The sequence below is a fragment of the Mesoplodon bidens genome (genome assembly GCF_964165515.1).
Source record: "Mesoplodon bidens genome assembly, chromosome: 4".
Classification (NCBI taxonomy): Eukaryota; Metazoa; Chordata; class Mammalia; order Artiodactyla; family Ziphiidae; genus Mesoplodon; species Mesoplodon bidens.
The window spans coordinates 1,931,229-2,003,317 of record NC_138160.1 but is presented as its reverse complement, the minus strand read 5'-3'; positions in this window follow the sequence as shown (position 1 = coordinate 2,003,317).

The window sequence follows — 72,089 nt, the reverse complement described above, 5'->3', positions numbered from 1 at the left end:
GCCTGACTCACATGGAGCTTAGGAATCTCCTGACCAGTAAAACCTCCCTATCCCAGTCTCTAATAATTTAGAATTTCTGAAAGCTTTTGATGGGCAACCTAAATTTTTCACCATTTCCACAGTATGTGAAATAAAGCAGTCAGTGAGGTTAAGTAGAATTTTCAGAATGCAGCTTAAACTCTTAAGAGACTGGAAAATAATTTTCAAGTACCCCCAAGAATTTGAGAAAAGTCCATTTATGTGTAAATGATCCATATGCCAAACATATTCAAATCAGTAAATTGATTTGGAAGTGAGTCAGGTCTCCCCAAGGCTTTCCAAACTCTGAGACATTTTTGGTTGTGATGTCCTGAGGCCTGTGTCAGGCAATGCAGGGCTGGGGGCCCTCTTTGCTCCTTTCTGTCCAGTTTATGAAATGGGTGTTTTTTCTGCTATGCCCGAGAGCCTGTTACAGGCACCCTCAGGCAGCCTCTGCACAGGTGGTGTGTGTGTTTGGGTGGTCAGTGTCAACCCCATTCCTTCCGGCCCTCCTTACGCACCGCCTGAGCACACAGTTGGCACTCCCCATCCACGGGGCTGCACCTGTGTGTTCAGCCATAGATCTGAGTTGTAACATATTTGATATTTAACATGCACTAAGGTTCTCTCAAAGATGCTCTATGATTCCCCAAGGGCATCTCATCTTTCTGGGAGAGGATGTTCAGAGAAAGGGGAATAAACAGACCGTCCGTAGATGAACCAGCTCCTTTATCCTCTTACTTTGGGGGCCTGGATTTCAGCAGGAAAATTTGAAAAGGTTTCTGCCCCATGAGGACAAGCCATGCATTGTAAGGAGGAAGCAGAGGTAGATTTGGATTAGCAAGCAAAACTGTGTCCTGTTTTAAGAGCCCTTGATTCCAGTCGACTGTGTCGGATTGTTAAAAACGCGAACATTGTGTGTGACTATTCATTTTTGTCACCCGCTCTTGATTAATCCCATTCTAAATGGCATCTGCGGGCCCTGAAATCTCATACTACTTAATTAAATTAGTGACACAGTTGTCTCCCCGTTTTCCTATCAAAGGGTTGTGCTCAGGAGAAATAAAACCTTTGTTCCCCACTACTCCGTATAATTTATACCCTTTTCTCCCCTCTTCTCATCCAGTTCCTGGCTCAGATGCTAAATTGTAGCTGGTAATAGGGAGCTATTAGGTTTAGTGAAGCATGTCAAAGAAACAGCCAGTGGAGGCCCTGCTGAAGGGCGCGTCGGCTCCCGAGAAACAGCGGGGTCAAGAATCCTGCGTCCAAACGTGCAGGATGGCTTTGTACCAAAAGTCACACTTTTTGAACTAAAACATGTGACCTCAACAGACAGAAGGGAGAAGCAAGCTGCTACTGAATAGAGATGAAGGGGGAAGGGAGCACAGACCCCGCGTCCAACCTCCGTGCTCTCAGCCACGGGAGAGGAGATGAAGGGGATGTAGGGACACCCTGTGGACCGTTAGGTCGAGGTGAAAGAGCTCTGATCACTTAACTTACATCGGGCGCGTTAGCCCTGAAATCATTCAAATTAACTGTTAATTAGAATAACAGTTTAAGTGAGCAAGGGGAAAGATACATGCTTTTCAATAGAAAATTCTAGATGCCCTGGGATTATCAGCCTCAGGGCTTCACTGTAACCACACCATCCTTTGTGTCCATGTTTAGGTGATACTGGCCTTGGATGTTGTTGGTGTTACAAGTGCGGACTCTGACATTTTGAACGTGGGAGAACTCTGACAGACACAGGAAAACTCACGCACCCAAACGTCCCCCTTACCATTGTTTAACCCAATGGAAGACAGAATAGACCCTTCTGCACACTGACTGTTGGGGACAGTGTGCCGCGTCCAGGGGACCCCAGGACAAGGGCACAGGTGCCTCTCTGAGCAGGTAGCAGTGCCCTGTTGACCTTGGTCCTGCTATTCATCAAAGAGAAAGACACATCCTGCATGGAGCCACAGGGCCTTGAGGGTATTTTAATGTCCTCTTGGCCTTGGAAGCTCACCTGGTTTGTGTGAGCAGACCCTGGTGACTAGCCCTGACATTCGAGTGGATTTTAGGTGGTTTTCCTCAGCACCAAAGGTGCACAGGTGTGGGCAGCTGAGCCCCTGGCACCCAGCCACTGCGTGATACAGGTGAGCACACACCTGGGTCACAGGGACCCTCGGTTCCCTTCTGGTGAAACAATAGCCAAGGATGAGCCTCCAACTGAACCAGTCAAGACAGTGAAGTGAAATTATATACAATGAATGGAAACAGAGAGAGTGTGGGAAAGAGTGTGAGTTATATTTTCAAGGCAGATGATGAATGAAATTGGGTGCATGGGCCCAAACCTGCTAATAGTAGAGAACAGAGCCCCTCTGTACTGCTAGCCATGCAGTGGCCTGTGCGTCCTCCCCGCCGCCTGACTGCCAGGTGGCTGGGCAGATTCTCACGCAATCCCTTCCACCAGGAAGAGGTACATGGCGTCATGTTTTTCATTCTACGATTCTGCTCTCATGCTAATGATAGAGTATAATCGATCCCATGACTGTGGGGTCGTTACAGATGGATTATCTGGCAAGAGATGACCACGAATAGATGTCAGGACCATGACGTTGAAGGTTTTTCACCATCTTGTGATGCTGGCTTGTGCTTGACTTGGGGTCAACACAACGCCTTCACTGGACCTGACTTCTGTAAATCTAGATTTACATCTAGTCCTGCTTTTTAAAAATCTCAGGTAAGACGTACGTTTGCTATTACTAACAGTGACTTTGTTAATTTCTTCTCATTCATTTTAAAATATTCACTTTACCAACTCGAGTTTTGACTCCCTTCTCCAGCACCCCCGTCCCTCCCCAAACAGCTATGATATCGGATAATTCAGCGACCTTCAACACTCCACAGGGGGTGACACGGGAAAGTCCCCACAACTCCATCAGTACTTCATTTAAAGCCCCTGAAACTACATAACGTTACATGTCAGATGTGTCTCAATAAAATTGGGGGAAAAGTTTAAAGAAAAAAAAATTTTAAGTAAAGAAAATTTTTAAACTGATATTCCCCAAATACAGCAATTAATTCAGTTTTTAATCACCTAAATCTAATATCATTTACATAATCATTTCACTGCTCCTGGTCCTCAAGATGCCATGAGAAGCTTTCTTACATGTCTCTAAAAATGAAGGCCCACCGTCTGTGGCACATGGCCCTCTTGTAATCCTACCAAGAAAGGATTCACTTTTTTAGCATAGCTTCTTATTCAGCTCTTATTCCTTGTACAGCTGACTCCTTGCTCGTTGTAACTTCTTCCAAATCATCTGATTAGTTGTACACTAATCAGTATTATGTAGCCTTCGTGGTTCCCATGCCCACTCTCTTTTTTACAAAATCACCACAGTTCGCCATTTCCAAAGCTGGCAGCTCTACCAGGTTCCACGATGGGTCAGAGACATATGTTGAAAACCTTGATCCTTCAGAATAGTTTGCATGCCTCCATCTATTCAAGCTGCTAAAACAAAGCACCACTGATGGGGGCATGGGGGTGGGGCTTAAACAACAAGCATGTATGCCCACAGTTCTGGAGGCTGAGAGCCCAAGAGCAAGGTGTGGGCAGATGTGCTGTCTGGCTGGTCCTGCTTCTTGGATTGCCGATGGCCACCTTCTTGCTGTGTCCTCACCGGGCGGAGAGAGAGCTCTGATCTTCTTTTCTTCTTCTAAGGGCACGAATCCCATCATGAGGGCCCCACCCTCAAAACTCATCTAAATCTAATCACCTCCCAAAGGCCCCACTTCCTAACACCATCTCAGTGGGGGTTAGGGTCTCAATGAATCTGGGAAGGGAGGACACAAACATTCAGTCCAGAACAGCATGCAGGCGTGTGCATTCCATCACAGAACTGGAAAACGAGATAGAGTAATGAATTTTTATGTTGATAAATTAATGGAATTAAAAGAAGCACAGGCTAGAAATAACGAAGAATCAGAGGAGAGAAAACTGCAGACTAAAAATGTGCAGAATGGGAAACCTCCTAAAAGTAAGAGTTCTCCTTCAAGAAATACCTGCCCTAGAACCAAAAATAAAAGCAGAAGAAGAAACAAATAACAAAATGGGAAGCTAAACAACTCGATCGCACAGTCAGAGCTTGGGTCTGTGAGTGAGAAGATCAAACCAGGACATGGGCAGAGCAAAGCTCCAGAAAGGGAACTGAGGCCAGAAAACTTCTCGAAGCTCAAGAACGGAAGAACGCATTTAGGTTTAAAGATCCATCAGAAGACTCATACTTTGGCACTCCCTGGTGAAATCTTAGATTGCCAAGAATAAATGAAAAATTCAAAAAGCTTTTAAAGATGCAAAGGAAAAAAAAACAACTATTTGATTATCCACAAAGAAACAGAAATAATATTGGTGAGACATTCCGCCACGGTACCACTGAATTTAAGAAGACAATGCTGTAATGTCGTAAGTGCTCTGACACAGGAAAGAAAGAGTTTGTGATACGTGCTGTGCCCTGGCAAGCCAGCCATCGTTCCAGGACTCAGAAGCCCAGCTCACAGGAATCTAAGACACACAGCCCCCGTGCTTGTTCACTGTGTTCCCCCAAGCAGCTGCAATACTGCCTGAAACACCATAAGTGCTCAATAAATGTCTTTGAATAATCAGGATTTCTGAAATAATTATCTTAGGATGTAATCTTCTAAAAGGAAAATTGTATTTGAAAAGAGAAATACACAGGACTTAAAACATCAATGAGAAACAGAACCAAAAAGCATATAATTAACCCTAAATAATTATCAAGGTGTAATAAAAGTATGCACAAGTTGGAAAGACAAATCTTCCAAGTTAGGGATGGTACAGGGTTTGTACAGGGTTTGAAGGTCCTGTTTGTCTCCTTTGAGGGTGAGATACACAAGCCCACCCTGGACAGTAATAGAAAATCATTACTTTTTATATTTGTATTACACAGCAAAAGGCAATTGCTAGAAGAACTGAAATAGAATCATAACTTCTAAATCACTAGAGGAAAAATAGAACAACAAATATAAGTAAAGCAAAGAAGAAAAACCACAACCCACAGCATGGCACAGGAGAAAGGAGAAAGTTATCACCACCTGAAATTCTCCACCAGAAACAACTGTTCTTAACATGTTAATACACGTCCTTCCAGTCTTTTTTCTCTGCATATAGAATGTGTGTACTTAATTTTTAAAATGCACATTGTTTCAACTAAGATATTGTGAAGAGTTCTCACCATTATGAAATTCTTCTCAATAATATCTCTTAATCTTATAATAGCTCATCTTATGGAAAGACCACTTTAAAAATATTCTTTCACTGTTAAACTTGTAGGCTATTTCAGTTTTTCAATATCATCAATATCAGTTCAAAATACATTTTTTAATTTTTTTCTTTTCTTTTTTTTTCAGCAGTGTGCATGGCATGCAGGACCTTAGTTCCCTGACAGGTATTGAACCCGTGTCACCTACAGTGGTAGAGAGGAGTCTTAAACACTGGATCACCAGGGAAGTCCCAAAATACATTTTTATATCTAAACATCTATGAGTTTTTCAGTCTTTTCCCATAATTTGGATGACTAGAAGGGAAATAATAGAGGCAAGGTTGAGATGTGAAACCCCTTCACCTACTGACAAGTTTCTTCTCGTGAACGTCTCAAGTACCTGCAGTCAGAGGGCGTTCCTTCCAACAGCAGTATTATTTCTGTCTTGGATCATTTAGTAAATAAAACTATAAGCCTCTTTCTTTTCATTCAGCTACTCAGTTTTGTTTTCTAAGAAAAGGGAACATTTAAATAGTCCTTTTTAATCTTCTGCATATTTTTCCTGTGAACTGTGTCTGTGTCATATCCACTTTTCTGCAGCTGGCCAGTCCCCGGGTGATGCCCGCACTCATGGCTCAGCCCTGCCTTCTCCTCAGAGCTCTGGACTCACCTCCCAGCCAACCTCACCTCCACTTGGAAGTCCAGGCTCCCAACATCTCAGTAAATATGGAACAACCACTGACCAGGTTGTCGGGGACCAAAAACTCAAAGTATCCTCCACTGGTCCCTCTCACTCACACCCATGTCCCATCCACCAGCAGTCCTGTCAGCTTGGCCTCAGAAAGTGTCTGGAATCTAAGCAGACCTCATTGTCCTCAGAGCCTCCCTGGTCCACACCACCTGAATCTCCCCGGGTTCCCACAGCAGACCCCTAACCCTCACACTGGTCCACACCACCTGCATCTCCCCGGGTTCCCACAGCAGACCCCTAACCCTCACACTGGTCCACACCACCTGCATCTCCCCGGGTTCCCACAGCAGACCCCTAACCCTCACACTGGTCCACACCACCTGCATCTCTCTCACAGCAGACCCCTAACCCTCACACTGGTCCACACCACCTGCATCTCTCCCACAGCAGCCCCCTGACCCACTGGCTGCCCCAGCTCCCCAGGCTCTAGACCCGCCCCTTGCCTTGGGAATACAACCAGTTCCTCACTGGCTACCTCATCCCACCTCCCACCCCCCTCTCCAAGCTCGTCTCCTCCCTCTACCCTGTTCCTGCTCAAACAGACAGACAGACCGAACCCATGTGGCTTCCTGCTGCTCCTAGAACATGAGCACTACTGGCCTCGGGGCCTTGGAAACTGGCCTGTGGTGTCCCCCACACCCTCCCCTCTGGGGCACTGGCTGGGACCAGATTCCTGCCAGCCAGGCTCGGGGCTTTCCCTTCTCTCCAACGTACCCTTGTCAATTACCCCTCGACAGTGTTCGTGTGTGTATGTGTGCGTGTGTGTATACAGGTGTTTTGGCACACTGCTTTCTGTCCATCCCTCTACAGTAAAAACCAACTGGGGACCGAACCTTCTCTGATCACTCATTAATGTTTCCTGGAACCTGGAACAGCCCCATCCCACATCAGGTGCTGATCTATTACAGGTGCAATGAATGAATGAATACCTTTATGGCAGAATTTTTCTATGGATGCCTTTTACGTTAAGAGGTCTTTCCAATTGTTAATGATGCCTTGATGGGACACACCGATTATAAAATCTTACTTTAGGATGAAGTTGAGCTTCATTAACAGAAGCAATCTTTTCATTTCTTTTGCCTGTATTCTCCTTTAAAAAGGTCGTAGTCTTGGTAGAATTTTATGTGTTAAGTGTGAGGTTTCCTCTCCAGCCAGTTCCCTTTAGAATCTCTGGTCATGCCATCATTCTCTACAATTTCTGAGTTATGTTTATTATTTTCTGACTTTTGTTAACTTCCTCTGGGGTCTGTGGGTTTGTTCAGCATTTCCATCCTCCAAGGGGACATTATGGGTCTCTCCAGAGCCCTGTGTGGCCGGCAAGGTTGGGCCACACACTCACCCAGCACAACTCCTGGCTCCATGGGGCCTGCAGTGTTGGGGCAGGGGCTGTTCTGCTGCCCACTGGCCATGTGACCTGGGCAGCTGTTGAGCCCCTCTGGGCTCTGGGAGCCCATCGTGGAGCGGGGCTGAGCCGCGTTGCGTGACTGGGCCCCGTGCGGGGGCTCGGGCCCTCTGGCCCTGGGCTGCCCCAGCTGTTCTCAGTCTCTGGGAACCTCCATGTATGTCCCCTTGGCCAGAAATTACCCTGGGTCCTGCCAGAACACACGTCTGCTCTGCCCTCCTTCACCTCGGAGCTCCAGCTCCCCTAGGGCATGCTCGCCGGGAGCCCTGCCCTCAGTTCACCCTACAGCTCACTGCACCCTTTCCAAAACCACGCTAGCTTTGGCAATTCCCCGAGGGTCCCAGACCCCAGGTCTCGGGAGATGGTGGGACAGAGCCAGCCTCCAGGCGACGATGGCCCCCTCCCACGTCACTGTCACCCACGTGGGTTCGTTGGCGTGTCACTGGCTGGGATCAGGATGATTTCCCTCCTAAGAGTTACTGGAAATAACCTCCAATGTTGAGATTAGGTCTTGTCTTTCTTCAAAGGGTCTGCTTTGATGCCAAGCATCTGTGCTCACCAAGACTCCAAGTTCAAGTGCCCTTAACAAAGTGAGCCTTTCTTTTGTCAAAGAGGGAAAAGGAAAAACTACCTACATCCATACCTAATCTATGTCTGTATCTAATCTGTACCTCTACCTATACATCTATACCTACAGTTATATCTGTATTATCTATATCTATGTATGTATATATCATCTATATTCACATCTGATCTATATCTTGTATACCTATATCTAATCTATATCCATACCTAAATCTGATCTCTATCTATATCCACATCTACATCTGGATCTCCTACATCTACATCTGTATCCACACAATCTACATCTAGAGCACCTACTTCTGTATCTACATATACATTTATATCATATATATATCTAATCTATATCTAAATCTAACCTCTATCTATACCCACATCTACATCTACATCTATATCCACACAATCTACATTTAGAGCTCCTACTTCTGTACCTACACATATATATATCAGCTATATCCAAATCTAGCCTCTATCTATACCCACAGCTACATCTGTATCATCTACATCTATATCCACACAATCTACATCTAGAGCTCCTACTTCTGTATCTACATATATATATATATATATATATATATATATATATATATATATATATATATATATATATATAACCTCTATGTATACCCACATCTACATCCATATATAAAGGTACATCTAGTTCTACGTCTGTATCTATATAGAGCACACGTACACCGGGTATTTTTCCAGGTTTTCTTAAGATGCTTGCTATTTCTAGCCAACAAATAATTCCGTGCCCTGGTATAAAATCTCTTTGGGACCATCATTAGGACCCGTAAAGAACAGCGGGACAGACAGCCAGGCAGGCAGACACCACACGTGCCTCCATCAACAGAGCCATGAGTGGCCCCAGAGCCATCCTTACTGCTAGGATCGGGCCAGTGCTGAGTGTGGCCTCTCTGGTGTGGCAGGTAAATGGCAGGCACAAAGTTACACAGTTCTGGGCGCATGCATTCCCCGAACCCCCTGACCTCCTGATTCCTCATCTGTGAAGCAAGGACGTCTGTTCATGAACAAAAAAGCAAAGGGCACAGGCTGCATCTGTCATGGATGAGGTGGTGCCACCGACGTCCCCTCCCTGCAGACCCGGCCACGACTTCGAGCAGAGAGCAGGTGCCTGGCAGCCTCCACCAGCCCTGGATTTGTTTCCTCCAGACTCAAAGTTGCAGACACAGTCCCTGAGGGCACCTTCCAGAATCTCCCCAGCATGAGTGGGCTCCACGGCCTTGGTACATAGGGAGATGCCTCCCCTGGCTGCACGCTGACCCCTGCTCACAGCCTCAGGGCCTCACATGAGAAGAGGCTCCCATGAGACTAGCCACCACCTAACTCCCCGGAGCAGCTGGTGATACGGAACCTTGGGCCCTGAGGCCCACTGACTTGCCTCTGTCTCTGACAGGTGCCCCAGGGCCAAACTCTGGAGCTGAGGAACCCAGGTCACAGGTGAGCTGGGACCAGGAGTAGGTCCTCAGGTCCAGCAAGGGTGGGACCGGGCTCTGCGACCCATGCTGGAGGGGAGCGGTTTCTCCCCTAATATGGAAAGGAGGTTGGAAACCCCCAAGGGACAAAGTAGAGTCAATTTACTCATAAAAAGGCAATGTGTTATGATAGGATTCAGATTGTCAATTGACTGCTGCAAGAGGAAGTTTAAAAGTCACATCTAATTTGATTTACTAAGGTTGCTTCCCCCCTCTCAGAGGGAAAATGGGATGCAGACAGAGTGTGATTTTTATTGAAATGCCTTCCTGTGATTGAGGACGTGGGCCATCCATCTTCTGGGGGACAGGGAGTGAGTGCAGGGATCCTTGATGTTGAGTGGCCACAGGATTATATACAGGGAAATTGGACGCGATAGCTAATGGACAGGACCTGTCTGTGACTGTGGGAAAGCTCGGCCATCTCCAACCTTGGTGGGTGGGTGGGGGGGACACAAAATCAGCTGCAAGGGGTGTGTCACTTGCACAGAAGATAATGAACAGGCTTAGCCCTATAGTGCTCGTCCCTGCCCTCAGCAACTTGATGCTGGCGAGGTCGTCACGTCCCAGGGGCTCTGGTGACATGTTGACCTCAGGCAATCAGATCAGAATGAAGAGTGTAGAATCTGGGGTCCTGGCGGTGCTAACCTGAGATCAGGACCCGGTATCGAGGCACCTGCTAAACTCTCACTGCTGAGCCCATGATACTGTGATGCCTAGTTTCTCAAATGTTACCATGGGAACAGGAAGCTGGTGTTTGTGAAATCACCAAGTGAACCTAAAACACCAGACACAGGTCAGCTACTCTAGCTACTAGAGCACATTATACTCTGGAAGGATTTATCTCTTCTTTTCAAGCCTGTCCTGAAATGTACACATTTGTTGGTAGCTCAATCCGTCTACAAATGGCCAAATAGGACACTACCCAGGATCAAAGGCTCACTGGACACTTGTGTGGCCTGAGTTAGGATTCAAAATAGGAGGGACCCTGTGGCCATAGTCGGAAACTTGAAGCCTTCAGACCAAGGTGTCATCTTCTGGTCCAGTAAGTTTCCAGGTTTGCAGGAAGGGAAAGGCTGGGGTCAGGTTATCCACTGAGCTCATCAAGGACATGCCGGCTGGCAGGTGAGACAGAACGCACCTGGGTGGAGGCACACCAGGTGGGGATGAGGTCTGGTCCATCCCACAGGTGTGTGTCCATGTGGACGGCCTTGAGAGGAACCCCCTGCATTGACCTGTTCAAAACACTCAACACTGATGGCACAGGCACAGAGGGCACCCTCCAGATACGCTGCAAACCAATCTAGTATCATTCTGCAGGGATACCTGTCAAGTGTGACTGAGGCTTAAAAAGCCAGCTTCAAGACCCAAGAAGGTAGTGACCTAGATTAGCAGCAATTCATTGAAAAAGTTTCAATATTTTTCAACTACAAGCTTTATAAAAAGTAATATGATCAGAAAGGTTTCCAGTCCTTCAAAACCACATGTACTAAATTCCATGGAGAGAGCTCGCAGACGAGATGTTCTGGGGCTAGCTGTGGTGGGGGCCCAAGCCCAGGGCAGCCAGAGGGTCTGGGTGTCCAGGGGCAGGAGGGACGTGTGCCCATTCCCACCTCGCCATTCCAGCAAGGTACTCCAGCCCCCTGACCCTGTAGGCCAAGGAACCTGACAAACTAGGCACTGTGAGGAAAGATGGAGCCTCACCTTCTCAGCATCAGCCAGGCTCAGAGGCAGGCGGCTGGGACCGATCAGTGGTCCCCAGCTCAGCAGGGTGGACCCCAGGTGGAGGGACTGCATCCCAGGCGGCCCTGCTAACAAAGATGGGGAAGAGTGCTGGCTCGTGCGCCAGGAGGACCCCCAGCAACTCACGAGAGTATTGGTGACAGTGGAAAAGGCTAGAACCTTTCCGGAGTGAAGGTTAAGCTGTGAACAAGATTTCAGTGTAACTGTAAATTTGACTTTCTTTAGAACTATGGGTTATTGAGACCCCAAAGGAGCCCTCGGTTTCCAACTTTCAGAAAATTGCACCCTAGAGGGAATTGCCAAGGAGCTTGTTACCACCTGTGGGGGTCTGCCAGGACCCTCACAGAGAGTTTTCTCCTTTCTGTAATACGGCTTGCCCTGGAACACTCTGCATCACCCATCCACGGAAGGATTCTTTCTATAATTAATATGTTTATCCATCCAAGCCTCACAGTGTAGGGTGATGATTGAGTACAGACCAGAGTATGAAATGTTATGAGTTCAGGAATAACCTTCATTACACAAGTATTATAGGCTCATAAAGCCCCAGGATGCTGTATCAGACCCGTCCTTTCTGGCTTCCAATAAATCAAAAGTATTTCCGTCCAACTGGCTCTTCTTACCTTGAAGAGAGTGAGTGAGTACCTTGGTGGTGTTTCATTTCACAGATTCTCAGACTCATCAGAGAAGTAAGAGACAGTGATTGATTCTTAACTGGAGCCCATCAACCACAGTTAAAATTTCATAATATTCACATTAATTAAAGTGCTTCATTATCCATTTTCTTTTGCACACAGTGAGTTGGGCACCTCTGAGCTTTGGAAAATCAAACCTGTTTGAAATGCAGCCCTAGCTCCAAGCATTTTAACCACCAGGGAGACAATCACAAAATATTAAACAGGGAGTATTAGGAAACAGTTGCAGAAATAGACTCCCCAAAATAAAACCTCACCAGGCGGGGGCTTGTTTTGCCACAGGAGAGGAGCAGTGGGGAGCTGTAAACAGAACATTTTAAGCCACAATTTTTCAGACATAAAAAATGCCTGATTTTTAGGAAATATCAGAAAAGCCTCAATTTACCGAAAAGATTACATTTTACGGTAGGGCTAAGGCCATTGGAATTGGGTCAGGATACACTTAAACTTACCTACAATTTTCTAATCTATGGTATGAAGACATATCATTTCTATATGTCTGATACTCATTTACTCTATAGAGGTCTGGAGTGAGGGTCTGGGAGGAAGAATTAGGGGGTATGAGGAAAACATAGAGGATTTCTACAGCTCCTATGTTGGATTTTTAAAAATGAGGGAAAGAAAGATCAGGCTAAAGACCATACTTTATTACTATACGAAATATACTATATATACTGGCTGAATCCCTCCCTACCCATGACAGTGCTCCATGATAGAAACTCAAAAAGAACAAAATTGATCATGTAATGCTCCTGGATGCTATGAGAAAAACATTCTCAGGAGCACTATTGGATTGTTGGCCAAATTATCACATCTCAAGTCAGTAATTTTATCTCAAGATAGGATGGTGAAACAATTGCTAAAATGGTTCTTATGTAACCACTAAACTGTATGAATTATATTTCCTAAGTATTCAATAACTGACCAGCTCTGACTATACCTGAACATTGTAATTTTTGCCTGACAGACACGATAATTGAACTAATAATCTAGGCTTATCTTCTGTGCTATTGATCTTACTAATCAGAAAACGTAAACGGAACATAACTCAATAATTGTCATAAGAAAGCAGTAAATTAGACAAAAAATGGTGCTTACTCCTCCTTACGAGATGCAGAAATGTAGACAATATTCCTCTCCAATTTTTGAAAATGGTGAAGAAGTACTGTCAAGGCAGGTGCAAGAAGAAAATCTATAAAGTTGAAATAAGCCTAAAGTGTGGCAGGAGCAACCTTAAAGTAGCTAGAGCCTGACACAGACTTGGAAAGACAGTAATGAGAAATAGAGACACATGATCAATGACCACCTCTGAGACACTGGGGTTTGCTGTATTAACATTGACAATTCCCGTATACTTTGTCACGCCAAGAAAATGATTGAAATTGAAATCCACTGCACTCTGGTGCTCGTGCTATATCACTTCTAGCTATGAATTTAAGGGTGGAATTCGAAACAGTAGGGCTCTGTGTAACTAGTACTGTCTGTAGGAAGGAGTCATTTCTCAGAGTCTGAAATCAAGGTTGTGTTCACTCTTCATAATGGAAGGATTAACTTGGCACCCAGCTTACAGAGTTCTCGTTTCCTCCCCTGGATGGAAGTCCATGTCACTCAACTGTTCCTCTGAAGATGGTAATAAAGGTGTTGAATATCCAAGCTAGGAAGAAGAGCTTTTCAGAAATAAGTGCATGCTGGTGTTGAGGGTGGTGATAATGAAGGTGATGGTGATGACAGTGGTGATGCTGGTGGTGCTGTTAACAATGATGATGGTAATGTTGGTGATGATAAGTTGGTGGTGCTGGTGGTAATGGTGGTGGTTTATGTTGTTGATGATGATGGTGATGATGTAAGTGGTAGTGACAGTAGTGGGGATGACAATTGTGAAGATGATGGTGATGATGATGGTGGTGGTGATGATGATAGTGGTGGTGATGGTGGTGATGTCAAAGTTAGTGATGATGGTGATGGGGATGGTGTTGATGACGATAGTGGTGGTGATGGTGGTGATGTTAAAGTTAGTGATGATGGTGATGGGGATGGTGGTGATGATGATGATAGTGGTGGTGATGGTGGTGATGTTAAAGTTAGTGATGATGGTGATGGGGATGGTGGTGATGATGATGATAGTGGTGGTGATGGTGGTGATGATGATAGTGGTGGTGATGGTAGTGATGTTAAAGTTAGTGATGATGGTGATGGGGATGGTTGATCCTGAGGGTGGTGATGGTAATGATGATAATGTGATGGTGATGATAGGATGGTGATCATGGTGGTTATGTTGTTGATGATGACAGTAATCATGATGGTAGCGGTGAGGATGGTGATGATGATGGTGAGAGCTAATATCTGATAAGGTCTTACCACATGTACACTTGCTGTGTACCAGGCACAGTTATAAAGGCTTTGAACATATTATCCTCATTAATCTTCTTGAAATCCCTATAAGGTAGAGACCTCTATTCCTATTATTTTACTACAGACAATATTAAGATTTAAAGGGTTAGAAAAATGCTCCAGGACACCCCAGGATCTGCATTTTTCGCTCAAGCTCCATAGAATTGAAACAGACAGAGATTACGAAGTGATGCAGTCAGTTGTCACTAAGGTGTCCTCAGCCATCAGAACATACATCATCTTCCTCACTTTCTTCATGGGTCGCTGCCCCTCATTGGTAACCTGAAGACCCAAGGGGCTCCATGAGTGCTGAAGGCTACCCTAGACACATCTATCTACTACACCATTACCCTCCCCTCTTTTCCTGCAGCACAACCACTGTCAAAAGAGATCATTTTGAGTCCATCTTTTCATCCTCATCCACCACAATTTCCCTGTCTGGAAACGGGTAGGAAGTTTATCCTCAGACATCTCTGGTGATCTGGACCCCAAAGGCATGGAGAGCAGAGTTTTCTTCCTCATGCTAAAGCAGACTGTGAATGTAACCCAGGACTTACTACTATCTCTTCTCAAGCCTCATCTTGCTCAGTCTATAGTGTGTTCTCCTAATTATTTCTCAGGAATTCTGGAATATCAGTCAGTGCTATGCATTGCCATGTCCTCTGCTTGGATCTGTCTCACCCAGGAGTCTGCAGAGCTCACACACTCACGTCCTGAAGTTACCTGATCCAGCATCTTCTCCTCAAGGCCACTGTGTTTTGAATGCGCAACAAACAGACTCCCAATCCCACCTGCCTAGATTTATTTTTTCCCACAGCACTTATCACTCCCAATACCTGATGCCCTCTGTTTATCTGTTTATTTTTAGTCTACACCTCATGGAGTATAAGCTCCACATGGGAAGACGTTTCATCTGGCTGGCTCACCACCACAGCCCCAGCATCTAGAATGAAGCCAAGCACAGAGTTGCTGCTCAATACGTATTAGTTAAATGTATGAGCTCCCTGAGGTGAGCTGTTAATGTAGGAACTGATTTAAATCACTTTCAAAAACAACCTAGATTTCTATCAAGATGGAGTAACAGAGGTGGGGTTTACATCCCCCACTTGAAACAACTGTAAAGAAAACGGATAAAATATATGAAACAATAGTTTTCAGGCACTGGACAGTGGGCAGCACAAACCAGAAATCCCTGTGAGAAAATACAAACCAGCTGGAATCCTAGGATTGTCCCCAGCTCCCTGCTCAGAGAGAGAGTCCAGATGTCAGCGCAGGGAGGGGGAAACGATGCAAAATCAAGTGCATTCCCTGAGTTGAAAAAAAAATTGGATTTTTGTGGCGCTCAAGGCAGCTAGAGCTCATGGGGCAGGGTATTCTTAGAAAGAGGAATTATACACAGATAGGGAGCTGCAAAGACCTGCAGAGATCCCATCCTCACCCTGCTGAGCAAAGCTGAGTGCTGGCCAGTGCACGCATGTGAGAAAGCTCTCTATGGACAGAGAGATGTCCCGAGAGCACACACAGGAGTAAGAATAGAACCAGTCTGTGTTCCCACCAGCCAGAATAGAAAAAACATGTAATTAATGGGACGTAATTGTAGAGAGTCAATAGCAGGGCAAAATTAGCCCCAGACTAAAGGCCTCCCAGCACCACACAACAAAGCTTAGAAACAAGGCTTGAGGCAAACTTTTTTTCATGTAATTTAACTGTAATCCAGAAAAAAGTTCAAGGATATTTATAGAAATATAAAAAATATCTAGCACCCAACAAGACAAAATTTACAAAGTCTAATAAAGTTTACCAGGCATGGAATGAAACAGAAAAACATGATCTATAATGAAAGGAAAACCAATCAATAGAAACAGACCCAGAAATGACACAAAGGATATCATTAGTAGCAAGGACATTAAAACATTATTATAACAGTATTCCAAGTAATGGATGTAATGTACTGCACAGGGAATATAGTCAGTAATACCATAATAACTTTGTGTAGTGTATAATCTACAAAAATATTTAATCACTATGTTTTACACCTTAAACTAATATATTATTGTAAGACAGCTATACTTCAATTTAAAAAAAAAACTATATTCCATATGTTCAAGAAAGTACAGGTTGAAAATTTTATAAAGACATAGGAAATATATAAAAAATAAACTTTAATCAAACATCAAGATATCAAAATATCTGAGATAAAATATACATAAGATGGAACAACAGCAATTTAGACAATGCAGAGGAAAAGATTAATGAACTTGAAGAAATAACAGGAAAAATGATCCAAACTTAAACACATAGGAGAAAAGACTGAAAACATGAGTGAGAGGTAAGGTAACTTCAAACAGTCTAGTATGTGTGTAATTTGAGATCCTGAAAGTAGGGAAGGGAAAAAATATTTGAAGAAGTAACCTAAAAATGTCTGAAGTTGATGAATTTAGACAGATTCCAAAACCCAGCAAAACTCTAGCACAAGAAACTTGGAGAAAACTAACACAAGGTGTATTGTAATCAATTTTCTTTAAGCCGGTGATAAACAACCTTTAAATCAGCCAGGGAAAAAAATACAGATGTATGGTATGAATATGGAGCAAACATAAGCAGATTTCTCATTGAAAACCATTCAAACCAGAAGACAGTGAAGTAACATCTTTAAAGTTCTGAAAGCAATACAAAATAAAACAAACCATATCCAGCAAAACTAACTTTCAAAGATGAAGGCAAAATAAGTTTCAGGCATACAAAAGCTGAAAAAAATCCATAGCCAGTAGCCACTGTCTTTTAGGAAGGAAAATGACACCAAGTGGAAATCTAGAATAAAATATCAAAATAAAGAGCCTCAAGGAAGGTAAATATAAATGACATTTTTTTCTTTAAAAAAATCTCTTAAAAGATAACTGACTATTTGAAGAAAAACAATAGCAGTGTATTGAAGTATTTACAGCCTATGCAGAAATATACATTATAACAGCAATAACACAAGAACTCAGAGGATTATAAGTATACTTTTATAGGGTTCTTATACTATACATGAAGTGGTATAATATTACTTGATAGTAGACAGTGATAAGTTAAATATTTAGATCATATTCCCTAAAGCCATCACTTAAAATAAAAAAATAAAACTAACCATAATAACCCACTTGAAATATAAAAAATGCAAAATATATACCATGCTAACACTAATCAAAGAAAGCTGGACTGCTTATATTAATATCAAAGTGAAGCAAAGAGTATTACCTGGGATGAAGATTATCTCATAATAATAGAGTGTTCAAGAAACCACAAAAAATATTAAAAACTTATGCATTTAATAAAATGAAGTACAAACTGATAAAACTAAAAGAGTTTCGCTAGTATTAGAAAAAAATAAACAATTATGGTGTGAGATTTAAACACTTTTCCATCAATAAATTATAGAGCAAGTAGAGAGAAACTCAGTAAGAATAAAGAAAACTTGAAGCAGTCTTTAAACTCATGTGACCTATGCTACATTTATAGAACACTGCAGATAAATATTATTTTCAAGTGCAGAATACTCATTCCTTTCAAGGGCACACAAAATACTTACCAAGATACACCATATTCTGGACCATAACATAAATTCATATATTTATATATATAAATGTGCATATATCATATAAATATATAAAAATTTATAATATAAATATCACATTTATTTACACATATTTATAAAAGGATTGATATGGCATGCATTAATTAAGGCAGAGCAATCATAAGATGCACAACTACTGGAAAATCAGAATTTTTTTTTAAAAGACAACATTCAAGTAATAAAGAGAAAAGGCAGAAATAAATATAAGGGAAGCTTTTTTTGAGAAGTAAATGTAATTGAACACAAAATTCACCGGTATTGGTGAGGAATCAGTTTACCTGAAAGTCACAAAAACCTCAACAATGGTTTAGTAAGGAGCAATTATTTTTCAGGGACACACAGTCCACAGAGAGGGGTCCCTTGTGGACTCTCCGTCTCTTACCGTCCCCTGTCCCCCCATCCTGACTGTCATCTCCACACTTGTGGCCTCATGGTCACAGGATAGACGCTGCAGCTCCAGGCATTGTTTCAGCCTTGCCTGTCCCCTTCATCAGGCAATCGCAATCTTTCACTTCGGGTCTCAGAGTCCAGGTCGCTTGTCCACTGCTTGCTGAGAAGGAGGCTGCGAAACCCGAGGGCAGGACGGGAAAAGTCTAGGCATGGTGCATTGGCTCAGGCTGGGCACAGGGTACCTTGAGCAAAAACGGGTCATGTTGGCAAGGCAGCAGGCCGGTGACATCATGCCTGGGCATCCTGGAAGCTGAGGTACAAGGAGAGACAGAGGTGTTCCACGGCTTTTATGAGAAGATGCAAAATACCAAGACACACTTACCACTTAGATCCCTGGGGAAAGGGCATCAAACACGACGCCAGGTGGACACTGTTCCCTCTGCAGGAGGGGCTGCACAGGCACACAGTGGGTGAGGCCAATCCATGACCTTTGGCCCCATGACCTTGAGCTCACTAGGCCCATCCCCTCCCGATGGGCCACCTCTCCAGCTCCGGGGCCTTGGTGGCGGCCTCTGGATTCCGGCTCCCTCCATGGCACGTCTGGTGTCTGGCACCCACACGGGGGTCAAGGCTGGGGGCTCACATGCCCAGGGTCAGGGTCTCCCTTCAAGAGGCCCCTCAGAGCTGAGGCCCAGGCAGATTCATGGGCAGAGGCCATGCAGGTGGGTAGACAATGCCCCTGGGTATTCCCTCAACCATGTTCGCTCACAGGCAAGGGGGCCCACTGGGGTGGTGGACGCCAGGCCAGGGTTGGGCCCACCCTCCTCCCCCATGCGTTTGCTGCCCCCAGCAGTGTGCGGGGGCTGGGCAGGCACTGGAGAACTGCTCACTGAACAAACAAATGTGTGTATGGCACCCTCTGTCTGGAGGTGATGGCTATATTCGGGTTTATAGTGGGTTGAAGGGTCACCCCAAGGAGAGTTCCGTGTCCTGTTCCAGGCATCTGTGAATGTGACTTGTTTGGAAAAAAGCGTCTTTGCAGACTGAGCTAAGGATTTTGAGATGAGTTCATCCTGGGATCATCCATGTAGGCCCTAAATCCAACGACAAGTATCCTTATAAGAGGAGGAGGCCACAGAGGGCTGTGAATAGGTGAAGACAGAGGCAGAGGCTGGAGGGATGTGTCCACAAGCCCAGAAACATCTGGAATCCCCAGAAGCTGGAAGAGGCAGGAAGGACACTCACCTGGAGCCTCCTGAGGGCGCGAGGCCCTGTGACTCATGATTTCAGACATTGGACCTCCAGAACCACAAGAGGAAAAGTGTCTGTTGTTTTAAGTTCCCCATTTGTGGTAACTTTCTACAGCAGCCCCAGGAAACTAATACAGCAGAAGACATTTGAAAACAGCACAAACATTGGATGGAGAAGAAACCCCAGTACTTGGTGGTGATTCAAAAGCCAGGTCAGAAAGAGGGTTAAGATGCAAAAGGACTATCGCACGTATTGCGAGATGGCACAGCGCACTCAGACCCTGATGCTTACAGCTGTGTGATCTTGGGAAATGTATTACCCTCTCTGGGCCTTAGTTCCCAAATATAAAAAGGGACAACAACTCTGCCTACCTCACAGAGACGTTTTGAGGGTCAAATTAACAAACATAAGCCTTTAGAAGTAAATGTTGGCATGACCTTCCTCTTAATAGCTTGAAGTAGCCAAAACAGACAATTTGGTGTGAGGGAAAGATGAAAGGTCTCTTCTGAATAACTCCTCAGCAAGTGTCTCTCACCTGGTTCACACTTGGAATACTATTTACACAGAAGTCTATTCGAATGGAATGAGGGTAGGGGGTAGGGAAATCTCCTTGGACCTCCTACAGTAAGGGACTCATGCGTTTACACTTGTAGATGTTGGTGTGAAGTCCCTTTCCTCGCCTGTCCACCTCCGGGAGGGAGGGGCCCCAGCTCCAGACACTTCCCGTCCAGGCTCGGAGCTGAGTGGAACCTGAGTGAGCATTCCCTTTGGCAGGGACATGTCTTATCCAGGTGCCAGGCTTCACGGCAAGGCTCAGAGGGAGGGGCCTCCCCTCTTCTCCTGTGCGTCGCAGCCAAGAGCAGGGAGGCGGGCTGGGCAGCCCTGCAGCTGACAGGTGAGAGGGGGTGAGAGGGGGTGCTCGGCCGCCCAAGTGCACAGCAAGCTGCAGGGCTGACCCGTCTCAGCAGGAGGCCCTGGGACCTGCGGGCTTCAGAGGAAACCAAGCATGTTGTCAGTCATCTCGTGGGCAGGCTGGTTTACAGAGATGCAAAGGCTCGGGAAGATAGGCCTTAAATTACTCCGGGGTGTCTGCTCTGGGCCGACTGGTTAGCCCGAGAAAACAGCAATCAAAGTGCACCCAGAGGCCCGATTCCAGGGCAGAGCATCACTAAGCCTTAAATGATCGCCATAAACAAATGATTTGTATCCTATAATTGGCAACAAAACGGGGAATTCACAAGTGACTATTAAAACAGTGTTATTGAACTGGAGTGTGAGATGGCTATTAATACAGCTGGGACGGCGCAGCTCCTGTCTCCGACCCGCACCTCGCCCGGCATCCTGGCCAGAGGGAACACGGGGGTGTCTGTAGCTGAGGTGTCCTCCAGTCTGTGAGGGTCCCTCCCACCCAGCTTTACAAAGCTCTCAGGAAATGTCACCCTATTCGTTTGGATTGAGTTTGTAAAATAAAATCTCCAGGTCCACATGCCAGCTTCCCTCAGCATCTCTGGCCACTGGACGTCCCCGTGAACTCCCTGTCACAGTAGGCCTCTGGAAGCTACAGGAGCCTTCCATCCACTGGCTTGTGTTGTGTGACCCTCGCAGGCACACCCCGCGGCTCTGCAACCCTCGCTTTGTCACCTGACGCTCCCCTGCATTCCATAAGCAGGCGCACGATATGCGTGGATATGTGTGCTTGTCGCCTGTGATGACACAGTTGCTTTGCTTTGCTGTGACCGAGCCCGAGCTCCTGTGTGGAGACGTGGCCCCGCACTCCCCCGAGTCTGCTCGTGGCCGTCACGCCCGGCCTGTGCGGTCGGGTTTGCTGGCACTGGGCCCTGGGAGGCTGATGCGATAAGACCATCCGCCCCTCAGGCACAGGAGGCCCTTGGTGAGCGCCCATCCGCAGGCGGGGACGTGGGGGACAGAAGTGGACTGATGCACCTCAGAGGGGACACCCATCCCCTGTGGGTGCTTGACCCACGTCCACAGGTAACAGATGGCCAAGAGTGGTCAGTGGCTCTGCGACTCCACACTGATGGTGGAAGGCCCGGCGGGCGTGGCTGAGGACGGGCCCCGCCCTCCAGGCCCTGCTCACAGCCTCCCCTGTGAGCCCCCCACCGGCTCAGTTCTGAACCCGCTGCCTTTGGGGACACCATGGAGGCTGTGTGAAGTGGCCCTGCGGTGGGGCCTGCCTGTGAGTCTAGTCCTCTGCCTGGCCCGTGGTAACTAAGCTGCCCTCAGCACCGGGCCCTGCAGGGGAGCTGAACCAGCCGGGCTCAGCGGGGCCCACGCACCCCAGGGCTCCCTGCTCAGCAGCACCTGCTCTCAGGCATCTTCTGCGGGGAAACACCATGCGGCCATCCTTACGCAGGCGGCCGGCCCTGGTCGGTCGTGTCCAGCCTTGCAGACCCGCCTGTCAGGCCAAACCCTGGCTCCTTCCCGCCCTCAGTGACGCCCCAGCCAACCCACCGGCCCCGCTGACCGTCGTGGTCAGGTGGCTGGTGGGGTCCTCGCTCCAGTGGACTCTGCAGTTTAATACGGAATGTAGGAACCTGCCGACAGTCCAGGACCCTAAAGCATGGAGGGGTAGCTGCCGACCTCAGGAGATGCGGTGCTGACGGGGCAGTGGGAGTAGGCAGGCCCAGTCCCTCCATGGATGCTCCCGGGGGCTCACGGGCCTGACCCCAGCCCGACCCCAGGCCGGCGGCTGTGGGACAGGGTGAGGACTCTCAGGACTTGGGCGACATGGATGGATGCCTGCAGGGACTTCCCCACCTCCCTGCACAGAAAACCCACCGGAGGCCACTGCTGGGCACGGGACTCTGAGGGGACACCTGGGCTGGAGCTGGGGGCTGGCTGAGCAAAGACAGCCTTGGGGCCACAAATCCAAACAGAGAGGCTGCCGTCCACCCGGCAGGAGAGACAGGAAAGGGGGATTGGGGCCCAGGACCTGGATGGCTGCTCCCTGCTAGGCCCCAGCAGCCCTGAGTTCACACTTCAGAGTTCAGAGGAGAAGGTGCTCTTGGCTTCCACGTGCTGCGAACTGCGTGAGCGATACTGGGATTTTCCAGCCCATTCTTCTGCCGGCTGCTGGTGGAGGTTAGCCCGTGCAAGCTTCCTGCACGGAGAGCATTTAAATCATTCACTCAGAGCCTGTATTTCATTCCCACTCAGATTCAGTTATCTGAAATAAATTTACCCTTAAATAAATCATATGCTGTATGCATTACAGATCACACTAATTATGATTAGGGAAAATGACAGGCACTGACTTACAAATAAATCAGGCATTTTCCCAGCAAGTGATCAAATGATAAATTGGCCGTTGATGTCTGACTCACTTTTTTATCCAGAATCCATCTGCGTACTCAGCGTACGTTCAAAATGTCTCAGGGACGCCACAGCCACTTCGATGTGTTTGGGGGGAGCCAACCCCTCCCGCATGCAAGTCAGGGTCCTGCTTCCATGATTCTTTAATTCTCTGCCCCGTTCACCTACTGGCTCCAGGGAACAAAGTGCAGTGGAGAGAGTCCCCCACCGGCTCACGTCCGTCGCCTGTACGGTTTGGTGACATCTTCCTTTCTGTTTCCTGGGATCCATGGCAACTCCCCAAGTCACATAGCACCAGTGTGGATTTACCTTCCAAGAAAATCAGTCAGGAAGGAAGTAGATGGTAGTAATCAGTTTAAATAATTAAGAAAATTGATTAACAGACAAAAATGTTCTCCCTGAAGGAATCTAAAAGAACATTTCTATTATCTGCTTCACTGTTTTTAAATAGTAGAAGGAAAATTCAAGAACAATTAACTGGTATCTTAAATATGATTAACAACACAGGGAGAGGAGAGAGACCGGTTCCCGGTAAGGCAGTCCCCAGACCAGCACCAGCAGCGGCATCACCTGGAAACCTGTTGAAATGCAAATTCCGGCAGCCTCGGTAAATCTAAGTTCCCGGAGGTGAGGCCCAGCAATCTGGGTAAACAGCCTTCAAGACAGTGGGAGCATCACTGCCCGGCTTGCAGCCCTGCCCCTGATCAGCGTCCCTCCTTTACTGCCAGGCCCCATGGGGTCCAGAAGGAGGTGTCGCAGCCTGAGGTGCAGCCGGGGGGAGAGTGGCTGTCCTGGCCAGCCTCCCAGAGGTAGGACAAGGCTGCAGGCCATCCCCCCCTCTGACAGTCAGGAGACCACGTGCCGGGGCAGGAGTCCCCGAGGTGAGGGCCGCACACCCCGGGGTGGTCATGCTCTGTGCTGCTCTGTGAGGCCGAGGAGGAACTGCCACCTCACCACAAAATGCAAACAGACAAACACTGGGGTCCTCCCGAAGGCCGTCCACCCAGCACCTGCCTTCCAACCACCCGGGGCGGGGTCTGGAATGCAGGTTCCTAGGCAGAGTGCCAGCCGGTCCCTGCAGTGTCCTCGCTTTGCTGGATTTCTGCGACTTAGTCGGAGAAAGTGCCACCAGTGACCCAGAGAGGCCGCCCACAAGGACAAGAGAATGCCCAGAGCAAACAGTCCACCCAAATGCTCTTCCCTCCCAAGTTAATCTAGAAGTGGAAGCCATTATGCTAAGTAAATTAATAACAAATACAATAACGTTAACAATAATGAGATTGTCATAGACGTATTCTGAAAGTAAATAAAATAATTAGAAGCTGTGAGCAGCATGAAAGGCGCTTTTAGATAATCTGGTGAATTGATTCAAAAAGGATCAACTTTGAGAAGCATATAATGAGGGCTCTTGGGACACTGAATGCGGTAAAGTCACCATGATTCAGTCGTCGAGATTCCAGCGCCAGGACAGCAGGAGAATGGACCCCGACTCTCCCCAGGGATCAGTGACCGCCCCATGCAGGAATCTGATTGGTCCCCACCGTGCCTCACACAACATCTATCAGCGCTCTTTCCAGATAATTTAAAGTTTTAAATGCGACCAATAAGGGTATAAAATGCTAGAAAAAATATACCTGAAGATTTATATGAACTTAGAATAGGGGAGCTATTTCTAAGCATGTCAAAGGCAGACACTGTTGAAAAACCGATCTGATGGGTTTCACAAACTAAAAATGAAATGCTGAGCACACAGAAAGACACAGTCAATAAAGTGAAAGGCAAGGGTGCAGAAGCAGTTTCGTTACACACGGCAGGAAAGGGCTGAGATGTCTCTTAAACACAAGGGGAAACTTGGAGCAAACACCAGGCAAGGGTATAATGAAAGTCAGTCCACAACAAAATGTTAAGAAAATCCTAACAGGCATTTCTATTGGACAAATGCCCATCCACCCCTCACGACTCTGGAAACTACATCATAATGGAGACCAGAGTGTGTGCTTCACCGGCACGGCCAGACCAGAGGGTTCCAGGCTGTCCTGGGGGACGTAGGGCTCCCCTTCGCTGGATGGAGGGACGCTGACCTCTGCCAAACAACCCCGCTTGGGGCTGAGCCCAGACGGACACGAGCTCAAAGCACAGCTCCAGAAATATTCAGTGGGGTTGGAAATATTCAGAGGGGTTTGAAGTGAAAAATAGGAGACACTCTTAAGTGTATCAACTTAGAAAAGAGGTCAAAGGAAAAAATAAAACACACTAAATCTAAGCACACTTTGCAACCCTGAGAAATGCTGTTATAGAAAAGTATAGGGAATAAATTCAATGTATTTTTTTCTAGTGGAAAAAAGATCACAAAGCAATGTAAAAAGTGTTACTTCTTGCTATTGTATATCTGCAAAAATATAGAGAACATATAATTATTAACATGATTACATCTAGGTGGTAAGATACACACACACATTATTTTTATTTCCGTCTTTTGTCTGATTTCTATTTGATGACATGGTGACATTTTATAGTTACCTTATTACATTTTTAAAGAAAAAAAATAAGTTTATAAGAAAAGAAAAGGACATCTGGAAGCTCTATTTAAATTCTCTGTAGGATGACGCCATCCCAGAAAATGTGTCCCAGCCCCCACCAAGCACCAGGAAAATCCTGCCACTTCCCTGAAACTCAGCCTTCTCCCTGCACCCCTGCTCCAACCAGATGTTTAATGGTTGAAACACTGCAGAAATTCATAACCCTGCTCTGTCTTCCACTCAGAGGTGTTCCAGAAGATGAGAAACGCCTCGACACCTAGAAAGGCTAACGCTGACATTCAAGTATAAGGTGTAGCTCAGAGAATTCACATGAAAAATTGCCAAGATGGAGTTTGGGTTTAAGTGTTCTGTTCATCCGTATCATCTAGATCCTTGGAGTCTACAGAAGTGATTCTCAGAAAGCTTTTCACGGTCCTGGTGCTTGGAGGTAGCTTTGAATCCAGGTCCCGTGGAGGAGCGTCTCCTGGAGCCCGTGTTAGAGCCCCCTGTCTTGGAGAACTATCTAAATCTCCCTCTGTCAGGCCACGGCTGTCCCGTAAATAACCCTGACTTCCACATCTGTGCAATTCCATGATTTCTCTTCCTTTCTCTCTGGGGCTGAACACTCCCTCTACAAATAGGGTCAGAGGACCACGGGAAGCCCCTGTTACCGAGTCCCCAGATCGTGCCAAGACTCCGCGAGCACAGAGGAGATGAATAATCCTGTTTACGGGCCTTCTCTGCCATTCGTCGAAACCAGGGCTCCAGAGAAACACAAGCACAATTGCCAACAGGCTTCACTGAAATGAAAACATCATTTTTCCTTCCGTCCAGCTCAGGGAAGTCTGAAACTGCCTCTGATAATTAATCCACTGAGAGAAATCAATACTACAACTGGTTGAAGATGAAACAACCCATAGCAAAATAAACTTTTCAGGGATGCTTCAGCAGTTTCTGCAGGCACAGAGTATCTGCTGCAGATGTGGAAATGTGGGATCTGAATAAATGTTGCTTCCTCTCCCCAAATCATCCCACCCCAAAGGTCAATTACCCGAACCATTTTACGTTGTACAACACTTTTGTTATAAATACACTCTTTGTTCTCCAAACGTTGACGGGTTGGTCTTCTTTTGCCCATTAGGTCCAGCAAATAGGTCTACAATTTGGTAGTTGCAAATAGACTAAAAGAAATAGTTTCAGATGTGAATGATTTATGAATGATGAGGAAAATCCAGGTTTTTCCTTTGGGCTGTTCATAAATCCAACGTGGTTTGGGGGGGCGGTTGTTTTCTTTTTCTGGTTTTGGTTTTTGGTTGAGGTTTTGTTTTTTTAGTTTAACTTACCTTTGGAAAGCCGAGTTGCGCCGGCAGCATCAGCTGACTCTGTTGTTATAGTTCAGTCTACTGATCCTTACAAAGTGTTACAGTATCATGGGTTAAAGGAACGAAGAAGGTTGTATCACTTGCTCATCAGAAGCACTGGAGTGTTCAGCTGTTTGAAGGACCACAATTCACAGAGAAGTGAATCCAAGATGGTACATGATTAGGCTTCAGTGAGAGAAGCATTACCACTGCAAACGACTATTGCTTGGCAGACTTTGGGATCACCTGTTGTAGAATTTAACTTAGGCTATTTGGACCACCTGATTGGCTGAAAGGAAAGGAGTCATATCATAGTTTTCTTAATTCTTATAGTAACCCTCAGAGCTGATCTAGATTAGCTCATGTATGGTGTCAGGGTACCAGGCTTTGCCTCTTGATAGCTGTGCAACCCTGAGCAAGTCTCTTGCCATCTCTGTGCCTGTCTCCTCTTCCATAAGAACAGTACCTCTCTCCTGGGGTTGTCATGAGAACTAACAAAGTATGATGTGCAGTAGGGCTTAGAGTGGTGCTTGGGTTATGCTATGAGCTACAGAAATCTTCGTTATTTACTTGTTATCCCAGAAAGACTGGGTCCCTTACTCGAACTGATACAGTGAGGATGCAGCAAAAAGAACCTGACCACATCATTTAGACTCCAAACTCCATACTCTTCCCATTGTTTCTGGAAGTGGAAAGAAGGTGAATGAGTGCCTTGGCAGGAGCTTATTGTTAACATGGCTTGTGGGGTCAGTGACACTTTGAATTCTTCCGAGAACTGAGGAGGCTTCTGAAGAGCAGAGGTGAATGCACCTGCACCCTGTCATTTTTATCTTCCAGCCCCTGCTCCTTCACAAGGAACAAGGTGAAATTCATCGACTATTTAAATCAAATTTTCTGTAATAAAGTTAATACATGCTTTAAAGATTTGGGGGAAAAACGAAGAAAATAGAGAGGAAACATGTTCAAAGCCCAAGGAAAGAAGAAACACCCCAACTCCTAGAGAAAGCCACTGGGATACCCCTTTTCAGTGCTTCCTGCAGGATCCTGGGCCAGCGAGATGAAATTCTTTGTAGTAGAAGTAAAGTAAGATAATCATAGGCTTTTTGAGCCGCAAATTAAACACTATTCTGAACTGTTAGTCTCTTCTGTTGACTTCAAAAACCAGCCACAGAAAATGACAATTCATTTCTTCAGGAAAAAGGAACATCATCGTAAGTAGAGACAGATCTTCCTGCCCACCCATTTCTACTTTTATCCTCCGTACAGAAATCTATTTGCATAAGTAATATTTTTCCTGAGGTCTCCACCAGCATGTTTCCTCCTGCAGAGTCCTGGAACGAAGTTTTTAGCTCACGCTTCCAACCTCTCCCTTCACCAAGTGGTCTCCCTGTTTCGAGTTTGCCTTTTGCAAAAGGCAGCGGCCACAGTAATGCCTAAAAGGGAGTGATGTTAATTATCCAGATATCCCGAGCCACAGGATAATTCATTAGTTGCACTCCCTTGCCTTGCAAAAGGCATTTGAGGAAGATATTACACGTCTCAGAGCAAAGGGCTCAGTTCGTTATAACCGAGGCGCACAACGTCTGCCTTTGAGATTTCTCCCCGCCCTTTCCTCCTTCAGCCACACTGAAGCCTTCCCCGGAGTTCAGAACAGATCGAAGTGATTTTGGAGTCTCCCTCTGGGGAGACGCGAAAGCTCTTTTCTTCTCGGGAGTCGTTTTCCACTATTGATCTGCTCACTGCTCACCTACGGCCACGGAGCCCCGGCACCCACGTTTATCTACGAGCCGGCAGCAGGGCTGACTCCAGCTTAATCGTTATTTTGACACATACTGAAACCTCCAGGCAGAGAGCATCCCCCAGGTCGGGCTCTGGTCACTGAGGAGTCCCGGCCTCTGCCTGCCCTTCCCGTCCCTGGAGCAGGAGAGGGCCCGGGGCGGGGACGCCTGGTTGGAGGCTCAGAGGGTTTGTGTCCAGTCCCTCCTGGCGTGGCCGGTGGGTCTTGGTGACCCCACGCTTGTGGCTTCACCTTCAGCTCAGAAGGAAGGACCTGAGGGGAACAAAGTTAGGCGGCCAGGGGTCCGGGGGAGGAGCTCAGCCGGGTGCCCTCAGCAGCAGACTAGGGTCCTCAGAGGGCTCGAGGGGTCACGAAGCAGGAACAAAGCCCAGGCAGGCTGCCCAGATCCAGGCCCGGCAAGCGCTCCTCCCGTCTGGCCCCATCCACAGCTACCCAGGTCGTGCAGGAGACGGCGCCCTCCCTCACCATGGACCGGGAGCCTCGGCCCGGGGACCCGTGTCCAAAACAGGGGTCCTCTGGGGCTGATGGGCGTGAGCGGGCCGTGACTCTGCCGCGAGTGGCCATCGTGTCTGAGCGCTCCGGTCGGCGAGGCGTCAGCCTGCTGCGTCCCTCCAGAGACCATCCATCACCTCCCCAGTTTATAAATCACGGCAGCTGGCTCGCTGTGTGCCACGGGGAGGTTGAAGTGCCCAGGAGTACTTAGCCAATTCCCAGCCCCACCCGCGTGCCTCTCTCTCCTCCAGCAGCCGGACCATCCATCATCCTGCACCCACGGAGGCCGAGGGATGCTGACAAAAGAATGCCTGGGAGCCAAACAATATGATCCGTTAAGACTCAGGGCCGGGGAGCTCTTTAAAATTTCCAACCAGTCCCTTAGCCTTTTGTGTTAACAAAACCTATTCATTTCAGTATTTGGCAGTTCAAATTATTTCAGACAAGACCTCAAGACAAATGGATATTTGATAGAGTCACACAGGCGCGAGTGGCAGCGGAGGAGAAATGGATGCTGGTCCTGGCGGGCAGGCGGGCGGGCGGGGGGAAGGTGAATCCAGGGCCGGGGCCTGGCAGCCAGTCCTGGGCCACCTGTGCTTTCCAGAAATGCGGACACTTTCTAGAAACCTTAAGTAAAAGTTTCCCCATACGACACGCATTTGAGGTTGAGGAGAGTTTAGGGCACAGATTGTTTTCAATACTTTGCTGGGACAAGCTCACGCAAAAAAGACAAGGAAGAGTGACTTTTCTGCCTATTTTTACTACCTGCTAACTTGCTTCTTACCCATTTCAAACAGGATTTTTTTTTTCCTGCAAAGAAAGAACATAAATTGTTCCTCATACAGAAGAAAGTGGGAGAGAGAAGTGTAAGTGGAACAGACAGTTTCATCAGCCTCTCGCTGGCTGGGAGGGGCCGTGCAGGCCAGAGACAGGGTGCAGAAGCGTCATAATTCCCGGCTGCGTGTCCACGAGAAGCACGGCATGGTGACCGTTTCCGTGGGCTGCCGTTGGAAGGGCCAGGTGGGGATGAGGGTGGAAAGGGAGAAAGGATGGGCAGGCCTCTGCAGGTAGAGAAGGTGACAAGGGCATCACTGAAAAGGAGAGGGGAGGGCCCGTGAGAGCTGGCTCGGGGGGCGGGCTGGGGGGTGGGGAGCCCCCCCAGACGCCGGCTCCGCTTGCTTCCGCTTTCATCTCGTAAGAAGATCCCAGCCCACAGGTCCAACCACGGGAGCCCTGGCCCTTTGTGAGGGCGGGAAACAGCAGGCGAGCCGGAGAGGGTGCTTTCTTACTAAAAACCATCCAATGTGACAGGCAAAAACTTGCCTCGTCTCAGTTTGCCCTGAATGAAGGGGGGAAAGGCACAACACATCTGTAAAGAAGAAAAAACAAGAGTTTGGCTTGAATATCTGCTGTTTTCTCCAGAATGTGCTGTGTACTGGAAATCAGTAAATGCCACCCTAAGACGGTCACAAACGTGTCTCCCTCCTCTTCTCTTGAGCTGAAAGGAAGTACAGCTGGGTTTCTTACTTATTAATTTTTTTAGTTTATCTTCTTGGAAAAAATGGCACAAAAGCAGCGTGGCCCTATCCTGCCCCAGAATGTGGGCAGACCAGTCACTCCTGAAAGACCCCGTGGGCTGAGCCCTGACACACACACCCACTCCCCACGGCTCACTTTCCCAGTGGCCCCAAGTGATGGGACAAGGTCCTCTGCCGCATCTATGACCACTTTAGAATAACCTCCTCTTCCCTGAGCCCCTAGGCGGGGCTCCAGGTCCAATCCCACCCACGTCCCCACTGTCTGGGCATCCCTTGTGTCTGGAAAGTGATCCAGTTTGTCTGGGAAGCCACTTCCATGTCTGCACTGATCCTAAAAACAGCACTTTCCCCCCAGCCAACCTGGTGTGGAGCAGTTTGTCTCATTCTGGGAAGGAGACTTCGGGGTGAACTCACATCCTCACTGTGTGGACCCCAAGGGCAGCCATCCATATTCAGACCCGTTCGGCCAGCCCAAAGCAAAGCACGTTGAACTTCCTACTTCAGAAGTAAGTGTAACAGCCTTTCAACAAATGCTGAGTCATTAGGTAATTACATTAATCTTCCTCCTTTCTCCCCAGAATGAGGGTAGACAGTCCACACTGGGTTCCAACAGGGGAAGCCCACACGAAGCCTCCTCCCCTGGGCCCATCCACTGTCCACCAGCTGCTAACACAACCCCAGCCTGCTCAGGAAAGGGATGGGATGGATAACAGAGAGGATGGAAGTGACTTTAAAGCATTGAAGAGTTGCCCACATCACTCTCATTTATCACCATCCCTGCATGCTCGTAAATTGTGAAGTGCTAAGCATCCATAATTGTACTCTTTTTTAATTGCTGCATAAATGACCACAAGCATAGCAGCTTAAAACAAGATGCATTTTTCATCCCCTGGTTCTGTGGGTCGGGAGTATGGGATTAGCTGGGCTCTCAGCTTGGGTCTCACCAGGCAGTGATCCAGGCATCACTGGGCTGCGTTTTCATCTGGAGGATGGATTGGGGAAGACCTCTCTTCCAAGGTCCCTTTGGAAGCTGACAGAATTCGTTTCCCTGTGGCTGTCTGACTGAGGGCCCCAGTTTTGCTGGCCTGGGCTGGGGGCTGTCCTCAGGTCCTAGGGACCCCCCCAGCACCTCCCCATGTGAGGTCACCCCAACGCTTCATCAGGCCTGCAAGGAAAGTCTCCCTCAAGTCTGTGCAGATGGAGCCTCCTGTAAAGGAACATAATCCCCAGAGGGACCTCCTATCCCCTTCGCCAGTCCATGGGTATGGAAGCAAATCACAGGGCCCACCAGACTCAAGGGCCAAGGGTCACACAAGGGCACCAACACCAGGAGACAGGGGTTATGGGGTCATCCTAGGGTCTGCCTGCAGACTGCAGAATTAGCTATTTCCATATAAACCCCTACCTCCTCCATGCATTTAAGATGGGACTTCTAATGAGCTTGGTTGTAGGATCTGCATCATCTCCCATCACCCAGAGGTCAGCCTTGCCCATGAGGGCTGCCCCACCCTGGGCTACCCAGTTGAACACGCTACTGTGTCTGACGGCACCAAGGGGGCCCAAAGGAGGGTTGCGTTTAGACCATTCTGCTCAGTCACCATCCTGCAGATGAGCTGTTAGAATCACAAGACTCCACAGAAGTGGAGGTGGGTGATATTTATTGAGCATCTACTGAGTAAAAACCACTGGGCACCAGGGGAGGGGATGCAGCACCTGTTTTGGGGTCAACATATATTTTCCCCCAAAGGTCCAGGAGAAGAATGATAAGGTGAGCTTATCCATCTGCAGTGAGTCCTTTAAGCAAGCCATTCCCAGGACAGAAAGCTCCATGCAGTACTTTATGCTCATAACATCTCACCCAACAATCAACTCTGGTGATTCTCATGCCAGAGCCTGAGGTGAGTGCAGGGGAGGGACAGGGGGCTGCTCCCTCTAACTTCACAGATCAAAAATATATAGGATGTGGACCAGGGTTTTCTAAGGGGGCCCCAGCTGGCAGCAGCAGAGTCATCTGGGAAGTTATTAGAAATGCATGTTTGGTGCCCCACCCAGACCCTGCTCCATCAGAATCTCAGGAGGGCGGGGCATCCCAGGAATCTGCCTGGAACGGCCGTCGGTGTTCTAACCCATGCACAGGTCTGGAGCCACTGGCCCAAGTCACAGGCCAGGCTCTTCCAGCTCCAGATCTCAGCCTTGCCACACACACAGGCACATGCATATGCACGTGGATGCACATGTACATGCACATGCACACACACACATGCGTGCACTCACACACATTCATGTGCACACATACAAGAGAAATGCAACACCACCAGATCTGTCTCCATCCCACATCGACCAAGCTTTGAAGAAATTAAATAAATGGACTCTGACATTTCATCTTTACTGGCACGTAATATTTTGTATGGCATGATATTATCGTTTGGTGTACTTTCGTGAAAAAATTATAGACCAAGGAGCAGCAAGTCCACAAAGAGTATAAATTACAAAATTATAAAATAAGTTTTCTGGACACATTTAATTACAGAAACAGAAAGTGGGTTACAGAATCTTTACTTGTATATTGGAAGTAGAAAGAGGTATTTATGCTCTTTTTAATCTTTACCAAAAAATAGTGGGTACTTAATCAAGCTCATTAACATTTTAATTAATCAGAGGGAAAAAAAAAACCTTTAATTGGGATGATTCAGGGGGAAAACCGTCATGGTGAAGTGTTCTGTTCTATGCGAGTGAGTCAGCATCCAGCCTCTGCGCCTGCTCATTAAAGGCACGCCGTTTGGTCCCCTCGTGCTGTGTCACGGGCTCCATGAGATGCTGCTATAATTCCAGGCTCAAGCCTGAATGGGCTTATCTCTGGCCCAGCCTTAATCTCTGATCTGGATGGATCAGCTGCCCTGGGTTTTACAAACGACCAGAATGAGGTGTTTCTTCTGTGATGCCCTGGGTTTTACAAACGACCGAGAATTTAAGTTCTTGCATAACCTCCTGTGGACTTGATGGCAGAAGGTGGGAGCAAGGAAAGCCAAATAAACTCAACAGAAACCTGTGTGTAACCAGGACCCTTTGTAAAGAAGAGTCTAGAACTTTGGAAAAACCAGTCCCTGAAGATGGCACCGAAATCACACCAGAAAGGGAGGGTGGAAGGAAACTAAAGCTTTGGACAATGCACATCCGAGCTCTCAGCCACCAAATACTGAGTCATCCGCTCTGTCCTGGGCCCTGGACCCACAGCGCAGATGCTCTCCAGGGCTTACTTACAGCTTCTGATGAGCAGGCGAGCAGAGGCCAGTGGGAGAGTGTGGGCGGGAGGGTCCTGGGCAGGAGCACCACAGGCAGGGAGGGCAGGTGTGCGTGCTGGAGGGCCCGGTGAGGACGCACAAGGCACCAGGTGAGGCCGGAGCTGCAGGCCGGGCAGACAGGGGGGCCTGGCCGTTGAGGGGTGGGCCCAGGAATGCTTTCTGCTTGCAACGGACATCGACTAGAGGGCTTTAACTGAAGAGAACTGAGGTCTAAGTGTTAAATACAGGCATGCCCGGGTGAGTGAGAGGCTGGGTGTCGGGGGCTGTGGGAAGGCCACTGTGGCTGGACCAGGGGCTGAGGTGGACAGATGAAGAGAGACAGGTGTCCCGTGCGTGTAGAGGTGGAGTCAAGGGGGCTTGCCGATGGGCAGGCTGCAGGTGCTGAGCAGTGGGAGGGGCCACAGGGGCAGCAGCCCTAAAGACGACACGCGTCCTGCCACGCTGTCCCCTGGACGGAGTACGGAGACCGGGCTGGGCGGGAAGCAAAGGTCAGAGCAGCGGGGAAGAGGATGGGAATCTCGTCCTTGAACTGCCTGTGTTTTAAAGACAAGGCTGCGAACAACCCAGGACCCACCTGAAGTGCCGGCTCATGTAACCAAGCTCCAGCTCCAGGGGCTATGCCGGAGCCTCCATCGGGCCTGAGAGCAGCACCTCCCCATCCACAAGTGAGGGGCAGCAGTCGGGGGGAACCGAAAGGTGCCCTGATGGGACCCTCCCCAGGAGGACGATGATCAGCAAGTCTTCCCTGTGATGGAGGACGGGGACGGTGACCAGCCCCCAGGACTCTGCCCAGGGCAGCCCCAGCCGCGTTGAGTGAGGTCGATTGTCTCCCTGGGTCTGCTGTGAATTCACATGCCCGAATATTTAACCAGCTGCTTCTTCATCACTTCTCTTCAATAAATATGAACGTGGCCCCCACAAGAGGCCACACCCTTATGCCCCCTAAAGGAAAAGGGGACCCTTAATTCGCCCCCTTCCTCAGGGGATACTCCTTGTGCCACCTGGCTCCCCCTCCTCGAATCCCCCATAAAAACAGATGTGTGTGAGAAGCCCCAACACAGCAGGTGTCTCCTCACTGCCCCCACCACTTCCTGGTCCTGATGCTGGGTGCACAGCCACACCTCTTCCTAGGAAGTGGCCTGAGCTTCTGGAAGGTGTGGGTGTCCAGGAGCATCAGGTCTTCTCTCCCAGGGAGGCTGAGTGTCCACGCAGCTCTCTTAGCTGAGCCAAGACTCCCACCTCGAGTGTGCTTTAGGCAGACACTGTTCCCACGTTAAAGACAAGGATACAGAGTCTCAGCACAGATGAAGCCTTGCCCTGGTCACGTGCTGAGAATGGCAACACCAGGAAAAGGAAAAATTTATTACTCTGTAGATTGCGTAATTATGTAATGTCAAAATAATTAAAATCTGGAATTTTTAAAGTAAATTATTAAATTATAATTATTATTTATATATTTATATTAAATTATAACTATATAATTATTAAATAATTAAATTTCATCTAGAAATTTAATAGTATCAAAATATAAAAACATTGAAAATAAAAAAGCTATACTTTTCCTACTTAAAAACCAATGACCAATTAGAAATACAAAGGAAGAAACAATTCAGTTCACAATAAAAGAATTATTAAAATAACTATAAATTTAAGAAAAAGGCAAGACTTATATTTTAAAATCATTAAAACTACGTAAAGACGTAAAAGAATGTTGAATAAATGGCAACAAATCATGTTCTTAGCTAAAAAGACAACTATATAAAGATATCATTTCTACCCAAATTACTCTATATTTTTAATGCACTTCCAGTTTGAATAACAACAGAATCTGAAAAGTTTTCTGGTAGAGAGAGGATCTGTATAAAATGACATAATGATCTTTCAGAAATATAAACATTTTTAAATAGTCAAGAAAGTTTTGAATAAAGACTAATTCAGAGAAGCTGCCTTATTTGACATTGAAATATATTATTAAGCACAATAAATAAAACCATAAAATGGGAGAGAAATCAGCATATAGATCAAATAAAACATATAAACTCCAGAAGTGAAACAAAATTCAGAATGATTAGTATGATAGCGGTAACGTTTCAAATCACCAGGTAAAAGATTAATAATTTCTAAATGGTATTGAGACAAGATGCCAGCAATTAGATAAAGCGAGGGATTCTATTTCATGCTTCACAACTAAAGAAATTCTTCTTGGAGCATCAGTTTGCATATACAAATTAAAAACTATTAGAACAAAGTCATAAGTAATAAGAAAACAACTAATCTTTCATTAGAGGAGGACATTCTAAATATAACAAAACAAGTGGTTTCTTAAAAGATAAAACTGCTCACTTTTATTTCACAATAATGGAAAAGTTTTCTTGAGCAAAACATTCTATAAACAGTCAAATGACAACCCAGAAGCCATATTTGCAAAACCAGGAAGGATTTCTTACAAATTAATAAGAAATGAATGATTGGCTTGAGAAAAACTGGTAGTTCAGAGTAATAAGAAATAAAAAGGCGATAAGTATGTGGGAAGATGGAAACTAATTCTGTAACACTTTCTTACACTCAGGTAGGTAGATTGCTTCCAGTGCCCCTCCCCACCCCAATCAACACAGTTGATAGAACAAGAAGTTCTTTTAACTTGTGGTCACAGCATGTTCCAGAGCAGAGTTTGGGAAGGCAATTTGACATTACCCATCAAAACTTACAATGTGTATGCCCTGTGACCTAACAATCATATTTCCAAGAGAATATCCCACCAGCATGTGGTACAAGGATTGTTTGTGATGGGAGAAAACAGAAACACCCCAAATGGCCACCATCAGGGACATGGGACACCAGGAAGCCATCAGGAGAACTAGGACAATGTCCTTTCCAGACTCATTGTTAAGTGGAAAAACAAATTCAGAAAGGCATGTGTAATGTGATGCCATTTTTGCATTAAAAGAGGATGGATGGATGGATGGATGGATGGGTACATGGATAAATGGATGGATGGCTGGGTGGGTGGGTAGATAGATAAATGGAAGGATGGATGGATGGACGGGTAGATGGGTGGATGGATGGGTAGATGGATGAGTGGATGACGGATGGAGGGATGAGTGGATGGATGAGGGGGTGGATGATGGAGATATAGATTATATGTAAGAATATTTTTATCCATACATAGAAAATATCTGGATGCGTACTAAGAAAACTAAACAATGGTTTACCTGGAGTGAGAGATCTAAATAAATGGAATAAATAGTATGACCCCATTTTTGATGGTAGACTGCTGACAACTTTCAGCCCCACCTCTCTGTTTTTTCCTTTTGCTCCACATCTGGGCAAGCTGCTAAGACAGCCTGGGTGTCGCACCCTCAGCACCAGTGGGAGATTGAAACCGCTAAGCCCCAGCCCACGTGTGGGAACCCCTCAGCCTCACTCCTTCAACCACACTGCAAGCCCTGTGCTCTACTATTTTCACACTGTCTGGGGATTCTGCCCTGCTCTCTCCCAAAGGCCTCATTCTGTAACAAACAAACCTTTTCATGCCCCCCTCGTTGTGTGGTGTAATCAGTCTTGACATCCAAACCCAATTTTGAGTGGTGGTCCCTTCTGTTTCTCTAGGGTGGCCACAACAGGAGAGAAAGTAGGTATTTACCTTTCTTGTTATATACTTTTTTTACTTAGTTTTTAAATGTGTTTACAGTGAATAAATATTGTCTTTATAATTAAAATGTTGCCTTTTTAATTAAAATCAACAATAATAAAGTCGATCTAAAAGAAACAGCTCTGTCCTCAACCTGCTGTCAGTCTCAGTATCTGAAGAGCTTCCTTGCTGGGTGACGCCACAGATAGGCAGTGTCACTCAGACATTCCTTACAGACTCCTCTTCCACAAGCTTTCTTCTGGAAAATCTGTGCCTCGCTCTCATTCAGGCCACAGAGTTTCACCAAGTATGAGATGAGTCTAATCAACTTTTTGGCTTCAGGCACTTTGGTCACGTAACAAGTGTGGGAAATGATTTCTAAATGCAGCAAAAATTATTAAAGCTCAATTATTCATGGCAGTGCTGATTATTTTCTCTGCACTTCCTCCTACCTGTCAAATCTGGGTCCCACTTTCAGATGAAATACAGCACTCAGTCCACAGACAGCCCCAGAAGTGACAATTAATAATTAAAGGCCAGTTGATGATAATTGCATGATAACTTTACTGACCAAGCTCCACCCGGAGGTGTGATGTGCCCCGTGTCTGTGCAGGGATTGGAAAACCACAGCTGAGGACCTCATGGTGTTTCCAGAAATGAGCTACCATTTACAAATTCCACACACTCAGTTTCCATTACTTGCCACCCCCATTGAGGCTTTGAGTTGGGGTCTTTTTTATTAAAATTTAAAAAACCACATACTTTAAGATCTGAGAATCACCTTGACAAGTTCTCAGGTAGGTGAGGAGATGCCCTCTGCTCCTCCTGTCTCAGATCCAGCAGCCTGCTCTGTATGGGACGTTATGTGAATAATTGCCAAGGAGAATATTAGCTGTGTAAGCACTGCTGCCCAGTAGTCAAGAGAATACAAGGCACTTCCTCTATCAGGACAGTTGGGAAAGCATTTCACCTAGAATGGGAATGAAGATGACTCAGAAAAGCTCAATCAAACATTCTAGTGTGCAGTACATTTTTAACTTGAAAAATATCCTTTAAGTTTCCTACATGGTTCATTAGAAGAATTGCTAAGCTTTCTTTCCTGAGGAAAGCAGGATATTTTTAAGCATTGTGTTAACTTCAGAACCTTTGTTTGGCTGAGTGGTTGTACGATGCTCCAAGTAAAATGGAGGGAAACGCAAAAGAAAAGGACACATTTGAGAGAGAACTGGTTTGCAAGAGCCTACTGGCAAACTCTTTTATTACAGTCTATTTTTTAAAACTGGTTGTCAGACTTACCAAGAAAAGCTATTTGCAACTTAGCAGCAATACTTAGGCAAATAACTCAGAGGATGTCCACCCCCTCCTCCTGCTGCCCTGTGTACCATCTTGTCTTTCGACTGTGTCCTGACAACCAACACTGCCCCAGGGCCACCAATGGACACTTGGGTGTGGACCCAGCTCTGTCAGAACAATTTGGGGGAAATAAGACTCGTGGGGTGGCTTGGAAGCTTCTTACACCTGCTGGAGAGCTTGGAGGGAGAGAATCATAAGCCCATGGCTTTCAATGTCTAGTATAAAGACCAGATGAGTAGTCAGAAAGCTTCTGCGAATGAAATAAATGTGCATCCTTTGTAACTCTAAAGTCAAAACTTCTACAAACCAAGCCTAAACTCTAATTCTGCAAATGGAAAAATTTCAACACAAATTGAATGCACAACTTGTGAAGGTGTCATATTTCATTTAGGACATCGACTGGGAGGGACAGGGACCCTGAAACTTGGAATAGGGACATTGGGGTGGGAGCCAATGAGGCTGTAAACCTCAATCCCCCAAATTCTGCCAAAATTCCCTTGACACTAGAGGTAGCCCTTGTTCCCCTATCTGAGGAGTTCAGTCCCCTCTTGCCCAAAGAGCTCATTATGACCTCTCCTGAGACCTTGACATGTAGGGAACACAGATCCTCCTCAAGACCGATGTCCACCCTTCTCAGTGTTCCCAGGGTAACTGCTGGGCAGGAAGACAGGGCTCAGGAAGATGAGCTGGATGTACAAGGAGTGAACACCAAGTGTGACCCCTTAAGATGAACCCTACACACCCAAAGAATTGCAAGATTTTCTAATTCATATTAACAGATTCATGATTTATATTAACAGAAACCTATAGAATAGGATTGGAAACTCATGTCCAGATGTTGCCTCCAGGTAGAAGAAATATAATGAAAGAATTGAACAAATTAATTGATATGGGTGCACCAAGCAGAAATTCTGAGTTTGTGGTGTTAACTTATGTCCCTAGGAGCGGCTCCAACACTTTGCTCCATCGGCTACCAAATCTTGGACCCAAAGGTCGTCTACAATGAATGGAGCTGAGATTCAAGAACCTCCTTGATACACTACAGAGGAAAGTATCCAGCGACGCAGGGAGGTTGGAACTCCAAAATAAATACACTTCGTATGTGAGATCTCCTCACCACCCCCACAAGGACACCCTGGAACTCCAACATAAATATACTTCATATGTGAGATCTCCTCACCACCCCCACAAGGACACCCTCATAATTCAAGGTGCCATTGTGGGTGCTCCATGGGAGGGTCAGCTCGGGGCCTGTGGGGCCCTGAAGTGACTGGTCTCTGCAGACTGAAAAGAGAGTGAGCAGTGTTGCCAGCCCAGCTGCACCCAGACTCCTGACTCACTGAACTGTGAGAAGATAAATGTGTATGGTTTTCAGCCTCTAATCATGTGGTTATTTATTATTCAGGAAAAGATAGATCACGCTGGGGAGCCAGGGTTAGAGATACTAAAATGGATACGATGGAACTGTTTTCAAGGAAAACCCAATAGAATATATAGACAACTAGTAGAACTCACTAAGATTTCAGCAAATTGTCTGGACACCACACAAACATTCAAAAATCAGTAGTCTTCCTATAGATTAGCAACAATGGGTTTTAGGAAATGTAATAAAAAAGTAAGATCTAAAACTATAATGCATCAAATAAACCTAATAGAAGGTATAAAACACCACTGTGAAGAATACTATCCAGCATTTTTCAAGAACTAAAAAAAAAAAGATAATAATAAATATAGTGAAATATATTCCATCCATGACGTGGAGGACTCAACAGGCCTGAAAAGTCAAGTTTTCCCTAAATCTGGCTTTCAGTTTAATGCCGTTGAAAAAACAAAACCCCACAGGGATTTAAGCATAAATTCAAAAAATGGATTCTAAACTTCAATTATAAAAAGAAAGATATAAGAATAATCAAAAGAATTAAAAAGAAAAAAGCAAAGGTTTTCCTTGCCCACTATCAAAACTTATTTTAAATACATAGTAATGAAGTCAGTGTGATGCTGGTGCATAGCAAGAAATATGTTGATGAAACAAAGAAGAAGAAAACCTAGAATCAAATGAAATCAATCAAATGAAAAAGCTTAATAAATAGAGGAAGCATTAGAAATCAATGAGAAAATGGTAGACCTAGTCATAGAAGCCTCACATGTGGAAAAATAAAATGAAATTAGATCTTTACCCCACACTATACACAGAAATATATTCCAGGTGGATTTTAAACCAAATGTGGAAAAATAAAACTATAAGACAAAATTAGTTGATATGGAAGGATACTTTGAGATGTAAAGTATAGATATGCAAATGGGAAAATGAATTAAATTGACTTCTTTCAATTTGAAAACTTCTCCATGACCAAAATATACCCTTAAGCAAAGTTTTAAAGCAGTGATATCCTGAGAGAAGTTTCATCATATATAACAGAAAAAAAAGATTAATCCCCAAAACATGTAAAGAACTCTTCACAAATCAATAAGAAAAATGCCAACAACCCAGCCCTAAACAGGAAAACCCACGGCATCTGACTGACTCCAAGGGGAAACAACCCTTTTCCAATGAATTGTCATCTGAGCCCTGATATTGGGAAACACTTCCAAGTTTGTCAACTGGATGTGGGTGGGAACATGGGGAACAGGCCTCTGACACCACTGGGGATGGGAGGGCACAGACTCGGCATCCCAACTCCAGGTAGCCCCCCAAGAACACTCATATGCACGTCCCACCAGCAACAGTCCCCGCAGCATAGTTGGCAGGTCCCAAGAAAGAAACACGCTGAGGTGGCTGAGAAATGCACCCTCCTCCCCAGACAGACTCACTTCCTGGAGCCTGTGAGCCCTACTTTATATGGAAAAAGATGATATTACCATCTAAGGAAAAGAGGTCAAAGTAAAGATTTTGAGAAGAGGAGGATACTCTGAATTATCACGGTGGACCCTGAGGGGAGTCACGTGTGTCCTTATAGGAGGGAGGCAAAGGATGTTTGGGGACAGCCCCACGTAGAAGGGACATGTGACAACAGAGGCAGATGGAGTGATGCGGCTACAGCCCAGGCACACCTGGAACCCCCGGGAGCCAGAAGAGGCAGGAAGGACCCACCCCGGAGCCTCGGGAGGGAGGGCAGCCCTGTGACATCTTGGTGTCGGACTTCTGCCCTCAAGACTGTGAGACGGTAAATTCTTGTTTTAAGTTTCCTGGTTTGTGGCAACTTGTCAGAGTGGCCCAGGAAATTGTTTAGTATTAATATTCATCAGTATGAGGATGGCTAAACTCACCTGGGTGTTTTCCTATGTTCTTTGCCTTATCAGAATTGTAGAAAAAGCAAAGCCCAGAACATACTATCCATGTTCAAATATGCAAGTTATTCAAATGAAGAATTTATGTGCAGAGTAAAAGCATACATAGGATAAAAGTATAAGAACACGGGCTGTACACATGCCATATGCCGGGGAGGGTCTCAGGGGGAGGCGGGGGGTTAGCACTGGTTCTAAGGAAGGATCCGGTAGACCTATATCCATCTGTACAAATAAATGTAAAAGTCCAGGGCAAATGCTTGTATTAGCTCATTTAAGGTGAAAGGTTCATTTTTGTTTATTATATTATACTTTGACTTTATTGTAGTTTTTAAATTATAAGAATAATAAAAATAATAATTGTGCATTACTTCCAAATGGATTCATTTCCCTACAGCATATAAAAACCTTTCCATACAGATGTTTTAAAACCACAGTCTGTAAGACTCCAGCTTCATAATTCTGATGATGGGAGTGTTAAGAAAACAAACTCTGCAGCATCCATCAGTTGACATGTATCTGTTTAATAGTTTAAACCCTATTGCTTTTGCAATGTTCTTATAATGCCCCATTCATTTTGCAGTTACATCTCTGAAAACTATCATCTTGATCTCCTTCTCTCAATTTTTCTTAACTCTTTAATAATAATCCAGGCAATGGTATATCAGAATGGAAATTGCTTCTAAAGAACACTGTAATAAGTATATGTCAGGCATATTACAGAGGATTTGCTTACTTTTGATTTAAAAAGACAACCTTTAATCTAAGAACTTAGAACTCAGAAATGTGTCTTGCATTGCCAAAGCTCATGAGTAAATGCAGATCTGAAAAAGGTGGCTGTGTCCCCCCTCACTCATTCAAAATTAATCATGTGCCATTTGCCTCCTAAGCAGTGGGTTCATGTCTCTATTGAATATTCCAGGGCTGCTGGGCAAATATTGACCAACTGCTGGAAACCGTTTTCCTGTCAGCAAATGGCAACAGCTAAGGAGTAATGGGGGTCTTGAGGGGAGCCCAGGGTCTGAGCATCTACAACCCCAACTCACAGGGAGTTCCTGGATGAGAGATTAAACATGTTCGGGTGTTTCTGCACGAGGAGGTGCCTTGAGAAGTACAGAGTTAAGTTCAAATGCTGATTATATTTAATCAGATTTTAATGCAAAGGAATTGATATGCAAGTAATTGTATGTATTTCAGTGGTTTTTCAGAGAGACAAGAAGAGAGGCCTGATTTCTAATCACATGTCCTCTTCCATCATTTTTTTCAGGTATAGGATCCCTTTCAGGGATCCTTGCCTAGTTTTTCATCATACAGTATGGAATACAGAATTTTAGAACAGAAAGGAGTCTTTGAAGTTCTTGATTCTAATTCCCTCCTTTCACAGGAGGAAACTGAGGCCACGAGATGGAATCCCTCCAGAGGGCCTGAGACACTTGCGTCCTGAGTTCTCTGGCCCAGAAATGTGTGAAAAGTAAAGTGAGCATATTATGTATGGACTTTAATGTCAGGCAACATCCTGGTGCACCCACATCCCTTCCATTTCAGATTATTGTCTCTTGACTGGTTTCTTTGCTGCTAGGCATTTGCTCAACTCTTATTGCAACCACAATTATCTGTGTAAGATCAAAGTCTGAACAGATGGCTTTTGTACTTAAAAACTGTCTATGGCCCCAGAGTACTCCCTGAATAAAGTCTCAAAGGCATAAAACAGACTACAGAGTCCCTGTTCCCATTCAGCCTGAGCTCTGGTGGTGCTCCCCAGTCCTGTTAGACCCCCCCTAAGTGCTCCAGGTGTCCCCTCCACACTCCTGGCCCTGGTGTGTGCTGTTGCACCCTCACACCCACTTCTCTTGGCTGAGACAAATCATTCCCATCCTGAGTCTGCCCTTCCTCGGTCCTAGAAGTTTTCTCTGAGTCCCAAAGGCAGCCCCAGTCTGTGCATCTGCCCAGCATCCTCACTTTCAATGAGTTGCCTTCCCCGTCCCATCTTGGTGTTCTGGTAGGGTTACCAGGCACAGCGACCATCCCTCCTGGCTGCAGAGATGGGCAGTGACCAAGACCCACCTAGAAACCTTCCACAGTCTTGTTTCTGGGTGGACCTGGAAGGCAAGTCAGTTCTGCCGGTCCTTTCTTGGGATTTGAAATGCAGAGTTAGGAGAGATGAGCTCTCTTCCTCCAGATGCATCTTGCTCTGTCTGTGGCCCTGCCTTCCTGGGGTGGTACCCATCCCCCCCCTACACACACACACACACACACACACACACACTGCTGTGGGCAGCCATCCTCAGTGGGAGAGAAAGTTACCAACACAGAGAGGGAAGCAGACCCAAGAGACAAAGATAAAGGGTCCTATTGATGTAGTCTCAGTTCCTGGACTGTCCATCTTGGCTCCCCAGGCTATGAGCCAGCCTTTTCTCCTTGTTTAAGCCATTTCTTGTTGTTTAAACCATAAGCATAATGATTAGACCACTTTTCTCACTGCCTGTCCTCTTTATTTTTACAGGATCCTGTAACTGCCTGTCCACTGACTATGTTCCCCATAAGCATGTCTGCTCCCAAATCCCTAAGATGGTTTGCATTTACTCTGCGTGGTGTCTGGGTAAATAAAATGGGTAGTTGAAAACTATTTGTTGAGGAAAGGAAGAAAGAGGAAAAGAGAAAGGGATGAAGGAAAGGAGGGAGAAAGGGAGGAAGGAAGGAAGGAAGGAAAAGTCTACAAAGTGTTTGCTAGAGAAAAACCTGTGGGGTCACAAAAGGAGAACTCAGCTTTAGTCTGACTCAGCCACTGACTCAGTGCCTGAGTGTCCTCCAAGCTTATTCTCATCTGTTCTTCCTTCTCCCACCTGTACATTGAGGGTGTGGACCAAATGGCCTCTAGATCCTGCCCAACTTCAACATGATTCTGTGAAAAGGGAATGAACTGATCAGGTGAGTTTTCTGCCACTGGAGGGGTCCACAGAGAGATCGGTTGGCTGCCCAGCAGGGATGCTGCAGCCGAGATTCAAATTTTGGATGAGGTGCTGGGCTGGATGTTTCTATCAGAAACATTTATAAATTTCTAGATTTGAAGAGCTTAATAATAAACAATCTGCGTGAGCTTTAGCTTTCCAGGATTAAAGTCTCAGAACAGCATCTATTGAATGAATGAATGAATGAATGAATGAATGAATGAGTGAATCAGGTGCTGGGGCCCAGGGAACACTTGTCTGTAGTTCAATGATCTCGCCACTAGATGTCACCCTCGTTCATTCTGGCAGCAGAACTCGGGGTTCCCACTCTTCAGATGCAGGGCTGGGGGCATGGACCAGCAGTGCGGGGGAGCACCTGCACTCGTTGGCAGCCCCCGTCCTCCTGCAGGTGAGGCAACACCCTGAGACAAGGACAGTCAGGAAACAGAAGGTTAGCCCCTCACTAACTTCTCCCCTTTGCTGACCCTATTCTTCCCTGAAACCAAAATGAGGTTTTTGCTAGAAATCTCTTCACATGATTTTGTAAGCACTGGAGGGAAGACAGGGTCAACCGCACAAAAGTTTAGCAAAATCATAATTGGATTAAAAGAGCAATAAAATAGGCATACATTGCAGATATTTGCAATGAATTAAATTTCCAGTTACCAAAACACACAAGATTCATGGGGACTGAAACATACCTCTTACCTCCTTAGCTATTCAGGACACACAGGCAGGCAGTGATCCGTCTGTCTCCCCACACCAGCCTTCTCTGCCTAGGATCCCTCTCGCACTGAGGCTCCCTGCGTTTCATCTGCATCAGCTGCACACCTCTCCTCCATTGTGATGGGAGGGGCGGCTCACTGACCACTCCGCTCTCCTTCCCGCTCCCCGCCCCCCGACCCTGCAGACACTGCCCAGGAGGATTCCCTGGTATCAAGAAACCAATGACTGATTTAAACTTGGGGTCCAGATAAAACAGCGTCACACCCCACTCCCCAGCGAGGACCCCTCCCGTAGAGAGAGATCACTCCATCTCCAGTTAGAAAATGATCAATGTCTGAAGTAGCAGCTCAATGAACGTTTTGAAAAGTTTGCTGCTTCTCCTTTAACCTCTGCAAATAGAGAGGAGCAGGGGCGGGGATAAGCCAGGGGACGTTGGTAGATGCTTATTTGGCTTTCCCCATTCTGTTACGCACCTGGTGCCTTGAACTCGGGCGGAAAGCAGACCCCTCGCAAAAGGCAGTGCCTGACTCACCACCGGCTCTATGCACTTTATCAGTGACAAGAATGGTGAGCATTTGTGCAGACCTTTATGGCTTTCGGAGAGCCCTCATTTATTTCTTCAAAGGCCTTGCATGCGAGGTAGGTGGAATTTCAGTCACAAAACTACCAACTGTCACGCTGACCACCAAGCTTGCCATGGACTGTCCTCCTGACCGGCCCTGAGAGTGGTGAAAGGCTGCCCCCCCCAAGGAGATGCCCCCAAGTCCCTGAGGAAGGCATCCTCATTTCATGTGAGGACAGAAAGACAGTCCCCTACATCTCTGAACACAGGTAAAACCAGTACATAATCTAAAAGAAGCAAAGAATGAAAACAAAGCCAAACAAAAAAGGGAGAGAAAAGACGGGCCAGCTGCTTTGAAGCCTAGTCTGTATATGGATGGCTGGGGAGGTTTGCAGGCCGAGGAGGCTGTGATGTCTGAAAAGTGGGATTTTGTGAAGCCCCGGCCATATCCTCTCCCCTCCAGCTCACACCGCAAACCCAAAGGCTCTGGATCTCGCTGGAAATCAAAGGCGTCAAACCTCCCCTGTGCAGGGCAGAGGGTCCCCCAAAGCCACCTCCTCACGCACCACGAGCAAATAGGGGGAGGTCAGAAGCCCTGCGTCCACCTGCTCGTCCTCCTCGTCTGCCACTGGCTGCAGGCAGAGTCAGAACGGTCTCCTAGAAACCACCGAAGGCTTCAAAATCAAACCTCTCCCTGGAGATGGGGCGAAATACCCGCCTCTAGCTTCATCACGCAGCGGGAATGCAAGGAGTCCTTCGCAGGACAGTTATTCCCGTCTGAACTTCAAACGTGGGACAGCAAAAATTAATTCAACGGGAACTAGCTTGCAACTCGATCACACTGCAAGAAATAAACCCGCTGCTCTGAAATCAATGACACTTATCCCAGGGCGTTTCAGCCGCTCCCGAGGTGCTGGGGAAACATCCCGCCTTCTGTGATGGGCCCAGCGAGGACCCATGACCTGGACACACAGCAGCCACCCAGGAGAGGAGGGCAGTGATTCCACGGGAGGTGGAACCAGCCCAACGGGGGCACATGTCTGAGCCCATCTTCCAAGCTGCGTTAGAAGAAGAGCCATCACCACTTTGCAATATGCATCAAGCCTGGGTTCTTTCTCCACATGTGCCTCTTAAATCAGTTAAAATCAAGCTTTTAAAAATGCCGTAAAAAGACAAAGTCTCTGGAAAATCCTGGACGACGAGTTATAGAGTTGAAGGTCTAATTGCAAAACACAGATTATTTCAAGATCCAGTAGCGTCCTTCCTGAATTCCAAGGGCTTTGGAAGGGTGAGCCCTGGCCCGTCCTGTTCAGTGATGCTTCAGATACAAAGGCCACTATCCTTCCCCACATGCAATGCTCACCTTTGAGACCAGGTGTGCTGGTTGCTGTTGGGCGATGACAGGGTTGTGGGCTGGAAGCACAGAGGGCTGAGTGCAGTGCCCCAAATGAGCACGTGAACAGCCTCCACCCCAACAGAGGAGTCACAAGTGTGCACAAGCACTGTGGAGCTGGCTTGTGCACTTGCTCCTGTCTTCCTGTATTGGTTCATCTGATGTGTCAACTTGGCTGGGCCTCGGTGCCCAGATATTGGCTCAAGTAGTTTTATGGATGCTTCTATGGAAGTGTTTTTTGAATGAGATTAACATTTAAATTGGTGGACTTTGAGTAAAGCAGGTTACCCTCCCTGTCCCAGGGAGGGCCACATCCAATCAGTTGAAGGCCGGGATAGAACAAAAGCTGACCTCCCAGAAGAGGAAGGAATTCTGCCAGCAGATGGCCTGTGGACTTGAACTGAAACTCTGCCCTGAATCTCCAGCCTGCCAGCCCTCCCTGCAGACTTTGGACTTAGCCTCCATCACTGCATAAGTTAATTTGTTAAAATCTCTCCCTGTCTCTCAGAGAGAGAGAGAGGGAGACATAAGTCCCAGAAGCAATATACTATCTCTGCCCACAGAGAGTCTTCTAATGAGAGGTGTCTTAGCAGACGGTTTCTCGGTTTGTCAGATTTTGTTAGTGCTTTTGTTTTTACTGAATACCTGGGTGTGCAAATGCAAGCTAGGATCCCATAAACCTCTCTGCATAAAAAAGGAGTGGAGATTTGGAGGGCATAGGTGCCACGCTGCAGTCAGCCACAACAGGGAGGATACAAAAGGAAAACACCAAGGAGACAGATTTTGGAGACATCATGTGTCCGGTGTCTTGGATGATGTGAGTTTGAGGTTGAAACCCTCCTGTGTCCCCCCTGCAGGGTAAAGTCATCACTGATCACTCACGATTCAGGTGAATGAATTATTTCTGGGATGTGCAAAGGAACACATGAATACAGAGGGAAGCACGTGGGCAGGTGGCGTGGGCGGGCTCAGACCTGCGGGCTTAGAACATCATGCCCACCGTGAAGGAAGCGTGTTGCTCAAACCAAATCCTAGACTGTCTACTTGCACACACTCCACGTCTCTCTACACAGTAAAAAAAAAAGAAAAAAAAACACACCCACTGGCTGCTTTTCTTAAGGTGGTCCCCAGCTCATCCCCTCTGCCTGGGGGCAGTTGGTGTAGGGAGGAGGGGGGATGGCCCTGCAGTTAGCAGTGACCGTGTGAGGCCCTTGGTTCACAGGCCCACCTCCTCTGGGGTTGGGTGGGGGGAGGGACGGGTCCACCTGCAGCCCGTTGGTGGCATCTCTTCATTACTTCCACACACAGAATACGTCCAGTTCTGGACCCTTCCTAGAAGTCCCTCTGCTAATAACAAAGAAAGAATCATCTGCGTGGACTGAACAAGAGCACAGCCCAGGCCGGGAGGGCTTGGGAGCAATGCTTCCCTGCTGGGTGATGCTCCATCAGCTGGAGACATGCCGGGGAGGCCGGGCTGCAGGGTGCTGAGCATGGCCAGTGGAAGAGGCCTATGAGTGCCACCAGGCAGGTGTCCTTGCCAGGGGAGGACGCAGCTGGGGAGGAGCTCGAAAAGGATCGGGATTGGATCCTTGGACCAAAGCCTGGACCCGAAGAGGCTGGAACAGGCACCTGCCTCTGGAATGACCCTTGCATTCTGGAATGTTCACATGTAGGTAACAAACAGAAACAAACTACGGAATACTCTGTAATGACCTATATAGGAACAGAATCTACAAAAGAGGGGATATATGGATATGTATAACTGATTCACTTTGCTGTACAGCAGAAACTAACACAACATCATAAATCAACTATACTTCAATAAAAATTAATTTTAAAAAAATAACACCCTCTCCTGCTCCCCCATTTTATACTGAGAGAGAAATTGATAGACTAAATAAATGTAATTTCGGGTGAAAACAAAAAACAGCAGCTAAGTGCTCAGGCGTGTGTGTGACAGAAAGGAGAGGGCTGTGGTGAGGAAGGTGCTTCCCGGCCCTGGGCAGCCAGGCAGGTAGATCTCCTTCCCTATTCTTGGGTCAGTTTTCACACCTGTAACTGCTGGGATATTACTGTACCCAGTACCTGCCCCCCTGGGCTGTTGTGAAAATTAGCTGGCACATGTAAAGTACTTAGAAAATTGCCTGGCGCACAGTGAGAGCCCAAACATTTTTATCTATTATTCACATCACCATTACTATTGTCCTGGCAAAGATGTTCACCCATTGCCAGCATCACCGGCACCGGCACCAGGGCCCCTAGAACCGGTTGTCCAACACTTCAGATCCGAGGGACCTGGGTGAGACAGGAGATTGATGAATGTACACCAGTGGTCATCACCGAATTTTATCATTCAATAAAACTGATAAGAAACTAAATCTAAAAATGTCGAGGCAGCTAAATAAATTATGGAACATTCAGGGAATTAAATGATACATAATTCTTTTTAAATCATACTTTCAAACACAACGATAAAACAGGAAAACGCCACTATTATAATGTTAAATGAAATAAGTGTGATAGAAGAACATTAACTTCAGCCTGTTCTAACTTCTATAATGTTTATGTTTTTATTTTATAGAGAAAAGAATAGAAAAAAAGTATTAGTATTTACCCTGATGGAAATAGAGCAATTAATGCTTTCTTATTTTTATCTTTATGCTTTTCTCTGATATCTAAATATTCAAGAAAGGCTATTTTTAAAACAAACCCCAAAAAATGGTGTGCTATAAAGAAAGAAACAAGAAAGACAAAGGAAAAGAAGCTTGTAGGTGTGGTGACTCCACCACTCTATCCCACGTGCCAGGGGGTAGCTGGTTTAAAGGCGTGTATGTGCATGATCTGGGGGCAGCCCCCGGTGCTCCCTGAGGCCCTGGGCTGAGGTCTCTCTCTAGCCGTGGATGGCGCCTCAGGAGGAAATGGGCGTGGAGGGAACGGTCTGCAGATGAGCCCAGAACGTGCTATGGGGGACGATGTGGTTCTCCACTTCTGGAAGAGCCCCAGGGAAGCAGAAAACAAGCTGAGCTCTTTGTGCTAGAAGCAGGAGCTGCCTGTACGGGTTCCTGGTCGCAGGTGCAGCTACTGCTTCCTCCTGTTCTGAGCCATGTCGGACAGAACCTCAGGGGGAGTGAGCTGAAGAAGGACTCGCTGGGTCCTGGGTTGACCAGATGACTGTCTGAACGCTCAGGCAGGGAAATTGTCCGCATCTCTCTCTAAAGTTACCATCTCAGAGCTGAGCGCTGTCTCCACGGAACCAGGGCGCCCCCAGAGTGGGCTTCTGGCTGCATCCCAGATGGAGCTGATTGCATTAAGCACAGTGCAAGCAAGAAGGCGATCACTGGGGGTGTCCAGACATCCGGGCTGATCCACATTCTACGACTTCGAAGGGCTCCAGAGGGGTTTTTAAACCGAAAGCTGGGAAGTCTGTGGGGAGCATCGCCTGCCGTGGAGTTCCCTCTGCCCAGTCCCACGTGTCCCCTGCCACCTGCCACTGCCACGCAGGAACGTTCAGGAGAGAAACCATGTCCTCATAGCCCCAGAGAGCAAACAGAAAATATCTGTCAGTCTCTCAGCTGTGTTTCTCCAGCTCAGAAACAAAGAAGTGTTTCTCAAATAAGCCTGTACAGACTCACGGAACCCAACACACGGAACAAGACTTGCTCTGGGTATCTGTTCCAACAGGTCGTTGTGCTTTCACTTTGTAGTAGATTAAAGTGGCAATTTCTTCTTTCTTCAGAAATAAAAGCTGACACTGTAAATGCCTCCAGCACCTCATTAGAGCTGTACAATAAGAACAGTGTTTCCTGGAATAAATAGCTTACAAAAGAGACGTGAAATTAAGTTCCACGCGGAGCAGTAATGTAATGTAAATTAAAATTACAGCACCTTCTGAAAACGCTCTCTGTCGCATGGCAGAATGGGGCTCCTGAAGCTTCCAGGTCAGCGTTCCAAACAGATTCAGATAAATGGACTCAACACTAGGCACCCAGGGTGGCGACCAGCCTGCCCAACACACCTTCCTCTGTCTGTGTCTGGTGGCCAGCACAGGCCGACTGTGCCCGTCTCCAAGCCCCCATTAAACACTCCAGAACCAAGTGAAGGACACACGTTACCTCAAGGGGGGAGTAAGATGGAAAGCTGACCATGTGCTCATGGACATGCTAAGCTGGGGAGTAACGTGAAAACACAGCCCCACCTCACACGGCGTCCAGCACTCAGCCTCTGGGTCCCAGGCCGGCCTCCTTCACCTCTCATTTGCCCACATCCTGCAACCTTTCTCCACTGGATGCACTGGCTGGTACATCAGGCCAGGGTTTCTCAACCTCAATACCATTTCCAGTTGGGGCCGGACACCTCCTTGGTGGGGGCTGTCTGTGCATTGTGTGCATTTAGCAGAATCCCTGGCCTTGACCCACTAGACACCAGTAACATCCCTCCCCTGTCTCCCACCAAGCTGCAGTTTTGACCATCAGAAATGTCTTCAGATGTTGCCAAATGTCCCCTGGGGGGGGCGGGGCCGAGGGCAAAGTCACATCCAGATGAGAATGACTGCATCAAACTCATCTGAACTAAGTCTAGACCTGTGATGACAGAAGAGATTCCCACGTCAATCAACATATAACCTGACATTTTCCTTATCAAATTGCATCGAGTAAAAACCAGGTAGTGTGTATTCAAGATAAGAAATATAAAGTGAGTTAAGCAAAGGAGATGATTGATAGGTGATAGATAGATAGATGATGGATAGATAGATAGATAGTTGAAAAACTTAAAGCTGATAATGGTGTAAAAAGAAATAAAAGTATATTCGGGAATCTGGGTTTATATTGAAACTTGAATAAAATGGAAGGACTTTGTACTTTTATGCCTTGTTTTGGCACTGACTTGTACCCTAACTTCCAAAAAGCTTGAAACTTCTAGAAAATGTCACTTAGAAGATCTGGGAGTACAGGAACACAGCCCTTTTCTCCTGACACAAAGTCTCCTGGGAGGCAAAAGAGCAGGGCTGTCCTCCTCCATCTCCAGGCTCATTTCTTCAATGTTTCAAAACACCTGCTTCTTCTGATCCCCGCAGCTGGAAGGTCTTCTCCCCTCCCTTCTCCATTGGGCAGAATAACCTGTCATTTGCGTGGCTGGACAGTTAACCCCGAGGACCTCGTGGGAGGATGTGAGGGTGCTGGATTCAGCAGCGCCTTGCGTCCTACCACCCAGGTGCCTTGCAGACCCCACCTGAGTCCCGAGGTCTTGTCCGCAGACTCCAGCCTGAAGGGGTGTCCTTCCTAGTAAACACAGGAGCCTCCGCACTTCTCAAGGTTGGGATCTGCCTCTCTGGCCTCGGCTGTGCCCACACCCTGAGTCCCTCCTTCGATTTTGAGGACACACTTCAGCCAGCCCCTGGTGCATTCGGAGCTGGGAGTGGTCCAGCCCGGGGATCCCAGGTCTGACTGGATATAGTGTTTCTGTTTCTCGCCTTTCCTGAAGCGGATGTGCCGTGCCAGGCCCTGCGGGGCACCCCTCGCTTTTCGGAATAATGTCCCTGTGGCTTCCCCTCCTGCTCTAACCCTGCCATTTCTATACTGGAAATATTAGCAAGACACAACTTAATGGCGCATCCTCCAAGATGACTGCGGCATTCACGATGATGTACTGCAATCAGGCCCAGAAGTGGGGACTGCAGGGCCAAAGCCAAGGGCTCGCTATAAATCCCAGATGCCAGACCCCTGGATGGTAGGAAGGTAATAAACAGAAAAGCCCAGATCCAGCAGGCGTGGCTGTTAAATAAGATTCTTTGTGACTTACTAAGAAAGAGGAACATCGTGAGGAATTATCACTGCACCCTCCACAGCAGTAATCTACATGTGTTTATTTAATAAACAGAAGATGGCTTTATTACACACATTTGATTTCCATATGCAATCGTTTCCTTATCTGTCACTTGTATCTAAGCGGGGCTCTTTCTACGAATCTGCAAATGAAAAATTCAGCACCGGGCACAGGAAACTCATTTAACGTCGAGTGCAGTCAAAATCAAGATTTCTTTATTTGTAGTAACAACGCTGTTAAATCAGAAAATGACTCTCCCTTTCTGCATGTCCTTCCCCCTTCACAACTCAGCCGTTTGATCATAAATTGTCGAGTGTCGGCGTGTTTCTCCCACTCCCCACACCGGCCGAGACAGATTAAAACCCCGCACACCGCCGACCGGCCTCGGCATACCATTAGCATATATATGAGATTTGAGACATTTTCTAATATTCTCTAGCAGAACTCATCTGTCAGCCAGGTGATGAATTATAAAACTCCTAGCTTGTTTGGGAAATAAAAGGGAGGGGGAGGAAAGATGGGGAGGAAGGGTCCCGGGCCCCTCCCCGTGCCCAGCCGGGTGTTCACCCTGTGTCGGCCCCGCCGAACGGGGCACGTGTCCTGGACGGGGTCCTCCACGTGATGTGGTCCCCGTGGCAAGAGAGGACTCACCCCATTCAAGACGCAATGCGTTTGCTTCTAAAATGTGTGCCTCTCAGGGTAACAAGCCTCGATAATGTGAATTCAAGTCTCTGGTACTGGGTCCAGGCAGAGGCATCATCCTGTCCGCTGAGTGCCACCCCCCTACAGAATGCCCATCCCCACGAGGACCCCTGGAAGCCATGGCTCACCCGTTACCCTCTGGGTGCTACCACACATCTCTGGAAGCCTCGTGGTTTTCTCTGGGATTCTGTCGAAACTGAGTACCTATTTCAAATGCAGAGACCATCACAAGTACGGTCAGTATGTTTCACATTTCTGTCTTTATATTAATTAAAGGGTTCCCCCTGCAAACAGGGTCTGAGTGCTCACGGCTGCCCGGACCGCGCTCTTGGTGGGGGGACCGAGAGGGAGGCCCACTGGACGCGAGCACCATCGGGTCAGGACGGTGCTGGCAGGGTGGAGCAAAGGCCCCAGCAGGGAGCAGTTGAACGCAAACATTGCCAACACTGGGTCCATTGCATGTACAAGGGGGTGGACCACACTCGTTCTGATGGTGGGGGAGAGGCCAGCCAGACAGCCCTCCGGAGGAGCATGGGTGCCACCAAGGGCGCGTGGGCATCCGTTAATTAATGTGTAAATAAATAAGCACCTTAGAGATGATGTTTATTTTAAGGTGCGTGTCTGAGGCCGAGCAGAGGGCAGGGGTCAGTGGTGCTCTTGGTTTTCCCAGCACGTCCAGCAGCGTCCAGGGGTGTGACGCCCTGGCTCACGGTCTCAGGCAGGTGACCCCACCCCAAGTGTAGCCCGGCAGGGAGCAAGCATCCAGTCAGAGTTTATCTCCATGAAATGAGAGACGAAAGCAATTCACGGATAATAATGCTTTTACCATTTCTATGAAAAGGTAAAAAGGTCGTAAGGAAAACAATCCAAGATCAGTTAAACTCCTGCAGAGAGATATTGATTGATTAATTAACCATCTCACTGATTGATGGCGGTGCCGCCTTGGCACCTGAACTAAGGAGACTGCAGGTCCCTGGGCACCGGCCCCTCATCCCCATGCTGCCCTGTCCATCCTCACCACCAAGAGGCTCTGTGTGGACAGAAGCACAACTTCCAGGGACACCGGCTCTCCTGCTTCTCCTCATGTCATGTACCAACCAAAACGCAAGTCTAAGGAATCCTTTCTGTCTGAGGAGGAAGATGGGTGTTCTTCTGATTTCCTTAGGGAGGCTCCCACAGCCAGGACCCTGGTGGCTGAAGCCGCATTAGGGCCACCACCCCTCCCCCGATGGCCACGGCTGTGAGCAGCACAGGGTGGGCTCTGCCTTGTGTGGGTCCCCAGCAGGAGGGCACCATGACCAGGACTCCAGGGCCGGGAAGGGCACATCCCTCCCCATACCGCCCGTGGCCGCTGGCCCTCACTGCGGGCCCCCTGTTCCGTGCAGCAGCATCCTCAGACCAGCCCACTCGCCATGGTGTCTGAGCAGACACAGCAGGAGTGGGTCCCCAGTTTTATGAAGGAGAGGCTTACAGATCTGCATATTAACCACTTGATACGCATATTCACCATTTACTATGTTCAGGGTATTTGACAGAACACCTCTGAGGTGTGAAGGTGTGCCCTTTGGAAGCTCACGTCTCCTGGAGACCAGTCGCCCAGGACAGAGATGACCCCTCCATCGGCACGGCAGGGACACACACTGCAGGGGGGCGGGTTTCCCACTGGGGACCAGGAGACCCCTGAGAGGAGCCGACCTTTGACTCAGCTCAGGAGCCCAGGACCACAGCCGGAGGGGAGAGAACCAAGGTGCCCGCTCGCCCAGCAGCTGCCCTGTGCCAGCTGGCCCTCGAGACACGGGGAAGGCACATCTGACTCCCTCAGGCCGTGAGTCCCCAACAAGGAAACCCCAACTTCAGCCAGGTTTGCCCCCGTGTGGGTCTGGGGAGCTCTGCTGACCCACTGCCCTTGCAGTCGCTCTGAGATGCCTCACATCCTCAGCCCGTCACCCAAGCTCATGCCAGGCCAGCTCTCCGGGACTGCTGCTCCCATGACTGCTTTGAAAAGTTCCTTAATCCCCAAGGATCGCTGAGATGAGACCCCCCCCCAGGTAACCAGGGCCCCCAGAAGTTTGTGGATAACGTGAGTGGAACCAAGCTGGGCACGGGGGCTGCTCAGGGGCCTCGGGCACCGGACCCTGGGCGGGTACCCGTCCCACTCCTCCCGGGGTGTGACGCCCTGGCTCACGGTCTCAGGCAGGTGACCCCACCCCAAGTGTAGTCGAGCTCCCCAGGCAAAGGAGACACTGCGCATGTGGCGCTCACGGCCTTCTTCCCATGCATGTTGACCTCACGCCTTTCCAAGGGTCCTCCCCGGCCGTGAGGACCAAGTCCCCGAAGGTTGCCCGACCGCTCGGGAACTTGCCGTCACCCACTTGCTCTGCGTTCCCTCGGCTTCCCGCCAACAGTAGAGGAGAGACCGGGTTAAAATGGCCCATGGCACCAGGCCCCATGGCAGGCGAGGCCTTAAAGGGCTGCTCGGGCTGAAATGTAAGCAGGAGATGCTGCGGCAGCTGAGTGCACACACGCGGGCAGCGAGGCCAGGCTGGTGCCTGGATGGCGCCCTCAGCTTCCCTGTGCAGTGGAGCAGCTCTCGTTTACCAGGCTCATTCCAAGGACACGGGGCAGCTCTCGAGAAAAACCATCAGCTTGTGCGTCTAAACGGAGGGGAGGATCTGTGCATTTTCTCGGGAGCCCACCTGGAAAGCCTCATAGTGAATAGACTGTCCTTTTGTGGAAAAACACAGTTAAGCCCTTGGGGTGGAGAGTGGTGAGCCCTGAGGCATAGCTATAAACACTTAACACAAACAACCCAAAGAGCGCTTAGCTGCAGAAACAACCATATGAAAATTAGATTGTTTTAAAGTTTTACTCCTGAAAAGGAGAAGAGAAAGTGGACAAGAATGGCTGTCATCCACTCACCTGACATATCGAATGAGCCACTGCTGCTTTCAGGGAACAGTTCACGGGTTCTAGAGAATAGACACCAGCGTGGATGACTGAGGTCAGAATCGCTGGGCACACACAGTTAGATGGGGTTGCAGGGGAGACTCAAAGGAATGAATCCGGATGATGTATAATGTGGTGATAAAGGCCAAGGAGAAGCACCAAGCCGGAAAGGGGGGCATGGTGTGGGGAGTAGCCATGGGATAGATTAGCCTCGGGATGGAATAGTCAATGTATGGAGTAGCCTCAGGATGGAGTAGCCTCAGGATGGAGTAGCCTCAGGATGGAGTAGCCTCAGGATGGAGTCGCCAAGGGATGGAGTAACCTCAGCATCAAGTAGCCATGGATGGAGTAGCCATGGAATGAAGCAGTCATGAAGGGCCTCACTGAGGAGGTGACATTTGAGCAGACATGAGGGAGATGAGGGAGAGAAAAAGGACGGGGAGAGAACAGCCCAGGCAGGGCCTGGGCGTGGGAGTGTGCTGGGCAGAGTCCAACACCACCAAGGGCTCAGTGTGGCCAGAGCAGAGGCCAAGAAGGAGAGCAAAGCCGAACGGAAGCCAGACAGGTAAAGGCAGCTACAGACCTGAGGGTCCAGAGGAACTGAGCAAGGGGGCTGGCTCTCACCCTGAGGGCAGGGATCCTTTCTGGATCCGACAGGATCGCCCTGACTACTGGATGAAGGACAGACTGCCAGGCTCAGGCAGACCCAGAGGACCAGCTGTCACACTCTGCAGTGCTCCAGGCGAGTGGGAGGAAAGGTGGACCCTGCAGGTTTGCTGTCGGATTGGATGTAGGCTCTGGAGATGGAGAGAAACCCAGTCTAATTCCAGGGCTGGGGCTTGAGCCACTGGGAGCAGAGCCCTGCCTGTGCTGAGAGGGGCCGTCGGGGCCCAGGAGCAGGTGCGGGAGGAAGGACATCACATCAGCACAGGGGGGTTGGTGGTGCTGAGTCCTGGGCACAGGCGGACGGATGGTCTGCAGTTTGGGGAGGGTATCTGCTTCTGGAGATGCAGGTTGGGATTCCTCCACATATAAAGGAGACCTGAGTTTCTTGAGAGGGGCTGAAACCATCTCGGGTGAGGACAGGAGCTTCCAAAATCAGGAAGCCGTTGACGCAGCCAGTGACGGGAAAAGAGAGCGGGCATGAGACAGCTCTGCCCCCCGGTGCCACATCCACCTCCTTAGTCTCCTCCTAACACACTGGACAATTCCCTTGTCTGACCTGGGATCTGTCTTGCAACCTGGAACCAGAGTCCAGAGGGTGGACATGTGGGTTTGTTTCCTGCACGGTATGGGTGCACAGATGGAACACGTTAGTGGTGATGGGGGCTTCTGGAGGAAGCCTTCAAACAGGAAGTGTCCCGCTGTGTCGGAAGTGCTGCCGCTGCTGTGGATAAACGCAGACTCAGCAGCCAGTGGATCCAGCACAGTGGCAGTGCTGGGGCCCGAGACAGGAGCCCTCATCTGAGCATCGGTGGGAGAATGAGCCTGACCAGGAGGCTCAAGAGAGACGGAGAGCAGTGGGGACCCCGGCGCTTTGCTGGACAGAAGCCCCAGAGGATCAAGGAAGTGGCCGGTGTCTCTGCCCTGAAATACAAGGGAAAAGGTAAAAAGCCAGGCTCTGTGTCAAGGGAAGGTCTGGGGCTGGAGGAGGGAAACTCTTTCAAGAACAGGCACCTCTGATGTGTGGTTTGTGGTGTTTAAGCAGCACACGATGGGTCACGTGACCACCACACATCATCACATGACTGCTGCACATTATGCCACGATGCGTCCTGTGACCACAAGCCACGATATGACTTCTATACGTCATGTAACCACCATGCATCATGGGACCACTGTACATCACGTGACGACCACACATCACACATCGTGTGGTTTTTAGCTGCTTCAGCTGCCTGTCCATCTGCCTTTCCTGCCCCCACCCCTGCATGTACTGTGAGTTGGGAAACACTGATCTGAAACATGTAACTACAGACGGAAGGAGAAAGAGTTTAAATGTGCTGCAAAAGGTCTTCAAGTATTCAAACCCCAATGTGATCTATTATTTTTACTCAAAGCCTGACCCCTTTTAAGATCACTTTTTGAAGCAGAAAAGAGACTGAACGTCTACTGCGTGCTTGGTAAATAAACAGACATTCCAGATCTCATTGCGCAGCTCAAGGGCCCAGGCAAGAGGATGCCAGGTGGGCGCTTCTGTGAGCTCGGGGCCGTCTGCCTGAGGCCATGGGGCATCTCCCCGCCCCACCCCTGAGAGTGGGTGCCGCTTGCCTCCCCACTGGGCTGTCACGAGGGTCCCGTGAAACGACGAGTGTAAAAGCGCCAGCAGTGCTCACCCGGCCACCTTGCCTGGGGTCACTCAGCGCTCAGTCAGTTTTAGCTCTTCTCGTTCTGCTTCTGTTGCGTGACTGTTATTTTCCCCTAAACTGCACTGTCGCCTGAACACGGCAATGTCCAGACTTTCGCAGTCCAGTTTGTTCCGGAAACTGGAGGGGATGTAAGTCAGCAGATTGCAGGCATTTTGACCTGGAAACAGCACAATCTGAGTAATTTTGGTGGGGGGGACGTGAAACAAGACTGTGCCTCGGTTCCTATTGCCCTGCTGCTTCTCCGTCAGGGAGCCCTGTTTCCTCCAAGATGAAGACAGAAGACAGAGGCAGTGGGCATAGCTCTGAGTCCTCACACCTGCCTGCCCCACCTGCCCCCCGCCCTCCATTCCGTCCAGGACCTGCCACCCTGTGTCTCCTCAGTGGTTTGTGCTGACACACGAGGCACAGCATGGATGCGTGATCTTAGCGTGCGATTTTATCATGCCTCCTCGCTCTCACAGACCTCCCAGTGCCCTCCAGGGTTCACAAAGGAAGCCCGAGTTCAAAGGGCTCACAACCAGATCCAAACTCATATTGGGAAGCTTACTGCCAGTCCCTCCACTGACATCTGCTTCATTCTCCTCCTAGTTCAGAGCCCTGGAGCGGGGAGGGCTCCAGGTGGGGGCCCTCGCTCTTGACATTTGCCCTCCCAAGTCCAGGCTGGGTGGACGGGGTCAGCCTTCAGTGCCTGTGGGGCCGGCTCTCCAGGCATACCAGCCGGCCAGCTGTCTTCATCACATTGGGCTGCTCTGGCGGGGCTGCTTGTGGGATGACCATCTCCACAGGGGCCCCTCCTGTGAAGTCCCCATGCAGGGGATGCCACGCCCCAGGACACCCCCGCATCGGTCACAAGTACCCTGTGCTCTGTGGCTCCAGCAGTAGGTTCAGGACTGCTCTCGAGGCCGCTGGCCAGCTCCGTGGGTCTGCGGGCCTGGGCAAGCTGGGCACGCTCTCACATCTGCCAGCAGCCGGGCCTGGGGTGGCCTCAGTCCCATGTCAGCCGTGGTCAGCTGTGCCGGTGGGCATGACTGGCCTTCACGTGATGTTCTCAGGGTCTGGAGACAGTGGCCGGAGTCCTGGGCTGAGGACTGTCACATTGTCATCTCTGCCACGTTCCATTGGCCAAAACGCACCCCAGCAAGACCAGCCCAGATTTGGGGGTGGGACATGCCCTTCATCTCTCAGCGGGGAGCTGTGAAGCCGCATCGTAAACGGCACGGACAGGAAGGTGGGTATGATGGTAGACAATTCTGAGAGGAACCCGGACACTTCTCAGCTCATCCACGAGACAGCAAGGGGCTGCCCGTCAAGATGGCTCCAGCCCGCTACCCTCCCCTATGTCCCCCTGCCCTAGACACTCGGCCTGGCCCTCCAAGCTGTGACTGGGCTGCCGGGCCCTCTCCTCCTGGCCAACCTGCCCTCTCAGGAGCAGAGTCTCTGTGCAAGCCCGTCCCCCAAAGCCTTGAGTTGCACCTCAGGTTCTCCAAGGCCGTCTCAGCACATCCTCCTCAGGCCCCAGGGCAGCAGAGACCTGCCACCCCATGGCTCAGCCCAAGTCCCTCTCGTGAGAGCCCCCATCTCATGAGGGGTCTCCTTGGAGGCCACTCGTCTGGCCCAGGGGTCAGGGAGCACCACTCCCCCACAGGCAGGGATGGGACAGAAAGCCAGAGCACGTGTCACGCACACAAAGGCCACCAACTCCACCCAAGTTTCTGTTCTTTGACATGGTTGGATGCGAGAAACAGTAGATCAAAGGTCGTGTTTCTAGAGTGAGGCCTGTGGGTGAGCCTGAGCCTCTGTAAGAAGAGAAGCCCTGGTCTTCAGCTTGGAGCTTTAGCTGAAAGGCCCACTTCACTTCCTCTTATGCAAGTCGCCCCATTTCCTGATTTCTTGTTTTGCTCCTGGTTGTAATGGAACAAGCTGTTAGGTAACTTCAGATACCACCTTCCCAACGACACTGTGTTCTTCATGAGGCCAGGGGGAAAAACATGTACCTATCTCTCTTCTGCCAGGGAAAACCAAATCCAATCATCCCAAAGCTGGAGTATCACGACCCTCCAGATACTCCTGGGGAAAGCCTACAAATATCTATGGGCCGTCTCCTAAAATGACCTCATTTTAGAGCTCATTCAAGGCAGATTTTTTTTGATGGATCTGCTCGTGTACACAGTGATCAAAAATATTGAAGCAAAACAGATTCTTTCCTTTAAAAAATGACTGATTGCTATAAACTGAATACAGTTCAAGGAAAAACAATGAACTCATTGATTATCTGATCAGGCTCTTCAGGGTCACAGTCAGTGTCCAGATAGGCCGGGACCCAGGGAAATGGCCTCCTGACACGCTTGGTCTCCTTCTTCTAAAACTCTACCTCTTTTCTCTCTCGGCTTTCAGGCACGATGGGTAGAACTGGTTATTATCCTTTTCATCATCCTGGCACAAAGCAGGTGACGCTCACTGCCCCCTTCCCTGGGGACTGTAAAAGGCTCAGAATTGAGAGGGAAACTTTCATACAAAAAATGTCGTGAGAAGGAAACTTTCCTGCTGCTGGTTTTCACAGCCCAAGCAGGTTAGAGACACTATATTTGCCCTGGAATTCTATTTTTCTTTTCACGATGATTTGCGGGACTTGAAAAACATCACTCTTAAAAAAAAAATCAAGGGAGACAAAGGAAATGAATAAAATCCCCATTTGGAGGGAGAAAAGCAATAGAAGCTTCCAGGAGAAAGCTGCCAATAGGGAGATTTCATGCTTTGGTTAATTAAACGAACAAAGCAAAAAAAAAAAAAAAAGAGAGAGAAAAAAAACAGTGCAGTAGGCTGTATCTTACATAACAGCTTCCACTAATAAAAAGTAATAGACAATTTCCTGCATTCAGGTCCTTGAATACTATTACAGCAGGTAATGGAGTTTTGGAGCTGGAAGCCCTCGCTGGCTGTCAGGGGAGGGCCGCCCCACCTTCCTCTCCTCTTTTTATTAAATGACTAAGTGCAGCCGCCTGTGTCCTATCTCTTCCTCTTGCAACTATTGGATTGTATTATTTTACATTTTGATTGAAATGATGTCACAGCCAGATAAAAGCCGGGCCGAGCCTTGTAATTGAATCGGTCCAAGTTGTTTATTCTGGTGATCTACAGCGATGCTCTTCTTGTCCTAACAGCGCACACATAAAGGGCCTCTCTTGTTCAACATGCCGTTGATTAGATCTATTAACAAAAAAGGTATCGAGCTGGGGGGTCCAGGGCCTGGAGCTGGAGTTTCAGGGGGAAAAATTGGAAAAAAAATTAAATGAGAAGAGACACCATCTGCCAAAGTTTCCAAGTGTGACTGAAGTTTCCATAAATGCATTTTGCGTGGCATCAGCGCCAGCTGCAAACCGCTTTGATGGACAACATTGAAGTGTGGGTGACGGAGTCCGGGCTTTGATGTTCCTAAATGTCGTGCCCACGTCCTCATTTGCAGAGTGGCCCTGGTCTCATGTACAGCAAACTTTCATTTCTTTTATGTAGGCATAGAAGGAAAGCAACATCTACAGTCATGATGAAAATGGGGGAATTCATTAGATCTGATTATGTTCTAATTGTTAGTTTTTTGTTTTAGTAACAATGTTCCTGGAAAACATCCTGCCTCTAAAACAGGTGACATGCTTTGCATCAGAAGCGACTGAGCCTGCCACCCCTGTGTAATTGTACACGGAAGAAAGGAGCACTGTTATCATTGTTTGTACTAATAAGTGAAATCATTGTTTAATCCTGTGTATTTCAAGATAATGCTCAGTAAAAACAAGGTAAGTTTTACATTTTAAAAAGTACTACAGAAGAAAAGCACAAAGTAGTGCCTTGCAAAGCGTACATCTCCTCTGATTGTCCATGTTTCTGGGTCTTAGACCCCATTCTCCCCCACACTCCTTGGCCAGTCATAACAGAGGTCACTGCACGATCAGTTGCAGGCCTGGAAACACAGGGGCACCTTCAGGCAAATCCCTGTTCAATTTCATCATGGCTTTGTGTTTGCTTCACGTGGCAAATGTTTAAAATTTTATGTTAAATTTACTTTTATTATGGCCGTAAAGTAGCCAAACCATGCATCTGTTAAAAATGGATAATATTTAGTATTTATTTGACCTTCTGTTGACCTAACCAGCAACTCTGGTAATACTTGTTATCAGCAGAGCTAAAAGCAGTTCATAAATATTTGCTCCTTTAAGTTTCTGATTTTTTGCGTGGCTCACTTGCACCTTGGAAAACTTAGGCTCGTAGAAGTAGAAGTCCAAGGGCACCAAAATCTTTGTCCCTCAAAATACACAATTTATCTTAACCTTAATGTCTTTCTTCTGAAGAAGTTGGCTAGGCAGGCTGTGTGCCCTTCAGGAGGTGAATGGATAAACAAGCTATGGAGCACCCAGAGAATGGAATATTATTCAGCTAACAAGAAATGAGCTTTCAAGCCACAAAAGTACATGGAGGAAACTTAAATGCATATTACTAAATGAAAGAAGCCAGTATGAAAAGGCTACATCCTGTATGATATTCTGGAAAAGGCAAAGCTCTGTATACAGTAAAAGGATCAGTGGTTGCCAGTGTCTGGGGGGAGAGAGGGATGAATAGGTGGAGAACGGGATTTTTAGGGCAAAAATATGACATTATGCATTTGCCAAAACCCATAGAATATACAATAGCCAGGGTGAATGCTAATGTATCAATATTGGTTCATAATTATGACAACTGTAACACACTAAAGCAAGATTTCAAAGTAGGGAAAAGTTGGGATTGGGGGATGAAGGAATATGAGAACACTCTGTGCTTTCTGTTAAGTTTTTCTGTAAAATCTGAAACTGTTCTAAAAAATTAATTTTTTAATGCAGAATCGATCTTAAGCTTTTCCCTGAAAACCAGGAAAAGCCCAACTCGAAGCACAATATAGGGTCCCCACACCCACGGCTCCTCCTTCCATCTCCAGTGTCTCTCTTTTTTTTTTTTTTAATAAATTTGTTTTTTTTTTATTTTATTTTTGGCTGCATACGGTATTTGTTTTTCTCTTTTTGGCTGCGTTTGGTCTTCGTTGCTGCGCTCGGGCTTTCTTTAGTTGCAGCGAGAGGGGGCTGCTCTTCATTGCGGTGCGCAGGCTTCTCACTGCGGTGGTTTCTCTTGTTACGGAGCACGGGCTCTAGGCATGTGGGCTTCAGTAGTTGTGGCACACGGGCTTCGTTGCTCTGCGGCATGTGGGATCCTCCCAGACCAGGGCTCAAACCTGTGTCCCCTGCACTGGCAAGCAGATTCCCAACCACTGTGCCACCAGGGAAACCCTCTCCAGTGTCTCTTGCACAGAACCAAGGGCCCTCAGTTCTCACTGCTGGAGAACAGGACTAACTTCTGGGACCTTCACTGTCCCTCTGCTTCTCCCTTATGAACAGGAGGGAGACCAGGACAGGATCCTACTCCTGTGCCCCCTCCATAACCACAGGCAGATGGCGACGGTCGCCACCTCAGGCATGGCCCCGCTGGTAAAGATGAGGCATTGATGGGGGATAGCCCTTTAGGCTTTTCACCTATTTTCTGCCCAGAGGTGAATAAAGTTACCCTGTCAGACATGCCCTCGGTCCCTGTGGGTATTTTGCTAATTTAAAAAGTGAGGAAAATACCATAACAATGTGATTTAATTTGATTTCAGTTTCTTTTGAAATCTATATTAAAGAAAAAATGCAGATACATTAAAATGTCACCTGCCTACACAAATGTTTTTTTCAGATAATAAGCACCAACAGAGGACATAGAGGATAGCACACAGTCGGCATGTCTTTCTGCCTTCCTGGCACCTGCCAGCCTATCAACCTCCCATGGGACATCCCATCATCATTGGAAACATCCCAGCCGCCCACCCTGCCCTCCTCCAGCTTGTATGCTCAGGTTCCCACCCAGCAATTGTTTCCTTCTATGGGTACAGTTTTCTTTCACTTCCAAACCTACAGACTCATCTGTCCTCAGTTTCCTCCACATTGAGCTGGGGTTGGAGCCCCCTCCCCTGCTCAGAGACCCTGGGGCAGCCGGATACATTTGTAGAAACCCCCCCACAAGAAGTGCCCAGCTGGGGAAGTCTCTTCACTCTCCTGGGCCTGAGGGTCCTCTTGGCCAATAAGAGATGCCGGGGGCTCTGGCAGGAGCCTATGCCACCCTCTCAGGTAATGTCAGCAGGGGCCACTGGGAGCACAGAAGTTCCAGCTACACCAAGCCAACCAAAGGGTACCACAAAGTCCTGACTATTAAACCATCACTGGAGCCACAGCCCACAAAGGGAAGCCAGGAACGATGTGCCACACCTGAATGGGGTGCCTGCATGTTATAACAGAATATTAAATAGTACCTCCTAACACAGCTGACAGAATGTCCAGGACCCAGGAGAAAATCACTGTGATACCAGGAAACAAAACAATCACACCTGGAATGAGAAGAGGGCAATCAGCTGATGATAAAACTGAAATGAATCAGACGTTGGAATTATCCACCAAGGGTTCTAAAGCAGCTGTTGCAAAAATTCTTCAACAGTCAATTACGAATTGCCTGAAAACAAGTGAGAGAAAATCACAACAAAGCAATAGTAGTTATAAAAATAGCCCAATGGAAATCGTAGACCTGAAAGATTCAATCAATGAGACACTGCCTGGATGGGCTCAGTAGGAGGGTGGAGCTGACAGAGGGAATGATCAGTGAACTTGAGGAAAGATCAGTAGAATTTACCCAACCTGAACAACAGAAAGGAAGTAAACTGGGGAGAAAATGAGGAGAGCCTCATGGACCTGTGGGATAATGACAGAGGGTCCAACATCCATTTCACTGGAGCCTCAGAGGGAGAAGAGGGAGAGAGAGGTTCAAACAGTGTTGGAAGAAATCGTGGCTCGGAATGCCCTAAATTTGGTGAAAGACACAGACCTACACACACGGCAAGATAAGCAAACTCCAACCAGGATAGAACAAAAGCACACAAATATATCATAATTAACCTTCTGAAAACAAAAATCAAAGGAAAGATCTTGAAAGTAATCAAAGAGAAATAACACTTACCTCCAGGAATGCCAACGTGAATGACAGCAGGTTTCCCACAGTAAACCATGACTGGCCAGAGGGAAGTGGCACGGCACTAACTTTCTGGTGTTTAAAGAACAGTTGTGAACTGTGACGTCTCTAAGCAGTGAAACTATCCTTCAGGAATGAAGGGGGAATAAAGACATTCTCAGAAGAAGGAAAACTGGAAGAATTTGTCACTAGCAAATTTATTATCCCAAGGTTTTTACTGAATCTCTTTCATTGTGGTGGTATTTAAAAGTAGGATGTGTTTTTATTCATTATCCTGGAAAAGTTTAGAATTGCTTTTCTTAGAAGGAGGAGAAATGATACCTATGTTTCCCTCAATAGCCTGTCATTCTATAAGCACTTAACAACGTTTAAAGTAAGACAGTATAATGAAAGGAAACTATGGCAGCACGACACAACCTTTTATTCTACCTGTATTTCTTGATACAGATGAGTTAAGGCAATTCAGTGTGCTTATGAAAACAGCAAAATGATCATGTATTATCTGGAGCATCTGAAAAGTGCCTGGACATTCTTGGCGTTTTCTGGAAGGCTTCTCGCCAATGCAAATACATGCATTTTTTAATAAACATGTTCAACACCATTCCAACATGTTTTATTATGATTAAAAGGGCTTCAAATATGACAAAAATCTTCCTCTAATCCAAATTGCAAATGGTCTCCTCTGGGGGAATAAAGCAATCTGCCAAAAACAAGACTCCAAAGGAATAGCAATAAATACTTATCTAAGTATCAAAGAAACTGCTTTATCTGGAAGTAAATCTTAGAAAGGTTAAATAAACCTGCGACATAAAATCAAGTCAGGGACACTTAAAGGAAAAAAGAACTACTCCTGTCAGAATGATGAGGAAGAATATTGCAAGGCCTGACCAAGTGCTGAGGTGACCCGGTGTGGCCCAGTCATGGCCCATCTTGTAGACTTGCTGTGAGGTGTCTGGACTGTTCTCACTCCCCCAATAACGAGCTTGGGGCTGGGGGAGCCCTGCTCCTCTTCAACTCCCTCACTCCAACTCCAGTGTCCCAAAAAAAGCTCCTCCATACTAACTTCAGGAATTTCAGATCAAGAAAATGTATGAAAACAACTTGGGTTGAGGAAGTGGATAAAACATGGAAATCTGTCATTAAAGTGCCGAGAAGCTTGGCCACATTTTAGGACAGATACTTGAAATATTTATCACAAACAAATGTCCCCTTTAAATTTCATTGCTAATCCCTTAACCGGCAAAATTGTGTCCAGAGCTGTACAAACTGATAGTTTGTGTTCCTTAGATTGTGTGCTTCATGCATGACTCTACCATCAATATTTGATAACACATATTGTGGCATATATCAGGAATCGAAAGTATAATTCAGATACAGAACTTTAAGTATTTGTGATTTTTTTAAAGAACAAGGAAATGTAGAAAAATAGTTGCCTGTCCCTGGGGAATCTTATTATTTCTAAGTAGCCAAAAATGAAAGATTTTACAAACAAAATAAAGAATTACCATATTTTAAAGGGGATGAGCCTCTTATCTAATGAGATTTTTTGATCATTTAAAAAATATTTGCCACTGCATATGATAAGATTTTATCTTTTGATCTGGAATTCAGGAAAGCCCTCTGTGTACAACTGGGGATTCCGAGTCCGCCTGGGCATGGAACTGGGTCCTCTGTCCTGGGCTTGTCCACTTGGATGGAAAACAGACAATAAAGCAAACTGACCCATAGAGATGAAGATGTGTAATTTGGTGTTGGTAAGCCACAGCATTTTCTCCCAGGAAATTATGAGAAAAATATATCAGAAATTGGCATTGGTTATTAGTATTCTGCAAACACATTTGTATTTATCCTGATATTCACAGTATCAGGCAGGAAAATATGAAAAGCACTTGGAGTTCCCTCTCCCCTCTCCTCCCGGGAGGGGTCTGTGCAGATTGTTTCATTTTCCTTCTTGTATTGGTGGGTGGAACTCGATGTGGGAGAAGGCAGAAGACTGTTCTGCATGAGGCAGTGTGGAATTGCCCCTGTTGGAGAACAAGTCAGGGGAAGTTTCCAGAAGGGGGCAGGTGGGAGCCTGGGACCAGGAGCAGAGAAGGCTCAGAGCTATGCTTCATATTTCATGGGGTAGAATTATGGCCTCTACCACTAACAGAACATTTCAGCAATGTTCTATGTCTCTTCAAGAAGAAATGCATTGCTTTTGCAGGTGTTCTGGAGTATGTGTGTGTGTGTGTGTCCAAGCATCCCAGTGAAGTGGGACTTCGGGGAGAGCATGCAGCCCTGGTCTGTCTTGAAGCCCACATCCTCACTGATCATGCTCCAGGAGCCAAGTCCTCTGGTAACTGCTTTACTAAGTTACCAATGTCTTCTTCCAACAGTTATAGGAAGCAGTCGTTAACTCTCTACTTTTGAGACAAGTGTGCTGAATCTCAAAGAGTTCAAGGAACTCTCCTTGAGGCACAGACCAGCACATGGAAGAGAAAAACCCTTGTCTTTCTTACTCCAAAATCTGTATTCTTAAAAACCACCCTCATTCAACTACAAGACAGAGAATTCCCCCCAGGAAAATCCAGTTTGCAGCTAAAGTCATGAAACCTGGCCTTGTGGGGAGTGTCACTCTCCCAGATCACTGTGGCCCAGAGCTTTATCCACATGCAAGCTTTTACTGCTGCAAGTTGACCAACCAGAAGCTGTGAAGTGAGGACTCAGGGATCCTTGCGTCCTGCCGTCCACCGACCAGAAGAACCCGGACGTGGCCCTGAGCCCTCATCACTCCTCCATCAGCTCACACACCGAAGATGCCTTGAGAGAAAGTTAAAGACTGCCAAGATATTAGGGACAAGATAGACTCTAATCATGTCTTTATTTTTCCAATATTTAGGAAAATCTAGGCTTTCTTATATTAAGAAAAACTTTGATGAAGCTAATGAAATTTGTCCTGTCATCATGCTCCCTGCATACAGAAGCAAAAGATAGATGGACATTTTAGTAGTAAAGGAGATGATGCTGTCTGTAGCATGTGCCTGTAGATCTGGTGCCTGATTGGTGGAGAAAGGAGAACCGCCTTTTCTGCGCTCAACTGGGATGGAGTCCATCACCCTCACCACTCACACAGCCCCACACTCACATGCCCTCCCTAGAGCACCTCCACAATTGCAGGTTTAGGCCTAGATAAAGTGGTACAAAGCCTGAGCTCCAGCCGCATGGCAGTAGACCAGACCCCCAGAATTCCGGACAAGCAGAAGCTCAAGGCTCCCCAGGCAGCGGGGGCCTGGGGAGGAAGCTTGGAAGAATCAGGCAGACTTGGGGCCTCCTTGTTCCCTGGGGAAAGCTAATGGGGGCAGGAATTGGAACGAGAGAGCAACATCGTCATGATGGCACCACACGGCTTGATTTATTCATGGATGTGAACTCTATCTTGGGACTAACACCCTTGTATGTTTCATAAGATACTTAGCGGTCCCAATACCAGTGATGGACATAAAAGTCCCTGTAGAACCATCACTTTGACTTTCACCCTGAATAGGCAAATTCTTCAATGATCTTTTTTTTTTCTTTTTTATGGTACACGGGCCTCTCACTGTTGTGGCCTCTCCCGCTGCGGAGCACAGGCTCCGGACGCGCAGGCTCAGCGGCCTTGGCTCACGGGTCCAGCCGCTCCGCGGCATGTGGGATCTTCCCGGCCCGGGGCACGAACCCGCGTCCCCTGCATCGGCAGGCGGACTCCGAACCACTGCGCCACCGGGGAAGCCCCGTCAACGATCTTGATGCCTGGAGTTCTGTAAGGAGAGAAGCCAAGTTCTGTGAGTTACTGATACTCTCACATCTGGCTTTGTATAGTTGATCCTGATAAGTGTGGAAACTGTCATTGTAACGTGTGTAGAATTTTATCAGCCAGTATCTCCATATGGATGAGGTTTAGCAAAAAGCTAATTTACCAAGGAGGAATTTTCCTCCCAAAACATGACCTTGGCTTTCTTCCTCCCCCTTGGTGTAGCTACACGCAGGCCCATCAGATCCAGACTTGAACGTGGTGCTGCTCCTGCAGCCCTGAGTGTCCTTCCCGGGGAAGCTACAGTCCTCGGGAGGTGGGTGGTCCAAGTCTGCTTTAGAAGATTTAATTTTAGCAGAAAAGCATAGACAGGAAAAAAGGTACATCTAGAATCAGAAACATGGCGTGTGTTCCCCAAACACGCTTACTCTATTTGCTGGGAGAGCCAGTTCACGTGTGTGTGGGATTGTCACCAATAACCTTCATCACCATGGAGCAAGTTGGTGTGGACACAGATAGAGGAGTGTAAGCTGCCGCCGGCAGTCGACCAGGCCGGCAGAAACATCCCTGTGACATTTCTGGAGTTTCAGGACAAAGCTAGCTTTACCACAAAACATAGCCCTGGGAGGAACGTACTCTTCATGTTCCCAGAGTCTGTCACTAAACCCCACTCCCTAGAGAGTGCGATGTTAATATCCTTGTCTTTCTTTAGCCTGTAACTGGCTGGAAAGTGTAGAGTGTGCAGTGTGGGTGTGTGTGCCAAATTTATAAATATTAAGTCTTACATTTGAGAAATCACATTCACAAAATGGCATGTTGGCAGCTCCCCAACTTTTTTGTCCTTATTTCTTACGGGAAACACAGGGGGCATAACTTCTCAGGCCCACACACAAAAATCATCCGCTGGCATTGCTCTTCTATGATGATATTTTCTGGGGCTGATATCATCAGGAAAGCACAATTCAATTTTTTTAAATCAGCCATTTATTACAGAATGGGCAAGGCATGGATATTTCCATGAATCATGCACACGCAAATAATGAAAACTAAAAATAAAATGAATTTTCCCCATCGGCTGGGTAATAGTTTAATTGTATACAGTTATTCTGACATTAAAAGCTGCATACCTGGCAAGCTTTATCGAGTAACAGGGACTTTTAAATGTGCCAATGTTTCTCCACAAGTAACGCGGGTCAATTGTAAGAGGGATAACCATAATGATTAAATCATTAAAATTTTGTCTATGCTTCACAGAGCATAGAGAAAATTAACTTCCCACCAACCTCATTTTTCTGCTGAACATGAAATAATGATTTTCTGCCAGTATAATTACAAAGCTAACATCTGATAGAGTCAGCATCCGGGGGGGATTATCGCAGGCATGAGTATTAGACCTCATTACCAGCTTGACTGCAAAATTATTACATCTTGTAATTGGAGGGTGAGATTTATATACAGATTGGCCGGGTTTCTGTAAGATTGTAATTACAAGCTTCGTTGGTTTGCTACTTATCACACAGTGCAGGAGGGGGCACAAACAAGCGGAGGGAAGACCATTTCATTAAG